This window comes from Xyrauchen texanus, chromosome 10 (genome assembly GCF_025860055.1).
Source record: "Xyrauchen texanus isolate HMW12.3.18 chromosome 10, RBS_HiC_50CHRs, whole genome shotgun sequence".
In the NCBI taxonomy this organism is placed as follows: domain Eukaryota; kingdom Metazoa; phylum Chordata; class Actinopteri; order Cypriniformes; family Catostomidae; genus Xyrauchen; species Xyrauchen texanus.
Window position 1 is genome coordinate 10,732,548 of NC_068285.1, and position 72,089 is coordinate 10,804,636.

The following is a 72,089-nucleotide window of genomic DNA, read 5'->3' on the forward strand; positions in this document are numbered from 1 at the left end:
AGGGACATTGGGAATGCTATTTCTGTTTAAAAGATTGTTAATAGAATTAAACAATTTTCTTGGGTTATCTTGATTACTTGCAATGATCTGGGAGAAATGAGCAGACCTTCTCGATACAATTTCAGTCCTATATTCTCCCAAACTTTCTTTCCAAGCCAGATGATACACAGTTAGACCAGTAGAGCGCCATCTGCGCTCCATTTTGCGACACTGAGTTTTCATTGCGCGCAGATCATCGTTATACCACGGGGCAGATCGTTTAAAAGATACAGCACGTGACATCAGAGGTGCAACCGTATCCAGGCCAGATGAAAGAATTTTGTACAACCGATTACTTTATCATCCAACACATCAGATGGTACAATACAGCTAATAGCAGAGTCAATAAAGTCTGAGAAGTCGGTGGGTGCAATAGATCTCCACTTACGGTAATAAATAATACGGGAAGTAGTAGTAAGTAAATCAGGTAACTCCAACTTGAAAAGAATGGCTAAGTGATCAGATAGCCCAAAATCAGATACAGGCAACCCAGACACAAGTGTACCATTTTGAATCACAAGATCCAAAATGTGGCCTTTATTGTGTGTAGGACAATCCACAACTTGATGTAACTCAAAACAGTCTAATAAAGATGTAAAGTCTCTAGTTGATGAAATATATTTTTTGTCCATGTGTATATTAAAATCACCAAGAATTAAAATTTTCTGAAATTTTAAAACCAACACAGACAGTAGTTCAGCAAAATCAGATATAAATTCTTTGTTACCCTTGGGAGGTCTGTACACAGTCACAATGACCGTAGATGATAAAGCAGAAACACTCAAGGCGAGGCATTCAAATGATGTAAACGAAGGGATATCCACAGAACACAGTCCTAGAGGCTGTTTAAACAGCACAATGATACCACCTACTCTTCCAGTTGAACGCGGAAGATCGCATAATCCATATCCCTCAGGAGACAGTTCATTAAGGAGTAGACCATCAGACTCTTTATTCCAGGTTTCTGTTAAGCATATGAGATCCCAGTTTTGATCCATAATTAGATCACATTCAGTCAAGGCTTTGTTATTAATCGAGCGCACATTTATCAGTGCAGATTCCAGCAATCGTACCGGTGCAGCCGAGGCTGGTGCAGCCTCCTCACGCAAGACTGCCAGATTATTAAAATTAACCCCCGTAGGTCTCCATGGCGACTTCAGCGGTTTACGCTGAAGACTTAGAGAGAAGGCTCTATTCAAAAGGCGAAGAGTCTCTTGAGTAGCTCCACCGCGACGAACACGGATAGGAGGGTAACTGGGGATCGTCGAAGGAGAATCCTGAATGATGGTCCGAAGCCAGTGAACAGGTGGATCGAGCAAACGCCATCCAGCGCATCGTCCAACGCCTAGATTCCGCGTCATCATTGGAAAGTGGCTGGACGCGCGGGCGGCGTACAGTGTCATTTTCAGTTTGACAGCAACCTCTCCGCACTTGCCGCGTCTCCTGCGGCGTTTTCTGCGGGGAACCCCATGATGCCAACTGCGCAGATATTCTGGAATATCCCAGGTAGAGTTTGGGGAGCAGGATTGTGATCCAGCCACAGAGCTTTTTAACTCTGGGTTATATGTGGCCACAAAAGAGTCTCGAATATCCAGAAGTAATTGGCGATCATAAACCAGAAGCGAGTAGCAGTTAGATGTGTTTAAAACCACAAATATAGCGCAGAGAAGCAGAGATAGCAGACGGCATGCCACGTACACTGGCGCCATCTTTCACCATTACTGAAAGTAATGTAATATAAAGAAAGTAATATAAAAATGTTAACCTATATATATATATACAGTGGATATAAAAAGTCTACACACACCTGTTAAAATGCCAGGTTCTTGTGATGTAAATAATGATACAAAGATGAATCATGTCAGAACTTTTTCCACCTTTAAAGTGCCCTATAATGTGAACAATTAAATTGCTGTGTCTGGTACGTTCTACTGGTACTGCTCTATGTGGACTGCACGCAGGGCTCTAGATGCTCTGAGCAGCTCTTTGTCTGCTTTGGCGGATGGCTGAAATGGAACTCCGTCTCCAAGCAGAGGTTAGCTCATTGGGTTGTTGATGCTATTTCCCTAGCCTATCACACCCAGGCCGTGCCCTCCCCCTTGCGGGTCACTCTACGAGAAGTGTGGCTTCCTTGTGGGCACTGGCCCATGGCACCTCCTTAGCAGACATCCGCAGAGCACTGGGCTGGGCAACACCCAACACATTTTGCTAGGTTCTGCAACCTCAGGGTTATGTCGGTCTCGTTACGTGTTTTGTCAGGTCTGAGCCGGTAGAACTCGGTAATACGGAACAGCCGACCGGGTGTTCCGCTTGCAACTTGCGCCCTATCTCCCAGGTTAGTCAGTAATCTCTAACTTCCTGGATGCTCTACCTCCCTAGCCCTCTGGCTGCAGATTCAGCAGAGGAATCCGCTACCAGACCCACCACGAGTCGAGTGAGTTGACTCTGTGTTGAGCTTGGGCTCCACAGACATATTTCCCACTTCAGGCAACTCCCTGTGATGTATTTTCCGTGGTACGGTCCCCCTGCCTTCCCCCCAGTCGCCGTGTCTGTAGCAACTCCTCCCTTGTCAGGCAGGATCTACCACTGCACCATTTCCACGGATGGCTTGACAACCCCCATGTGTATTAGCCACAAGTTATCTCCCCCCAGTCTGGGCAGTAGCTTGCTTGAACCTGGCTCAGCAGTCACATAACAAGGGTTAGTGCAATGGTGTTTTGAAGTGGGACCCTTTGTGTCACTACAATCGACACAGCATCAAGTGAGTGAAAGAAGGGGAACGTCATGGTTACTATTGTAACCTCCGTTCCCCGATAGAAGGAACGAGACGTTGTGTTCCCCTTGCCACGTCACTATCCTTACCACTGTAATGCGCCGTAACCTTATTCTCGGCTCCTCAGTGCAAAAACCTGTCTGACAGACCGCTCCCCTTTATACCAATATGTCCGGTGCCGCGACATGCAAATTCGGTCTGCCAACTTGACATTGACCTTTTCTCAAGTTCAGAGGTACGCGAGGCTCTTGGAAGAGACCCCTTGTGTCACTACAATCGACACAATGTCTTGTTGCTTCCATCGGGGAACGGAGGTTACAACAGTAACCATGACGTTTTGCTTTCTGTCTTAAGGAATAGTTCAGCATAAAACTGATGATTCTCTCTTCATTTATTCACACCTAAACTCGTATGATTTTCTTTCATCAGCAGAACACAAACAAAGACATTTGAATGGAGATATGATTTCTGTTTGACCATACAACTACTGACCAGCTACTTTGAAGCTACTTTGTGTAGAAATAAATGACACATACTGTATACACATTTAATCACACATTTACTGTTGTTGCAAAAGCCTTTTGGGATATATTTGCAGAGTAAATGATTATTTCTGACTTCCATGTTCACAGTCATCCAGTATACAAAATGTAGGCATTCAGTATAAAGTAATATGTTGATATTTCTCACTTCACGTTCATAGTTTGCATGAATAGCCTTCAATCACATCCGATCGGTCAGTCACATATGGTCTCGCACCAGTTTAAATATTTCAATTGAATAATTCTACATCTGCAGATGTTCGGCACTCTATGCAGCCCCATCTGACTGTCCTCTGGAAATGATGGATTTCTGTTATATTGTCTGTCCGATGAAGTGAAAAGGCGGCTACCGTTTATACCAAATATCTAAGACAATGTTGCATTTTTTTGTTTTTCTCATTTAAAATGTAACAAAGTTTAAGAGTTTTGAAAAAAAAAGTTATGATGCAACGAAACAAAATGTAGTAGGCCTATCAGATCTAGATATCCAAACAAATTATATTTTTTTGGTCTGTTATACAGTGTTTCTGAGGACATATTTTTATATGTCATAATGCTGCGATTTACAAATCAGAATCCATTTTTCCAGAGAGCTATGAAATAAAGTATAACCGGACGGCACAGCACGCTGCACGAGAGTTTGTTTTTTGGCCTGCTTAGCATTGCTTATTCTCAAACGTTCATCGTTATAGTCATCGTTCATAGTTATATCCTTTGTCATTTTACTGCGTTTCAGGTTTTTCCTGTTTCATCTGTTGCTGCTGGCACCTAGCTAGAGTCTGTGTTTGTAGCCTGCTAGTTTTTTAGAAACGCTTATATATCTGTTTTCAGCCTTTATTCCTTAAACATCTGCCATTTAAGCACGCATCGGGTCTTCCCTCGTATTATTCTCTTATCGCGATTCAACTGCTCGCATATTCCACCTGCATCTGCATTCTATTTTTAGTCGCATATTTTCAGCACGCACCCGTTTTTCTCCTCTGCGGTACACAGATTATTGCATCGATCTCAAAGCACCGCTTATCAAGAACAACCAACAACAACAAATAATTGCGTGAGGGATTGCGGTCATGACATCCGCTCATGTTATTTGTTCCTGCATTGCATTTCACATGTTTACAATAGCCTCCTCCGTCAGCAGTGAGGGATTCACTTGTGATAAATGTAAGGAATTAGTCAGGCTGACGGAGAAGGTTAATGAGTTAGAGACTCGCATCCGAATGCTAGTGGAGGTCAGTGAGAAAGAGAAGCCGGACACAAACACAAACCCCTCACTAAATCATTTAGAAAAAAATTGATTAAGGTCAAACTTGAACAAAACAAACAAATTAAAAATGCACATCATATAAAAATAGGGCTACAAAACATTAGATCTCTTTCTACCAAAGCACTAATTGTCAGTGAAATGATTACAGATCATAGATTGGATGCGCTCTGTTTGACTGAAACCTGTCTTAAACCGGATGAATATATTAGTTTAAATGAATCTACTCCCCCAGGTTATTGTTATAAACATGAGCCTGGTCTGAAGGGTCGATCGAAGAGGAGGTGTTGCTACAATTTACAGTGAAGTTTTGGTGTTACTCAGAGGACAGGATATAAATGTAAGTCTTTTGAACTAATAATGCTTAACGTGACACCGTCAAATATAAATACAAAATCTCTGTCGTCTTTTACCCTTGCTACAGTGTATATAGATCACCTGGGCCTTATTCAGATTTCCTTAGTGAATTTGCTCATTTTTTATCAGATCTTGTAGTTACTGTAGATAGAGCCTTAATTGTTGGTGACTTCAACATTCACATAGATAATGAAAATTATACATTGGGATAAGCATTCATTGATATTCTCAACTCTCTTGGAGTCAGACAAAATGTAACAGGACCAACTCATCGCCATAATCATACGCTAGATTTAATTATTTCATATGGAGTTGATGTTGATAATATAGAAATTCTGCAGCAGAGCGATGACATTTCGGATCATTACCTCGTCTCTTGTATGCTGCAATCAACTAATGTTACTCAATTTACACCACGCTATCGTTCAGGTAGAACTATTCTTTCGACCACTAAAGATAGCTTCACTAATACTCTTCCAGATCTATCTCATATACTCAATAAACCCCAAAGCCCAGAAGAACTTGATGAAATAACTAAAAATATTAATGCAGTCTTCTCTAGCACCCTTGATATTGTCGCCCCACTTCGATTAAAGAAAATTAAAGAAATAAGTCCTGCACCATGGTACAATGATCACACTCATGCTCTCAAGAGAGCAGCTCGGAAAATGGAGCACATGTGGAAAAATACTCAATTAGAAGTATTTCGAGGTGCATGGAAGGATAGTGTCTGTAGCTACAGACAGGCACTAAAAGCTGCCAGGTCAGCATATTTTAGTAAACTCATAGAAAATAACCACAACAATCCTAGATGTTTATTCAGTACTGTGGTTAAATTGGTTAGGAATAAAGCCTCAACAGAACCAGATATTACGTCACAGCTCAAGAGTAATGACTTCATGAATTTCTTTACAGATAAAATTGAAATAATTAGAAATAAAATTGGAATTATGCAATCATCTGTCATCGCACCTCAGAAAACAGTACCTAATAATTTTCCTCACGTACAAATTCAATCTTTCTCTGTCATAGGTCATGAAGAGCTAACAAAACTTATCGAAACATCAAAAGCCACAACTTGTTTGTTAGATCCTATACCAACTAAGCTCTTAAAAGAGGTATCTCCTGTAATATCAGAACCTCTTCTTAATATCATTAACTCCTCGCTATGCTTAGGACATGTCCCAAGAAACTTTAAAATGGCAATTATCAAACCGCTTATTAAGAAGCCACAACTTGATCCTGGAGAACTTGCTAATTTTAGACCGATTTCAAATCTCCCGTTTATGTCAAAAATACTAGAAAAGGTAATATCCTCCCAAATATGTTCATTTCTACAGAGAAATAGTATATATATGAAGAATTTAAATTAGGATTTAGGCCTCACAGTACAGAGACTGCACTTATCAGAGTTGCAAATGACTTGCTCTTATCATCTGATCGTGGCTGCATTTCTCTTCTAGTGCTTTTAGATATTTTATAGATCACAACATTCTCTTGAATAGGATAGAGAATTATGTTGGAACTTGTGGAGTTGCATTAGCATGGTTTAGGTCATATTTAGCAGACCGCTACCACTTTGTCTATGTAAATGAGGAATTGTCAAACCAAACAAAAGTAAAATATGGAGTGCCACAAGGATCAGTTTTAGGGCCTCTGCTTTTCTCCATGTATATGCTTCCCCTGGGAGATATTGTCAGGAATCGTGGAATAAGTTTCCACTGCTATGCTGACGATACACAACTTTATATTTCTTCAAAACCTGATGAGATTTCACAATTCTCTAAATTTGCAGAGTGTATCAATGAAATAAATGATTGGATGGCAAGAAATTTCCTTCTACTCAATTCCGACAAAACAGAGGTTCTAATTCCATCCATCCATCCATCGTCAACCGCTTATCCTGTGTACAGGGTCGCGGGGGGCTGGAGCCTATCCCAGCTAACATTGGGCGAAAGGCGGGGGACACCCTGGACAGGTTGCCAGTGAGGTTCTAATTATTGGACCAAAAAACTCTAAAAAATAAGCAGCTAAAATAGCATTTGACTCTAGATGGATGTACTGTTACATCATCTTCAACAGCGAAGAACTTAGGTGTTATATTTGATACCAATCTGTCTTTTGAAAATCAAATTACAATTTGTTTGTAGAACAGCATTCTTCCACCTAAGAAATATTGCTAAATTAAGGCATATGCTCTCGGTTGCTGATGCCGAAAAACTAATTCATGCATTCATGATCTCAAGACTAGATTATTGTAATGCATTACTGGGAGGACGTCAAGCAAGATCAGTAAATAAAATTCAGTTGGTTCAAAATGCAGCAGCCAGAGTGCTGACGAGAACCAAGAAATATGATCATATTAGCCCCATTTTATCATCGTTACATTGGCTACCTGTTAAATTCCATATTCATTTTAAAATTCTGTTAACTATTTACAAAGCTTTGAATGGTCTAGCTCCACAGTACTTAAGTGATCTTCTACCACACTATATTCCAACACGTTCATTAAGATCGCAAAATTCTGGCCTGTTAATAGTTCCTAGAATATCAAAAACCACAAAACGAGGTAGATCCTTTTCATATTTGGCTCCTGAACTATGGAAAAGTCTCCCTAACACTGTTCGAGATGCAGACACACTCTCTCAGTTTAAGTCTAGACTAAAGACTCATCTATTTAGCCAGGCATACACCTAATTTATCCTCCAACCCACAATTAGGCTGCTTTAGTTGGGTCTGCCGGAACCAGAAACCAGAAACATTGAGCATGATCTCTAACTCTGCAATAAATTTAATGGCATCTATGCTAATATTATTTTATCTGTTTTCATGTCTCAACCTCGGGACTCCTATCCTGAGGTCACCAGAACTGGCTGGATCCAGCACCATTCCTGCTTCATGTTGGACTCCACTGCTACATGTCGCTGAATGATGATGACAGCCAAACATCACTTCAGTCTATTATGATGGACTTCAGAGGATGAACTGATGCCAACTCCAAGCTGCATCATCTCAGTCTATTGATGGACTGCGATCTTGAAATGAAATGCTTAGACTAACTATTGCCAACAAAAGCCTTCATCAGCCAATTAACAAGGACAATTGCATCTATGTGAACTTCTGCAATTAATCTAGATGGACTTCAAAGACATTAGTCATTAATCTTACAGTTCAAACACAATCAATGTTTAAACACTGACCCTTAACACTTACTTAATTTAATAATTTTAAACCATGACTTTAACTATGCATAAGTAATATTTACATTATATTCATGATGTTAGCAAGAGGGGAACTGGCCCCCACAGTGAGTCTGGTTTCTCCATTAATCTACATCTTATGGAGTTTTGTGTTCCTTGCCACAGTCGCCTACAGCTTGCTCACTGGGGTTATTAATACAATTATTATTGAATTATATTTAAACACGGTTAAGAATCTTATTTTATCTAATTAACAATGATGATTCATCGACTTCATAGACATTACAGTTTTATTGTCTGTTAATGCTGATCTTCTGTAAAGCTGCTTTGAAACGATGCGTATTTTATACAAATAAAATTGACTTGACTTGACTTGACAATACCAAAGGTATTCAAATCTAAAATTGTGATTTTTACTTGAATGTAAAAAAAAAATGTGGTGAGTTTTACTTTTTGAGATTGTGTCTTATTAACTTTGGCGAAGAAGGAACTGTGTTCTGGAGGATTAGTGATGTATATACAGTTTGTAAAGAACATATCCTGTACACGTCACACTTACTAATAGGTGAAACATGTATAAGAACCTAAAACCACAGCACAACACTTGTTTTGAATATGTTTCATGTTCTTCATATGCTGCTAGAATAAATATCACATGACTAGATTATTCTGAGAAACTCATTAATTTTAGTACAAAAGTCCAAGGTGATGCTTACACACATATTTACAGTAGACACTATAGAGACTTCTATATATACTTCTTGTATTCTTTTATTCAAACCTTAGACTTCTGTATTTACACTATTAACTATTTGTTTAACCACTGATTAAACTTGCATTATTGTTCATTTATTGTCTGCAGATTCAACATGCATCAATAAATTCTTTTAAAATTTTGTATTAAATACAATATAAAAAATTACATTTTATACGGATGTATTTTGGTCTCAGATTGTGCCCCACTGTACATTTCAACACAGATATATTGTGCTTCCATGTGAATTTAACTTCATAACTAAATTATGAAACAATTAATTTATTTTAAATAGTTTTTTGTTTTCAAACAAACTATTACAAGGTTTCTGGAATCTGCTTCTGTTTTCTGCTAAATATTATTGTGATTGAAAATGTTATCTCCATTGACTTTCTGTTTCTGCATTTTAAGGTTCTGGTACAGGAAGTATCCTGTGTCAAGAGAACCGGATAACTGGAGTGAACGTAATCCTTTAGGACAGGACTGTGCTTGTTTGGGTTATGTGCATTACCTTTCACACTCTTGGTTTGATGTCTCTTGCGAATACATGAGAAAGTACATCTGTGAACAGAAATATTCATTTTAATGTTCAACTAAAAGAGGATCACTGTTATTACACACGGTATTACAAGTTATCAGCTGTCTGATTAAAGTTGTTTTCATATGATCTTTCATTGAGAATTTTCTCTAGATAAAATAACGCTCATACCGCTGGGTCACACCCCTTGTTAGCCCTTGACTGTGTATTTGTTTCACCTGCTTCCTTTTTACTTTCATGTATTTATAGCAAATACATTCCTGAAATAAAGTTCCTTCACTCATCTCATGCCCTGTGATTGAGTCCTTTCTCTCAGACCTGACAAATACTTTAGTAGGGAAGTCTCAATACTGGTATCGGCATCGAGTCTAATACTGCGCTCAAGTACTTGTGATGACACTGATAGACAGGGGACACACTTTAACTCTTTGACATTTGTTTTTTATTGAATAAATCCAAGCAATACGCTGACAGTAAAGCATTAGAGAATTTAATGTAGAGCCTCTGAAAAACAAAGCGCACATACAACAACAACAACAAAACCCCATCATTTTAAATGTTTAGAGAACAAATAAACATGATTCAGACACATGGCTGTATGGATTACTTAACTAGAGAATATTAACTAATACAAGGCAACACTTTTCACAACTTCAAGTATGATGACATAACATTATACTCTTCATTAAATATGGGCCCACACACACACTCACTCACTCACACCCCCTGATGCAGGCCTGTGTCATTGCTCATGTGTGTTATGATCGTAGAAATAGAAAAATGGCCTTTTCACTCAACTGAGAAAAATAAAACAAGGCTAGAGGTACCAGAATGTTCTTTGGACCTGTTATACCAGAGCAATGGCATCCACAGTCCAGTGGGCAATCCTCTGTTTGGAGACAGCATTCCCCTTCCCGCTCAGAGTGTCTAAAGCTCTGCATCCAATCCAAGTAGGTGTGCAAAGCACGCACCGGACACAGCAACGACAGGGTTTGGTCTTCTGTACCCTAGCGTGGGTTACATTCGGTCGGGTATTGCGGGATATTCTGTTGTCTGGGATGTCTATTATCGCTGGGCTGCTCCATTCGTTTGGCTTGTCCCTGTTCTTTGTCATATTTTTTATCTCGACAGTCGACTGTCCAATGGCCCAGTTTGCCACAATTTCGCTGGTAGTGTAATATGCGTCAAAGCCGTCCACATGGGTGATGCTGTTGGTCGTTCTGCATGAAAGCACCAGCAATCGATAGTTCTCTTATCCTTCAACCTAATTTGTCCGGTTGAATGGTTAATATGTTTGGTGTGGTCATTCGAAGCAATTGTGCTGTTTCTCTCTTCATATTATTCAAGAACGTATTAACAAACAATTGTTTGTTTCCATCATCCAAATCAAGACCAGATTCTTCTGACCATGCTTTCTTAAAGGGTTCTCATTCTTCTCTTGTTTTGTGTTTGTAGCATAAGATTAACCTCTTAAGAACCTTGCCATTTTTGGGGATTTCCGCCTGGATTTGGCCTACCCAAATTAATAAGCTTCCCATTCCCACATACTTTGGCCTAAATACACAGTTTTGGTGTCATTTTACAGGAAACCCTTTGAAGTTGTATAAAACACTGCTAAAAATTAAAAAAAATTAAATATATGTTGTCTGAACAGTAATAACCCTCCTAAAAAAGAGAGCTTTTTGATTTTTTTATATAAATTCATTTTTGAAAGTGTATAACTCAAGCCCTGTAAACACTAGCAGCAAGCAGACAGTTTTGGCTGTTTCCACTAGATGTCAGCAAATACCTGAAAAAGGAATTTTGTCAGTATCATGTTTTATTTAATATCTATTTCAATTTATTTGAAGGGAGGAATATTACCTTTTTTTGGTGTACTTTCCGCCTACCCAAATCTAAAGTCTCCCCATACCCATATACAGTGCTATAAATGCAAAATCCCAGTGTAATTTTACAGAAAACCCTTTGTCATTACATAAAACACTGTTGAAAGTGGTAAATATGCGCTCAGGTGTCTGGTGAGACGCGTCTGTGTGTTTTGGGCACGTAACCTACCCAGTGATCACTTCACAGTCTGGATGCAATATCACAGCCCCTGATAGGCCTTTATCACAGTGCTCGTGTCGTCACTTCCAATGGCGGATAGTAGCGTAAAGCGACTTCCGGTTTAGTCTGTAGCAATGGCGGCGAGCACAGCGAAGAATTGTTGTTGCGTTCCTTAATGTTCTAATAGTTCAACTAAACAGCCGTATCTCAGTTTCCATTCTTTTCCAACCGATGAAAAAGCTAAGAAAATGTGGAACCATCAATAGAACCATCAGCATCGAACCTTGTGTATTGGTCTAAGGCACAGAGACATAGTCTAGAGACGGTTCCAGGACCAAGCCCTAATAGAAAGCTTCAGCTTTTTGATGAGATTTTTCTTTATTGCTGTCAGCGTGTCTGCAGGTCTACGAGAGAAGGTCCTGGCAGATATATTTAATGTGAGTACGACAACGGTCAGTCGAGTAATCATAACATGAGCAAATTTTCTGTACCTTGTTTTGGGGTCTTTGCCTATTTGGATGACCAAAGAGCAAGTCAGAGCAACCATGCCAGCAAAATTTAAGGAGTACTGCCCAGATGTCCGTGTTATTTTGGACTGTACAGAGATCAGATGTGAAAACCCCACAGCACTTACACTACAGTCAGAGATGTTTTCATATTACAAAACTACCCTACCTTCAAAGGCTTGGTTGGTGTTGCTCCATGTGGGGCCATAACCTTTGTGTCACAGCTGTTCACTGGATCCATCTCAGACAGGGAGATAACAAAACAGTCTGGACTTTTGGAACTGCTCGAGCCTGGAGACTGTTGTATGGCAGAAAAGGCTTTACCATAGAGCCACTGCTTGAAAATGTGGGAGCCAGACTTGTTATCCCTCCATTCAGAAGAGCAGCACAATTTACAAAAGAGACGAAGCGTTACACAATCAATAGCCGTCTAAGGATTGTGGTGGAAAGAGTAATTCGACGAATTAAAGAAAACCACATCTGGGACTCTACCATTCCTCTCACACTGACAGGCACATTGAATCAAATATGGGCGAACTGCTGTTTAATGGCTAATTACCAAGGCCCACTTGATGTAAATGTTGTTGTATAAAATGTATATACAGAAAAGAAACATGATTTAAGTTGCCACCAATCAAATGCCTGTCATTTCATAACTTTAAGTTTAGTTTAATTTGTACAAAAATATTGAATTGTGAAAACTTGCATTTAATGTTGCAACATTTTTTTAGTAAATGAGCCTAAAATTTGCAAACTTAAAAATTGGATTTTTTTTATTGCACCACTTTTATACATATATGTACAAGTATTGACTGCATTGATATGTACAAGTATTGACTGCATTGTGACAATTAAAAAGTTAAGTTACAATTTCTCATTTATTCATTGACAATTTACAGAGAACTTGGTTATGAATAGGCACTATAAAAAATTTAAGACAAAAAGTTGTCCAACCAAAATAGACATTTCAAGAATCTTTAAGAGTAGTTTACCCAAAAATTGAATTTATCAACATCAGCACTCTTAAGAGTTAGTGTGTATATATGTATACATACATATGTATACATGTGTGTGTGTGTATATACGTATGTATACATATGTGTGTATATATATAGAGAGAGAGAGAGAGAGAGAGAGAGAGAGAGAGTGCATCATGTACCTCTAGGATGGCACGAGGGTGAGTAAATTGCATACATTACATTTTTGGGTGACCTATTCTTTAACAATAAACAAACAAGCAATCAATCAATCAACACCAGTATTAGTTTAACAACTCCTAGAGTTAGAAAACACATTCATGTATATATTAAAGAAAAAAATGTCTGCTTTGTCCCTCATCAAGACAATTAAACTCTCATCTCTCCAGTCAGACTCTGTGAAGTGTTTCCCGCACACGTACGTACTCCCTTTTAAAACTGCAGAACTTTTGCCTTCATCTCGCCGAATAGCATGAATCCACATTTTCTTCGCTTTTTCATCGGTTGGAAAAGAATGGAAACTGAGATACGGCTGTTTAGTTGAACTATTAGAACATTTAGGAACGCAACAACAATTCCTCGCTGTGCTCGCCGCCATTGCTACAGACTAAACCGGAAGTCGCTTTACGCTACTATCCGCCATTGGAAGTGACGACACGAGCACTGTGATAAAGGCCTATTGGTCTATTTGATCTTGAGAGACATTGCCGGAAAGCGGAGGGTCTAAGCTTTACGGCAATATGTGCTTTATCCAGATCGGATGTTTACATATTTTCCTGGATTGTTGAATATCATATAACATTACTTTGTGGTGTTTCTGCACTCGAGGGATTACTTGGGCACACAACCACAGAAAACACTGAAAAACGGCTCATTTTGCAGAGAATAACCTAAGGTAAAGGATTATGTAGCATTTGTGGCTAACTGTGCTGTCTAGTGCGAGTAGCACGGCAAATATTCAATAATTTCACTTGTATGATTGTATACTTCATGATTCATTCGAAGTGTATTAGATATGTGATTATACCTCAATAAAAAGACTTATTGGAACTTTTTACTGGCAATGAGAGCTTTCATTTGATACATGGTTTGTACATGTGCGTCATATTTGAGCGATATGAGACATATATGTATTCAAAAACGCACATAATTATGATACGACTTTTGATGGGTGGAACTATGTAATTTATTGTAAATAAGTTACTTATTGTAAAACAAATGCCAAAGTGATGCATATCTCAAGAAAGTAGACATTCTAAGCTTTCAAATGGTACCAGATATGAGCTCATAAACTTAGGTAAAGTTGGTTTTATATTCGCATATTCGCACATTCGCGGACTTCCGCGTTCAATAACTCGTGAACTAAACGTTGTTGCTACACACAACACCTATCACATATAACTACAGATAAAACACCAGAAGCTACAACATACATTTCCTCAAAACGATCTTTCCTTCGCACTGGACAAAATACATTGATCTCTATGCGCAGGCTGCTAAGAAGGGACCATCTGCAAAGTGCAAACCCGAAGGAAAGCTCGTTTTGAGGAGATTAAAATATTAAAACAATGTTCTTTGTGTAGTAACAATATTCAGCTCATGAGATATTGAACGCGGAACTCCGCAAATATGCGAAGCGAATATAAAAAGCAACTTGCAGACTTGATCATGTAGGACCTTCAGGACCACATAGCCTACGTGGACACCATGAACATAGTCAAGTTTAAAAAAAAAAAACCCAACCAGGGTAAAAATAGTTTCAGGTTTGATATTTGCTGCGTATTCACCTAGACTGCTTTAGTGTACTTTTGTGTAGGCTATTGTACATACAGTGCATAAAAATGTTTTATGTAAAAGTTACAGTAATTCACCAAAGGGATTTTTCATGTTCCAAAGGTTGTAGTATGTTCCTACTGACCAGACTGACATACTACAGGTGGCATTTTGACAATAACTCCCTTACTGTACATACTGAAGGGTTGGGGTCAGAATCCCTGTCTCTTCAATTTAATTATATATATCCTTTTTATATATATCCTTTTGAATGATTACTTTATTCTTATTAAAAATTCAACAATCAAGTATGTATCCTAATCATTTCTGTATTCATTTTCTTTTAGGTGCATTCCAGTGTGTGCCCTTGTGTTGTGTTCACATGCAAGGGGCCTTTTGATGATAATTGTCTTGGGATTCAGAGAGTGGCGAGAGAGACTCTGTACTCATGTATTGCATATATATTATATATATATATATATTGTAAGTAAATCAAAACCAAATAATTTACAAGCTTTTAACTTAATGAGGTGCAATGGCAAGGTATCTAACACGGAGGCGTCCTTGGTGAATCTGCCTCTGGCTGGACTTTACAGTCCTTTTTAAAGTCCATCAACTTTTTGACATGTTCAGAAATCCCCTCCTGGAAACTCCCTCTGCATACATTCAGTCTTTTACAGCCAATTGGTCAAACACAAAATCTTGAACTGTCATTATTTCTGGAAGACCCCTTAGGACTTTTGCATATAAAACTCTTTGTCCTCTTTTTCTGGACCTTTCCATCATCAGCTGTATCTTCTGTATCTCGTCTGCAACACATAGACGGTAATGATGGCATTTTTCTCCTTTCTTTTGCAAAGCTCTTTCTAATATATTTTCAACTCCTCTCTACTCTGCCACCATCATCTGCTTAATAAATGCTTACAACATTCAGTGTGGTATGTTTTCTTTATAAACCATTTTCATAATAAGAATATTTATAAAACAATTTACAGTATTTTCCTTAATAAACCAGCTTCATAATAAAAATCTTTATAAAACAAGTTGAGGTGTTTTTCTTAATAAACTATTTTCTCAATATATGGTTACAATGATTATTAATACAAGTGTTTTACAGTAAACACATTCTTAATAAATTGTTTAACAACTACTTATGGTACCTTTCATTATAAAACCACTTTTTATTAGTTACAATTGTGGTTTACTATGACCCAGAAATACTTATACCAAAAGCCATGATTAGAATAGAATAATTGCATATTTCACAACAATATCCACATATCTGCATCTATATATCTGTCTTAGTTGACTTGTATAAGTTTGAGGGTCAATTTATACATAATTTCACCTTATTTTCATTAAGTGAACATCTCATGTGTATTTCTTTAGGGAGTGGAGTAAAGGGGCATATTATCTTTCCTGCTTTCCTGGAGTGAAATGTTTTATCAGCCTGTTAAGGTGGACTGATCTTCTGATAATTAGCTCAGGCCTTCTTCAGCCTCGAAGAGAACTGTTGTTTGTCAGTGTTCTGTGTGTGTGCGTTTGATATTCTTTGCAGGTTCTGAACTTTGTGATATAGCCTAAAACATTCTCGGACCCTGGAAGAAGGTCACCACCACGGACTTAAATCTCGGAAATGGACGACAAATATTCTGATTAACGGCGATATACCCACTTATCTATCAAAAATGTATTATTGTTTAGACTTTATGTTGTCTTAGCCAATCAGATGTAAACGATTATGTATGTAATGCATGTCGTTGTAAAAGGTATACTTGTGTGAGATTTGTTCGTAAGGTAGAGTTGGCTTGCGACTTCCTCGTGACTTTGAAGCTGGCTTTACCAATTTAACTGCAACATTTTCTTCAGTAAAATTTTACTTATTTGATTGAATTTCACGACTCCTGGTCTTCTTTCATCATATTATTATCTGGTCCTGGGTCTTACAACTGTACCCCCCCAAACAGTACAATTTTCAAATAATTTTTTCCTGTTCCAATGGCTGTAGTGCTTTCCTAGTGATCAGACTGACTTACTACAGGTGAAATTTTGACAATAACTCACTTACTGTACGTACAATAAACTAATAAGTTCAAGAAAACATTACTGTAATTCCCCTAAAGTATTTTTCCTGTTCCAAAGGCTGTAGTGCTTTCCTAGTGACCATACTGACTTACTACAGGTGAAATTTTCACAATAACTCCCTTACTGTGCATTACAATAAACTAATAAGTTCAAGAAAACATTACTGTAATTCCCCTAAAGTATTTTTTCCTGTTCCAAAGGCTGTAGTGCTTTCCTAGTGACCAGACTGACTTACTACAGGTGAAATTTTGACAATAACTCCCTTACTGTACATACAATAAACTAATAAGTTCAAGAAAACATTACTGTAATTCCCCTAAAGTATTTTTTCCTGTTCCAAAGGCTGTAGTGCTTTCCTAGTGACCATACTGACTTACTACAGGTGAAATTTTCACAATAACTCCCTTACTGTACATACAATAAACTAATAAGTTCAAGAAAACATTACTGTAATTCCCCTAAAGTATTTTTCCTGTTCCAAAGGCTGTAGTGCTTTCCTAGTGACCAGACTGACTTACTACAGGTGAAATTTTGACAATAACTCCCTTACTGTACATACAATAAACTAATAAGTTCAAGAAAACATTACTGTAATTCCCCTAAAGTATTTTTCCTGTTCCAAAGGCTGTAGTGCTTTCCTAGTGATCAGACTGACTTACTACAGGTGAAATTTTGACAATAACTCCCTTACTGTACGTACAATAAACTAATAAGTTCAAGAAAACATTACTGTAATTCCCCTAAAGTATTTTTCCTGTTCCAATGGCTGTAGTGCTTTCCTAGTGATCAGACTGACTTACTACAGGTGAAATTTTGACACTAACTCCCTTACTGTACGTACAATAAACTAATAAGTTCAAGAAAACATTACTGTAAATCCCTAAAGTATTTTTCCTGTTCCAATGGCTGTAGTGGTTTCCTAGTGACCATACTGACTTACTACAGGTGACATTTTGACAATAACTCCCTTACTGTACGTACAATAAACTAATAAGTTCAAGAAAACATTACTGTAATTCCCCTAAAGTATTTGTTCCTGTTCCAAAGGCTGTAGTGCTTTCCTAGTGATCAGACTGACTTACTACAGGTGAAATTTTGACAATAACTCCCTTACTGTACATGTACAATAAACTAATAAGTTCAAAAAACATTACTGTAATTCCCCTAAAGTATTTTTCCTGTTCCAATGGCTGTAGTGCTTTCCTAGTGATCAGACTGACTTACTACAGGTGAAATTTTGACACTAACTCCCTTACTGTACGTACAATAAACTAATAAGTTCAAGAAAACATTACTGTAAATCCCCTAAAGTATTTTTTCCTGTTCCAATGGCTGTAGTGCTTTCCTAGTGACCAGACTGACTTACTACAGGTGAAATTTTGACAATAACTCCCTTACTGTACAATTATCACATATATTTATGTAATAAACATTATTACATGTGTTTATTACATATGTTTATGTAATAAACTGTAATTCCCCTATAGTGTTTTTTTATATTTATATTCAAATGGTTGTAGTGCTTTCCTAGTGATCAGACTGACTTACTACATGTTGAATACTGCCAATACCTACCTTACTGTAAGTATATTACAATCATATTATTCTGAAGAAATTATTCTATTTTCACCTTTTTCATGTTCCAGAGGTTATAGCATGTTCCTAGTGATCACTCTACTCAATTAACTTTGATCAATGTATTAGGTAAAAGTATGTATTATAACTGCTGTTCCTTGTACAACACATTTCTTTCATTGATTAAAGAAATTCTGATACTTTACATTTATCATATTTTCAACGTTATAAATAAGCAACACCCTTATTGTAATGATTCAAGTTAAGTTTTTGTTATGAAGTCCTGAAGAAGTGGATTCTGGAATACAGGATAATGTATGGAATTCAGAACCATGGACAGCGCCGTTTCCAGCGTGCGAAAAACATGTGTTGTGCCAAATTTCAACCCCGCCAAATTATTACCCTCTATTGGTACGTTTAGGATTAGTTATGGGGAGTGGTTAGGGTTAGGATTAGGCAATCAGGTACTGACTTCAACGAGGGGGTAATAATTTGGCAAGGGGTCGAAATTCGGCACAACACCGGAAAGGACAGCGCACACACTCATCTTATGTTCAAAATGCATTTCTATAATCACAATTCAGTCACTGCAAAGATTGAAAATAAAAAAAAAACATCTTACCTTAAGTTAGAATAGAGTATTATGCCTTGGTTTGACTTCGATGTGAACCCAAAGTGTGTGAGTGATACACTCTGGTTTAGCTATAAGCTTGCTTGCTAGACATTTTTAGTATGACTTCTCAGTTTCTTCTGTTTGGCACACATGGTTAACTGGCATACGTGCACAGGACTGGTTGGCTCAGCTTGACCAAAAATAGAACATTTGTGAAAAAATGTTTTAAATTCTGAATACTGGACATGGTGAGGACAATTGTCCAACTGGACAATTTAGTGACAATAACATTTTATTTAGAAATATTTATATTTTGCTTTTGATGCTTTCAGAGGGTCTCACCCAGCTAACACAAATACGTTGACTGTTACATAACTGCAACATTTATAATAATATGGGAGGACATTAAGTGGTCTAATTTAAGTTGTCCTCATTGGCCCAAAACTGTTTTAGGGACTTTTTCAGCGACATATGAGCGATACAGACTCAAAAATTTGTGCATTTACTATAGAACAAAGCACAAACAGCAAAAACAGTATGCAAACAGGTTATACATTTAAATGAACAAGGTTTTTCCCAAAAGCACAAAAGAACAGTTCAGTGTTTTCCAATTTAACATTTAAATACACAAAGCAATTAGCAATGAAAGATAGAATCTATAAGCAGACAGTTTTGTTTAAAAATCGCTCATATATTTTTCTAAACATTGTCACAAAGTTATGTTGTGGCAAGTGCATTATTTAACTTTAAAAAATGTTTATAACTTCATGACATGTATCACTATAATCTAGAAAACCTTAGTTTGAAATCATTACTTTTACATTTAATAATACATATTATTTTGTTTTTCTTCTTCTGAAGTCGTGATTCACGATAATTTGTTTTTTAAACTAGGAAACTAGGCCTATTTATGATTATTGCTGAAGGCAGCATTAAACCCCAAAATGTCAGGTGGTGGTGCAACTGTCTGAACAAATGAACAGACTAAGAAAACAATTTAACATGGTGTCTTAATAATTAAAAATGTAAAACAGTGCCATCATTTTAGGTTTGAAGCCTTTCATGTTATTGTTTTTTTAATAAATATCAGTAGTTTTAAAGCTATTGAGGTAATTGAGAAACTTTTGTCCAACAATTTGTATATTCTCAAATATTATTATGAATTTACAAGGTAATAACAGTAAACATGATAATGCATCATCCAGAGGAGCCTAACTGATCTCTTTGGCAGAGTGAAAAAGTTTGTAGAGCTCTCTCAAATACTGATAAAAAATGCTAATTTCAAGTATGGGTAGGTTGGTGGTACACTTTCCATGTCAGGTGGTACAACATCATATTTTGTTGTACCACCTGACATAAAACTGAAATTAGTTTAAACACTTTAAAATATCATTTAACATCTGAAAATTGTTCAAACACATTGTCTTCAAGAGTGTTGATGTCATTAGAAGTCTTACCAAGTGAGGCTGGATCCGAACTGGAGCTGCTGTAATCTCTAGTAAAATATGCTGAGCATCCTGAGATACAAACAACGAGACAACAGGAGAAAGATTAGCATTGCTGCTGGTCATATTATTTCAGGCAAAAGATGGTCATTTGCACTTTTTACTATTTCATCACATAGTACAAAATTATGATATGTGTTAATTGAATGCTTAGCTAAAGAGATGTGTCTTTAATCTAGATTTAAATTAGGATAGTGTTTCTGGGCCCCAAACATTATCAGGGAGGTTATTCTAGAGTTATTCCTTACATTCTATAGGAAATCATCTGATTTTAATGAGAAAACATGGCCCAATGAGTCGTCATTTTAATTTAGTGCATTTTATGTCTATGCACAAAAAGGGGCTGACATTGAAGTGTTTTTTAAGGTTAGCACTGTTATGGGGTTAACAGCTGTCAGATCCAGGACCAGATATGATGAAAGAAGACCAGGAGTCGTGAAATTCAATCAAATAAGTAAAATTTTACTGAAGAATAGTTTGCAGTTAAATTGGTAGAGCCAGCGTCAAAGTCACGAGGAGGTCGTAAGCCAACTCTACCTTACTGAACAAATCTCACACAAGTATACCTTTTACAAGGACATGCATTACATACATTCGTTTACTTCTGATTGGCTAAGACAACATAAAATCTAAAAATTATACATTTATACTTTATTCTTTAGAGACATACACATGAAAGAAGTAAGATTTTGTGAACTAGATCATGTAAATCACATAGAGGTTGACCCCTGTAACCTTTACTTGGTCAAGAAAAATCAGACACCATAATGCACTTAAAAATATAATGGTAGAAATGATGACAACAAAATATGATTAAAACAATATATGAATCACTCTTTGAATATAGTAATGATTATATTGTTGAATATAGTAATGATTATATAACTTGATTCACACTTGTTATAGGAATAATGTAAAAACTCAAAAGCGATATATAGATATAGTGAAGAGACAAGGGATTCTGACCCCAACCCTTCAGCACAAAATATAATTAATAATATGAAACTAAGATTAACTCAGTAAACTACATGCATGCATGAACTAAATAATTTTGATCACACATAGTATTTACATTACAACAGTACATCATCAGACATGCTAATTTACATGGATTCAAAACACACCATAATTTTTCAGACAACAAAGCAAAAGCATTTTTTTTGTGAGACATCTCTTACATTTAAGCAAGCTAACATAAACCCTTCTTCTTAACTCTTACAACAGTTATCTCGTACCACAGATAACATCTGCTCTTATCCTTCTAATCATTACCTTGTCACCCTAGGTAATTAAGTTTAAATGTCATCTTCACTGCCACTTTGACTGGAATCATATGTGTCACATACATGCAAATCATGATGATGTTGAAACGTAGATGACACAGCATTTCTAATCAATTTCATTACACATGGCCACAAACACAAGATCAACAAGAACGAGCAAACTATACAAATTACCATCATCATCGCATTTGTCACATTACTAAAAATACCTTTAAACCATCCCCATCCAAAGAGAATGAATTAGTTTCCCGATCTGTCAGAGTCTTTGACATGAAGGTCAAATTATGTATCCCTTCTTCAATGACATGGCCTTTTGCATCATTATCTGGAATGTATGTGCAGCACGTTTCTCCCACTATCACACAAACTCCACCTTGTGATGCCGTAAGTTGGTCTAAAACTAAACGATTCTGCAGAACCGTGAGTCTTAGTCCTCTCAGCTCCTCCTTGATGCCTTCCATCATAATATTTGTCGTGTCAATGAAAGAAATCAGTTCATACCTGGTTACCTGTACCTCTTCCATTACTGATGCAACACCTATTCCAGGCACAAAAAAGCCAGCAATTTCTCAGCTATGTTCCAGATGTGATGATTTCTTGGCACTGGGCTGTCTTGCACAATGTTAAGCAGTCCCCTTTTCTTTCGTTTCATAACTTCATGTGGTTGGTGCTGTATGACCATTGCTCCTCCGTGCAGTTGAACTAGAGCACATGTTCCTGTCCAGTTTATAGGCAGAGACACATAGATTGCATACCCACACTGCCAGTATGCATTTTCTAGTACTCCTGTGCCCACTTCATCTGATACATGCACAGTTGCACAAGCAGCCTTACATGCATCACGTATGGCTGTGTGTGATGTCAAGTATTTGAAAGCCATTATAGCTTGTGTCGAACTCCCAGCGGCAAAATTAGGTTCAAATAAGCATCTATAACAACGTCGTTGTGTGATAGGATTAGTGTCGTTCTCTTTGTAGATTACGTTGCATTTACTCTTTGGTGTTTCCCCTAAAGCATAAGTTCCTGAAACTCTGCTGTAACATGTGAGATTAGTTGGTATGTTCCGAACAGTTGCTGCCTTGCCAAACACTCTTTTTGTCACCTTCATTGTTGTCCATTCCTTGTTGTTTAAAAGAGGATAGTATTGTCGTTATATAAAGTTGCTGACACAGCCACTGTAGCCATGAAGGTTGATGTTCATGGCTCCAGCGGTACTGTGCGCGAACTGTGTGCACACGTAGCAGTTGGGAAACCCACTTTTCTTTGCTGTATGGTTGGTTAGTCTCCACCACAGGTTCGTAGCATATGGATGAGGAGGGCTGGGATGGTCCATCCAGGACTCAGATAAGCTTGCTAAAAATCTTCTGCTGTTTCTCGTACTCGTCTCGGTCGCAAAGTATGGTTAACTGAAGCAGTACCATTCATCATCATCCTCACAGGCTCAGGATCAATGCCTTTTTTGGAGTGAGCAGTAAAACAATCAACAATGACAGAACAACCAGTACGCAAGTCGTAGCTTTCAGATCGCAGTGTCCAAGAAGTGTCATTGGATGCCATGGTCGTCGGTGTAGCTCCATATTGCTCCCAGTGGCCTTAATTGATCTGGGTCGTTCAAGTCCAGCCCGTGTCACTGCGTGTTCAGCTCACAATACACTGGCTGTGTGTGCCTGTCTTTCCCAGAAATAACGACTTTCATTACCCCCAAAGAAAGTATGAATAACAATGGAAAGTTACCACAGGCCTCGATGTGAACTTTGTTTTATCTTATCACAAGTGGCGATAGGGTAAAAATGTTGTCCATCCCCAAACTTTCCCATAAGAACGTTTGTAATCATCTGCTGGTCAGATGAAGTCAGAAACAAAGACTCTGTGAGACAGAGCTGAAGGACAGATGTTTAGTGAGACAGTATTGATATATAGGGATGTGGGCGGCATAGTCAGACTTTGACACTATCTCTCACACTGTAGAATGGGGAGGCCTAAAAAGGCACAAAACCTGTAAAATCAGATCTATGGTCACAGGCTGGAGGGATTGATTTTATGATAAAGACGCTGCAGAAAGCTGATATTTTGAATAGAAACACAGAATATTCCTCACAGATATGGTCCCAACTTGCCATAGATTTACTTAATGAAGACACACAGAAAAATAAGCCATTGGTTATGGGTGGAGTCTGGAATCATAACCGCAGAGGCCTGAGAGAACAAGTACATCTGGCTGCAGAAAATCATACCAATGGGACTGAAGAAATCCAACCCGCAGATCAAGGTAAAATAATTCAATCACAATACTAAAATAAATAAGAAGCTTTTACAGTGTGCTTATTTATTTAAAAAATGTATATTATTTGTTTAAGATAACAAAAGTATTACAAGTTTTTATTAAGCTTTGGTACTATTTTCACAAGATGTACATTTTCCAAACTCTTAGTGCTAATATCACAACAGATCATCAAAAGTGCATTTTTAAAATCAATTTCATCATGTTTTCAATTGTGTTAGTACAATTCACAAAATCACAAAGTATCCTTTTCACAACACAAAATAAGTGTTTCATCTACATTATTGTTTCATTCACAGTAACTGCCTTTCAAATAGCTCTTACTATCAAACTTTTGATTTGCATCTCTTTTTGTTCAGTTTAATACATTTGTCTATTATTTAATCCAACTGATCTTAATGGTTAATCAATTAATCATTTGGTAAACCTATAGATTTTCATTTCAGAAATATACAGTATATGGATTTTGAGAACTACAGAAATAAAATGTGTGTTTGTATGAACATTTACGTAAATTACGTGTAACCACACATGAGGAATACTCGTTATTGCTAATTGATTTCACATAGTGGTAACCACAATTGGCCACTATATACATAAAAGTGGGGGTGTAAACAGAGCGTAGCACCAAATTTTGGGCCCTGGGTACAAACCATCTTGCTGGGCCCCATGTACCAAATATGTATGTATAGAAAACTGACTTCTAAGGGGCCCCCTGCCTCGGGCCCTGGGTACTCGGTACCCTTTACCCCCCAGTCCGGCGCCCCTGGGTGTAAACACTGGCATTTTCTTTCAACATGGAGCAGGATAGACAGCAAGGAATAGGAAGAGCTTCGTGGACAAGGGATCCGTTAGAGAGGTCAGAGAGGTGGGCATGGGGCCCGTCAAAGGGTTGGTCATCAGAGAGAGGAGGCAGAACTGTTGTGTCTAATGAAGTCCGGGCCATCATCGTTGATCATGTGGTGAACCGAGGCCTTACTTTGGCAGAGGCTGCCAGATTAGTTGATCCAAATCTAAAAAGATCAACTGTCAATTCTATCATCCGAACTTTTCACCAAGAAAACCGGTAAGTGTGGAGGATGTATACTATATTAAATTTACAGTAAATTGTAATGCATGTAAATTAATCAGACATGTTACAGTATTGGTACAGTATGATTTATTGACAGTATACTCTTTTATGCTTAGAATTGACAGAAAACCCCATAGTGGTGGCCGTGTGCTGACCGACCAGCAAGAGAGGGCAGTGGTGGAAATGGTGAGGGCCAGAAATGATATCACGGCTGTCAGAAATAAAGCAGGCAATTGAGGAAAACAATGAAACCTTTGCCAATGTGGCATCCATCAGCCTACCAACAGTAGGCCACCTTTTAAAGAGGCACCAGGTATCAATGAAACAAAGTTACCTGGTGCCTTTGGAGAAAAACAATGACCGGGTGAAACAACTAAGGGCTGAGTATGTTAAGGTACAGCACTATACAATGTATTACTGTTACTATTTGATGCATCACTTACATCATATGTATATTGGAACAACACTGTAAAAAGAACTAACCAAAATATATTTTTTAGAGGGTTATGGTGCTTGGCTGATGTGAACCATCACAAGTAAATTTTTGTTGATGAAGCGGGCTTTAACCTGGCCAAAACTTCGTCGCCGTGGGCCGGAACATCAGTGGCCAGCGGGCCACTGTCCAAGTGCCTAGACAATGTGGAGGAAACATCTCCATGTGCGTAGCTATCTCTGAAGATGGTGTCAGTAGGACCTAGGCCATTACTTGGTTCCTATAATGCTGCACATCTTATTGAGTTTCTCAATGAAATTGAGCCGGGCTGTCAAGGTGAAGGGGTCACCTATGTAATTGTCTGGGACAATGTGAGGTTCCACCACGCAGATGTAGTTCAAGCATGGTTTCAGGTCCATCCCCGATTCATGACCCTCTACCTGCCTCCATACTCTCCTTTCCTCAACCCTTTTTTCAGCATGGAGGTGGAAGGTCTATGATCGCCAACCCCTTGGCGTGCCACCCTCCTTCAGGCCATGGATGATGCATGTGATGACATCAGTGTAGACCAATGTCAAGCATGGATTAGATCACACCAAAAGGTTTTTCCCAAGGTGCATGAACAATGATAACATTGACACTAGGGACGAGAATCTATGGCCAAATGCTAAAGACAGGCTTGATCCAAATTAATGTAATGTGTGCATTAAATGTTATGTTTTGTTCTCATTTAGTTACATTTCATTATAGAAAGTATACCTATGTTACAATTATATCTGAAAAATAAAAACTACAGTAATTTGCCCAAATGATTGTAGAGGATGTCTTCATTGATCCTTCACTTGATTACACATATGATGGATATTTTGTAAATTATAGATTATGTAAATGTTGGGTAATGTAAGTGTATTGCCTAATGTGAAAACTGTGTAATCTGTCTTTTATAGTACTGTAGCATATTAATTTCAGCACTTCTAAAGCCGATTTGAAACATGTATCTTGCATTCTTTGCTTTTGGATGAACTGATTGTTAAAAGTACTAAGTTGAAAGAAGATCATACTGTTGTGTTTCTGTGATTAAACCAAATGTTCTCATTACATATTACAATAATCTTGCTTTTGAAACAATGATTATGTGGACTGAAAAATGTATAACTGTAATGAAAGCATGGGATCATGTTTTCAAAGAATGACTAGCTGTGTTACAAGTGTGATCAGTTTGGATTTTTGTACTAAGAGTTTTGAAAATGTACACCTTGTGAAAATAGTACCAAAGCTGAACAAAAAACTGTAATTAAATATAGAATTACTTATTTTAATATAGGGATATTTTCTGTTTAATTTTTGTGTTACTTTAAATAAAAGTGTGGTTATTTTATATTATTGCTTTTAATTTAAAAGTTATAATAATAATAATAATAATAATACAATTCAAAAAATAATTGAAAATAAGTAATTAATAACTATATATATACTGTATTTGTTTTTTGGTTGTTTGTTTTTTAAGGACCAACATTTTTATTTAGGTGCATATTCATTCCTAATATTTTCTTTATTCATAATAAATAAAATATTTTTTCAGTCATTTTCCATTTATAAATGAAATGATTGGTAAAATTTGCACATAACAAAACATTTATTGTATTGGAAAAATGTATTAATTGATTCAAGTGATCTACCACAGATACAGAAGTGGCAGATGTGGAAACCCAGTTTGACACAGAGATTTTGAAAAGAGAGACAGACTTCGACTCACAACCTATTTACCAAGAGCCAGATACTGACTCGGAGGGTCTAGAGAGTACACCTGAGCCCACAAAGGTACAGGAAGGAGAGCCTGGAGTAAATGTTCAGAGACAATGTCCAGAGGTACCAAAACAATTTGTTATCTCTATGAAAAGAAAAATGTGGAATGGGATCAAGCCACGAATATGGTCCTCAAAATTAAGACCACCTTGGACAGGCGATGTGTATGACAGCTTTAAAGAACAAAATCCATGTTGTACTCTCTCATTTAAATATCAACATGTCAAGACTCCCTGGAGCAGAAAAAAAACCTTCCATATTTACATATAAAGGCAGTGTGCACATTTTCAACTTGCCCAGCCAAATACACTTTCACAATGCAAAATAATCCTGCTGCACTGGGAAAATGTGATGTGAAAATGTTAGTCCAACAAACTGGAGATATACACCACAAACTTTCAGAGAAAAGGCTAGGCCAGCAACCAAACTAAAAGAGGAAAATAGCAAAGGCCCTACGCATGGACCCAGTCAGTATTTTTACAGCGCACTCCAATCAACACCAAGCGAGCAGCTCCTGGCTGGGAACATGACGGAATCTCTCAATAAAAAAGTGTTGAAAGTTATAGGCTCAGAAATGAGGAAAAAGGAGTCCATTCACTCCAATGTCATGATGGAAATATACTTAATGCAGACATTGTTCAAGGAATGTGACACAAAATACTTCAAGGTACCAGGCTACGTACAGCTTTTCAGTATGAATCAGTTCATTGCTCATTCAGTACACCGAGCTTGGCATCAGCATTCTTGTGCATCATTTGGAAGTAAGTCTCCCGTGTCCCTCTATCTTGATGCCACTGGAGGAGTTGTGTCAAAAATACCGGAACAGCCGAAGCGTGTGCTGTACTATGCACTCGTTCTTCCAGGGAGCGCTAGAGATGCTCCACCTCTTCCCATCTGTGACATGCTCTCCAACAATCACTCAATACCACCAATCACATTTTGGCTCATGCAATTTACATTGCATTTGTCACAATACACACAAATAAATGTTCACCAGGTCGAGACTGATTACAGCTGGGCTTTAATACAAAGTGTAATGCTTGCTTTCAACAAAGAGCACATCAGCTCTTACCTCGACAGAGCATACAAGTTCTGCATTGGGAAAACATCATGGGATGAAATGAAGTCATATACTGTCTTGCACATTTGCTCTGCACACATTTTGAAAGCTGTCAGACAGGCAATCTCTAGGCAAACAGATGACAAAGGACTGAGAGACTTTGCCACCTATGCTTTCATAAGACTCCAAAATGCCAACAACATGACTGAATCAAGAATTGTGTTCCGTGCATTTTGTGGCCTGCTCACAACCCCACAAAACACAAACCTTGTCAAAGAAAGTCTGTGTGTTTTGGAGAGTGTCATTTCAAGATCCAAAGAGAATACACTGGAAGAAACTTCCCAATCTGAAGACTGGGAAATGTGTGAAAGTGAGAGAGAAGACATGCAATGACCATCATTGGCAGATCACCATTCACTGCTTTCTTCCAGCAGATCATGAAAGAGGTGAAGGAAGAAGAGGAAGGTGATGAGACATGTTTGGCCAAAGAGGACAACCCATACTTTTGTCCGGGCATCCTCACTGTCCTCTTTGATACCTACCTTGCCATTTTTCCTCTTTGGAGTGGCTTGCTGTTGGGAGACCTGACTACCAGTAGGTATGAATCTTGTGAACAGGATTTGGTGACAACATTGACACTACCAAAAACAAGAGATACCAATTGTCACATAGAAAGGTGGTTTGGAATTGTCAAACATTCCATAATGCATAAACAACAAAATGTCAAACCAGGAATCTTCATAAGAAAAATGCATCAGTCTCTGCAAACAAGATATACAGAGCACATCATTCTGCATAACCTTCCTCAAAAGCTGTTGCTCCAGCCTGAGCCACCTCTGAACCTTGATCAGTGTAAAGAAACTTGGATGAAGAAGAAGAAAGAACGTTTCCCAAACACCAAATCCAAATTCTTTTCTGTTCCTCAGAGAATGCCTGTTCCACAAAAAAAGAAAAGAAGGATCCACAAAGATAAGCCAAAAAGTCACAAAGAGTCAAGTCCTGAGCCAATCCAGCTTTATGCAGAGGCACTCCTGTAGAGGAAGAGGTAATTAAGTTAGTACAAGAAATGAAACTATTTATTGCATATATTCAGCTAACTTATTATTGACTATATGAAGTGTGTAACATTCACAGATTGACATGTTATGGACAAAACCGCACAATGAACTGGTTGTAGCCATTGTGAAGTCTGAAGATCAGAATCTGGAGTTCCTGTTACATCACAAGGAGTTCCTGACACTGAAGCCGCATGACTGGTTATTTGGAGAGGTACACATATCATAACAAAAATATCTAGTAAATACAAAATTTTACTATATATACATTTATAAACTATAAAAAATGTTGTACCTAAGAAAAAGTAAATGCCAGATACTACATGTTTTTCTCAATGTACGTACTAATTGAAATAAATTGAATAATTGCAATAATTTATCTTTTTTTTCCCCAGACGATCGAGTGCTATTTAAGAGCTGTACTTAATGCAAAGGGTGCAAATATCTACCAGCTAAGCCATTACACCACAAGTGTCATTTTAAATGGCACAGAAGACCAGGTCATACGACAAGGTTTGAAAAAAGTGAGTGCAACTACTTATGATTCTGCATTTTTATATGTCCATGTATTTTACAGTACACAAATACGTTTATTTACATTTCTGATATATAGGTCAACTTTGAGCAATATGATGGGGTCATCTCTGTTGTAAATATCAGACACATGCACTGGAGGTTTGTGGTAAGTAAAAATATATTACAAGTAAAAAATACAATTATTGTGTTGTATGACTATTACAGATAAACATTGATACACCCATACATAAATGTTTGACCTTTTCACAGACATTTAATTGAATGACTAATTATTATTCTTTTTTTTATATTTAGTATCTACATGCTACAAATAACACCATTTTCATACTTGACCCTCAAGCGGTAGTGATGAAATGAAACTTGCCACACAAGCATGCAAAAAATTTGTGTATGTTATGTTGTATAAAAAATCTGTAACCTTTTTCGATCTACAACACTAATATTGGAATATTACCATATGGATGTTGCTGAAGACCACCACAACCCCACACACTGTATTTTTCCTACAACAGGGAATATTTCAGGAAGAGAGGAAACCAGCATGGAAGAAAAGACTGGGTGGACACTATGTGGAAGCCTGGGACAATACACCATTAGTTCCAGGAGGATGCTTTCAGCTGTGGTGTCTTTGTGATGCAGGTAAATGGAGGGAAAACTACTTTACATAAACACTGTTCTCACATTTTCCCATATGAGACTAGTAATGTTCTCCGCTCTCCTTCTAGATGGCCAAGCAGGTGGTGGAACACTTTCCAAAAATTCCTGAGAGCATCAACATAATACCCAGCAAAGAGGAGATGTGTCACATCAGGAAAAATGTTGCCAAAACTATTTTGCAGGCATCAGGTATTGGCAAACTATTTAAAAGAACAGTTTATTTCCAGAGACAGAGTGATGGAGTATAATTATCTACATTATCATAATTGCAGTGTCGAGAGATGAGTATTGCTCTGCATGTGGACAAAAAGACACTAAGGACCAAACAGAGGAGCTCTGCACCTGGGTATTCTTTATGTCATTATTGCCTATTTGTTGAAAGTGAAAAGAAATTGAAGAGAAAATGAGTTTTCTCAAATACATTTCATAATTACAACAGTTTCTGAATAAATCTAACAATGTCCTATTTTTCTTCCAGGTTCAATGTGAATTATGCCAGAGGTGGTTTCATGTCCAGTGCCTCGAAATTAATCTGCCACCAAAAGAGGAACCATGGATTTGTGGTTTGTGTTTGTAAGCTATTCAGTTAGAGGAGCTCATGCTAAAAGTGTGTTTAAATTGTAAAAAATATGTATGTATTTGATGAAGCAGAAAAAATACATACGTATATATACACTCACCTAAAGGATTATTAGGAACACATACTAATACTGTGTTTGACCCCTTTCGCCTTCAGAACTGCCTTAATTCTACGTGGCATTGATTCAACAAGGTGCTGAAACTTCTTTAGAAATGTTGGCCCATATTGATAGGATAGCATCTTGCAGTTGATGGAGATTTGTGGGATGCACATCCAGGGCACGAAGCTCCGTTCCACCACATCCCAAAGATGCTCTATTGGGTTGAGATCTGGTGACTGTGGGGGCCATTTTAGTACAGTGAACTCATTGTCATGTTCAAGAAACCAATTTGAAATGATTCGAGCTTTCTGACATGGTGCATTATCCTGCTGGAAGTAGCCATCAGAGGATGGGTACATGGTGGCCATAAAGGGATGGACATGGTCAGAAACAATGCTCAGGTAGGCCGTGGCATTTAAGCGATGCCCAATTGGCACTAAGGGGCCTAAATGCCAAGAAAACATCCCCCACACCATTACACCACCACCACCAGCCTGCACAGTGGTAACAAGGCATGATGGATCCATGTTCTCATTCTGTTTACGCCAAATTCTGACTCTACCATCTGAATGTCTCAACAGAAATCGAGACTCATCAGACCAGGCAACATTTTTCCAGTCTTCAACTGTCCAATTTTGGTGAGCTCTTGCAAATTGTAGCCTCTTTTTCCTATTTGTAGTGGAGATGAGTGGTACCCGGTGGGGTCTTCTGCTGTTGTAGCCCATCCGCCTCAAGGTTGTGCGTGTTGTGGCTTCACAAATGCTTTGCTGCATACCTCGGTTGTAGCAGTGGTTATTTCAGGCAAAGTTGCTCTTCTATCAGCTTGAATCAGTCGGCCCATTCTCCTCTGACCTCTAGCATCAACAAGGCATTTTCAGCCCACAGGACTGCCGCATACTGGATGTTTTTCCCTTTTCACACCATTCTTTGTAAACCCTAGAAATGGTTGTGCGTGAAAATCCCAGTAACTGAGCAGATTGTGAAATACTCAGACCGGCCCGTGTGGCACCAACAATCATGCCACGCTCAAAATTGCTTAAATCACCTTTCTTTCCCATTCTGACATTCAGTTTGGAGTTCAGGAGATTGTCTTGACCAGGACCACACCCCTAAATGCATTGAAGCAACTGCCATGTGATTGGTTGATTAGATAATTGCATTAATGAGAAATTGAACAGGTGTTCCTAATAATCCTTTAGGTGAGTGTATTTTCTTGCTTATGTTTTATCAATTTTGCTTATGCTTTATCATTTAATCATTTGTATATTTAATATCATTTAACCAAATCTAATCAATCATATTGTAAGAAACATTAGTATTAGGTTGATGTGTTTCTCATTAGTATCATTTAGATGTGTTTACCATTATTATCATTTGAAATGTATTCTTGCTGCTTTTCTTTTATTAATTTGTATGCCTCAAATGTAGCTGACTGATTTAGAAGTCTGTAAGTGTCCATAGACAGACCACAAATGCTTGAATGTCTCAGAATAAAGTGACAAATTAATGTTCTATTAGCTAAACATCTTGCAGAAGGGACATGTTGTGCAGTTCTGTATTGTGTATTGTATTAAATGAACATAAAATAAACAACTTTCTGACTGACACTTTTAGGGTACCAGACAATGTGTGTATGCCTCACCCCACTTGTCCTGGCAAATTATCTCCGCCCCATAATTCCCTTTATAAAACAGACAATATAATTTTCCTTCAATGACTTCATAACAACAAAATATCTCAACATTGCTGATTCCAGATTCATTTCTGGAAGCCGGGCTAAATTAGCAAGCACTGTTACTGCATTCAGATATCAGATACAGACATTAAAGAATACATGAAAAGAACATTTCAGTAATTACACTGGTAACTTCTATAACAAAGTAAAATCTCACAAGCCTAGAGAAGTCATTCAACTCATGTGATATTTAGAAAGAAAAATATTGATGAATACCTTGATAACTCACTTATTACATTTACATTGAAGCAGCAGTTTATTCCAAAATCCACACCCTCCACACCCAAAATAAACATCATGTTTGCTGTCATGTTTTCTGAGTACTTGTCAATAATCTGATGGATTCAGTACCACGGACAGTAATATTTCTGCAGGACTGTAAACATTATAGTATATTTGCAATATTCTAGTATGTTTTTATATATAAAAATACTTATATGAGTTTCCAGGCCTTTGTGTGAGCCAGGAGAGAGCATATGAGGTTACTAAAAGTGTTGATACTGCAGAGAACACAAAGAATGGTATATAACCTTGAAAAACAGGTGTATTCTCTTCAAAAACAAAAAGTGTTTCTGTTAATCAATAGTACACTGATGAGAGTCCTTGGTGTGCTGGCATGTATCTTTTCAAAGATACTTTTAATCAGTTATTATATGAATGGTGTCTTGTTTTAATAAGCTAAATGCATTATAATTTGGCAACTGGTGTTTTCTTTCAAATAATAATGTGTTTGAACAAACAAGGCTGCCCATTGAGGGAATGTGCTGAAAATGCAGGAAAAAAGATAAAAAGTATTTGATGGAGACATGGCTGTTTACGCAGATGTTTCTAGGAGTTGATGTACTCTGTCCATGAACTGTAACATGAGGTCAAGTTATGAGAGGCTACCAAAGATGCATGTTTCTTTTCTTTTTAATAGATAGACGAGGGATCTCCCACCAATATTTAATTAACAAAGGACGTAGAACATATTGGTGGGAAAGAGACAAGGCAGTGACCTCATGCGTCAGAGACAGTGGGTAACAAGATAACAAAAAGGTATATAAACTGAGAACTTAGGATAATGAGTCAGAACGGACAGCTGGCCGGTCTCATGTTTGTTGGTGTTCAATAAAATACAACTTTGGCATCTGGAACTCAAGACTCCGAGAGTTTTCTTACAACTTAGAGAGATTCATTGTGATATTCCACGACAACATCAATCAATGTACATGAATTGTGTTATTGTTAGAGTTCCATGTTAAACACAGATGTCATACAACAGGAAAACATAAAATAGAGTTTAGCCATTTTTTTATTCAACACCTGGAGAACACTGTTACACAGTCTTTATCACAGATAAAAACAGAAAAACAGAGGTGAATAAAACAGCAAGACATGGGCTGTAGTATGTTCTGTAGGGTCCAGACAAGATGATCCAACTTGCTTTGTAGCAGTGGTCTCAATGCTTTTCAAAACCTTTTTAAATAAATCATATGTCATTATTAAAACCACCACACTTACACATTTCTTTTTCATTTTTTTTTTTTCTCAAATAAATAAATAAATAAATATAAATGGTTGTACAATGAAGCAATTAACTATGTTCAGGAGATTAAACATGATTTTCCTTTCTACAGTCTGGATTGTTACCAAATTACAGTTCATGTACAGATTCATTCATTATTATTTCATAAACACCTTTTTCAACACCATCATTATAATGCAGGTTTTGTTGCTAAAGGACATTCTATAGCATCAGAACACATAATGTGAGAGATATTTGCCAGTAGGCTAAAATGTAGTTGTCTGTTTGCACACGATGAAAAACAATATTAACTTTTTAGACGGTCCCTATCTTGGTTACGACACACATTGAATATTCATCTCTAAAGTACATGCTTAAAAATATACTTGCCCATTTTGATCGATTGTAAAAAATGTTGTAGTTCACAACCTTTGTTGTCAATATCATGTAGCTGCTTCGAATCTGAAAAAAAAATTGCTTTATTGACTATTTAATTGAAAAAGTTCTTTAACGCGAATGTGCGAATGTGCGAATATCAAACCAACTTTACCTAAGTAGCTCATAACTCCTCCGCATACATTTAAAATTGGAAGTACATTATTACTGACGTAATTTTAAATCCCGGAACCGGGATCGGTTTTGTTTGCGGTCTGATAATTTGGTCAGAAATTGTGTTAGATTTCTGAACATATGGTCAGTCATCAGTGGGTTAGCCCATTTAAAGTCAATTTTAGCATCATCTCACCATCTTCCCCTTTGTCTTTTGTCACATTAAACATTATTAGTTCAAAAGACTTACATTTATATCCTGTCCTCTGAGTAATACCAAAAACTTAACAGTAAATTGTAGCAACACCTCCTCCTTGACACTTCGGACGAGGCTCGTCAAACATAAGTTTGACTGTACTCAAATTGTTTTCACAATTACTTAGTGAGGGGTTTGTGTTCGGTTGTTTGGGGAACAGACACAGTCTCTATATGATATCTAGGTGATACAGTCTCTATATGTTGTAGTTTTTGTGTAGGACTTCTCAAGGCAGCTAAAAGATGTTCAGATTAACCAGTTTGTCTGCTTCCTGACCTGGGCCCCAGTTAGTCAAATATTATCACTATAACGACTATGAGCCAAATTACTAGAGGAGAGGTCAGGTCTACCACAAACCTCTTCCAACTGTCTATGAATCCTATGCTATTTTCTGAACACCATTCAGACATCCAGTCTGCAGTGACATTTGAAGGAATTTTTTTATGAAATTGTAATGTGTAAATCTAAAATGCAAAAATATATATATTTGAGTGTATATCTTGTTTTATTTTTTATTTTCTTCCATTTAAGACAAATGGAGTTATTTTGCAGAATGTTGTGGCTGTTTTTTATTATAAATTTTTTTTTTGTGAATGGCAATGGGGCTTGGGAAAGGAAATAACAAAAGAGGTCTGTTCAACTTGTTTGCTATATTACAAGTCTTAAAACCTCTGTTGCTTCTGAAGAACATAAATACGTTTTTGTGGCTCTTTCTACGTCACTTCCTATGTTGTATTTTCTCCCTGCACTTATAATAGTTTCTGTGACTTCCTTATTCTCAACAAAACCTAAACCAAATGTCTCAGAGAACACATCTCCTATCAGGTTAATAAAATGGACTCAATCTATGAAAATTCACTTTACCTACATTCAGCAACTGATTCAGTTGGCAAAAGATCTGAAAACAATGGTAAGATATTATTGACATGGCATTAGAATTTACATTCTGCTCAGTTCTGTTTATATTATATTGCAGTGGGTCAGAGACATAAAGAGTTGCATACTTATCTGTATGTTTGGTATCCTTTATCACACTGACATTTTAACCACAGGTAACCCCACTCAAAAGCAAGAAAAACAGAGAGAAGACCCTTCCTCCAAGTGGAGTAAATTTTTTCTGATAATTCTCTGTGTCTCGCTTGCTTTCGCTCTTGGAGGCATCTGTGCTCTCTGGATACTTTGTGAGTATAACTTTTGTGGTTTTTCTACGGCACCTTTGCTTCACATGTCAATTTGCATGCAAGGCTACACTGTAAAAAGTGTCAGTAATTTTAACAGTAAAATACTTAAAAAATGCTACAGAAATAAAATGTTAATTGATTAACAAATATTAACTGTAAAATATACAGTAAAATATTTTAATATATTTTAAGTCAATACAGTGGTTTTTACAATAAAATGAAAATAATTTAAATGTAAAAAGAACGATTTTCCTGTATAATTAATCGTAAAAAGAACAAGACAGTACATGTACTTTTTTTACAGTAAATTATTGTTAAAATTACAGTAAAAAAACAGTAATCGGGCATTCCCACAATTCCCTGCATGACCCATTACATTTCATTATATTTAATGGGAATAGTTATGTTACTTCTTGTTTTTAATATCAGTTATGTACACTGGGGTGTTCTGTGTTATATTTGATGTAATTTAGTTCATGTTTACTGCATTATTTAAATCTCACATGTGTTACAATGATGGTGTTTAGTGTTTTTGTGAGTGATACTGAGCACCGTTTCTATAAGTTTATTGGTCATTGTTCCTGGAAGAGGCTCTACTGATGAACTTCATGTCATCATGTGCCCTTCTATAGTTACTATGGTGATAAACAAATACTTCATAAAGTAAAGATTTTTACAGCTTAATAAGGCATGTTAATTGTATTTGTTTTTTACTGTAAATTTAACAGAATTTGTTTGCCAGTGTGTAAATTTCAACCATTTTAAACTGTAAAATGTACAGGTTGTTATGTAAAGTGGTTTACATTTAACTGAATTTTTTACAGAATTATTCTGGCAACCACAGCTGCCAAATTGTTTTCGTAAAAACAACAAGATTTTTTTTACAGTGTAGACTCGTACCAGGGTCCTCCCAGTTGCAAGTACAACATGCTAGAAGATGAGCCACCGTGCAACTTGATCGTACATGATTAAGCTTGTTAGGGCTGTTGATTTAACACTTTAATGCAGTGCGAATAATTTTATAAAAAAAACATTATGTGTTAAAAAATTTACACAAATAATCGTATGTAATAAGGACAATTCCTGAGAAATTCAAGCTTGAAGTACCACCTGTTTATGGAGTTATGAATCCAAACTAAGGGATCTCAAGATGTGCTCTTCTAAGTATTAAACTACGTTTAACTTGATACAGCAACCTAAAAATGCTATGTTTATGGTGTGACGAACCAAAGTGAGATCCAAAAGCATCCATTAGATGCAGGTGTACATTGACAGGTCCTTACAAACCCCTCATAATAAATCTCTAACTGGTTGATAAATTCACTTGTGAAATGGATTGCTGTGAACTGTATGACAATGAGAGGCTTATGTTCAATAATCTGCAAAGAAACAAAACATTGGAGTCTTATCAAAGCTTAACTGCTCTGCCACAATAATGTAATGCATTTTAATTATCTTAATATTATATACCATATACTGTAGATATATATATATATATATATATATATATATATATATATATATATATATATATATATATAGTAGCTTGTAAATGTAGTTACAGTATGTAATACAAACATTAAAGGGGTCATGCAATGCCTTTTATATATATATATATATATATAAGGCATTGCATATATATATATATATATATATAAAAATGTGTGTGTTCCTTGAGATTCATTTATAATATTTGTAAAGTTTTATGTACAAAAATATTTGAAAAGCATGATAATTTTCCACCCTCATTCTGACCAGGAAACACCAGGAAGCCAAGTGAAGTCATTTTGTAAAAATGTAGTTATAGTAACGTGATTCTATGAGATCAGAGCTGCATTTCCCAATAGCATTGTAAACCTCAGTAACCCATTGGCGGCAATGATTACTTAACTTAATCTTGCAATGCTTTTGGGAAACCCAGCCCAAGTTGGTTAAGAATCTACCACCTTGAACCCCAGTAGGAAACTGTTCCCCTTCTGTCACTCACTCAACATTGTGTCGAATGAAGTGACACAAGGGGTCTTTCTTAAGAGGCTCATATACCTCTGAACTTGAGAAAAGGCCAATGTCAAGTTGGCAGACAGAATTTGTATGCACCGCCCCCGGACATACGGCTATAAGGGGAGCGGGCGAACGTCTGTCATTCAGAATTTTTCTTCGGAGCTGAACAGTTGTGTGTCCAGTGAGCTGCGACAAAAGACTGCTTCACTCACCTCTACAAGAGAGCTGCTGTTGGATCCTATGGCGCATTCCAGTGGCTTTCTCTCTCTGCACACTGTGCAGCTGCTGCCCTTGGGCGCTTTAACAGCACTTTCCTAAAAGAAGTGTTTCCTCTGAAAGAGTTTTAATTTCTCTAAAAGCGTTAATTTCCTGGTAAAGAGCAACATACACAAGTGTGCATTGAACGTCCTTTTCAGGATGCGTCTTTTTAAAGACTGTGTAGTTCCTGGATGCGGTCGATTTCTCTCCTCTTCTAACGGTCATAAAAGCTGCCTCGCGTGCCTGGGCTGGATCACAGTCGTTCCCGTCCAAGGCCTGTAGGATGACGTCGTCTGTCACTGCGATAGCCTACAGCGCCACTGGACAGGCCGCCTCCGCCCTGCATGCCATGGCTCTCCTGCAGGTCCGCCAAGGCACTGAAAAACCGGCACCTGGGTAGTCCCGACCCCGATGTGCTGCAGGAGCTGCGCTCCGCCACCGACCTCGCTCTTAGGGCTACGAAGGTCACAGCGCAGGCACTTGGGCGGGCGATGGCCACCCTCGTGGTCTAGGAAAGCCACCTATGGCTGAACATGGTCGAGATGCACGATGTTGACAAGGCACGCTTGCTCAACGCCCCCGTCTCCCAGCTCGGCCACTTCGGCAACACCGTCGAGGACTTCGTCCAACAGTCTTTCGGTGGCGAGGAAACAGACGGAGACCATTTCCCATATCATGACCATTTCCCCTGCGGAGAAACCACTGGCAGCTCTGCCTCAACCAAACGGGCCCAGCTCTCAGCCCTGGCATCGAGCATCCCGGAGGAGAAGAACATACCCAGTCACCAGGACCCCCTCTAGGGCCCCTAAAACCCCTAAGCGTTCCTGAGAAGGCGCACCCAGGAAGCCAGACGTTTGCTCCGGAACTAGAAGAAAGACAACTCCATCCCCTGGTGGAGGGCCAGGAGGAGAATCCTCAGTTCTCCCTTTTTCTTCACCACACCCCCCTTTAGGCTGCGGTACCTAAATTGTCAATAAAGAGCAACTCCATCACTTCCAGGGTCATCTCACGGCACCCCGGCACCAAAACCTTGCAATCCTGGCTCCCCGGATGTGGTCACCTGGCCTCCGGACCCACGACTTCCCAGCTCCGGCAGGCTAGCGCTGACGAGTCTCGAGGACGTCCCTACAGGACCCCCTCCTCTGTCTATATCATGTCCCCTGCCTGGTGCACGGAGCAAGGTAAGTGCTTTGAGTCTTTTCTCAGCACTCAAGCCTCGGGACACGCTTTTGCCTCCTGACGCATTATTACCTGCTCCGCCCCGCCGCAATTCCCCACCGGGTATGCACGAAGCGATCGTCCCCTTAGTGCCCCTCGCACAGAGTTTAGATGTGTGGATTACGCTAACTAGCCCATCGTGTTGGCTGGACAGGACCATCCGACTTGTCTACGCGATTCAGTTCACCAGGCTCCCGCCTCGTTTCGGCGGTATTCAGGCCCCTCTCGGTACAGAGGCGTTGGCACACAGATGGCCCCGGGGGCTGCGCAAGTACGCATTTCCCCCAGTGAGCCATCTTGCACTGGTTCTGTGCAAAGTCAGGGAGGACGAGGAACAGGGCACCTTAGTGGCTCCTTACTGGCCCACTCGGACTTGGTTCTCAGATCTCACACTCCTCGCGACCGCACCTCCCTGGCGAATTCCCCTGAGGAAGGACCTTCTTTCTCAGGGATGGTGCACCCTCTGGCACCCGCGCCCAGTCCTCTGGAACCTCCATGTCTGACCACCTGCAGTCGTAGACATGATCAATCAAGCCAGAGCTCCCTCAACCAGGCAGCTTTACGCCCTCAAGTGGCGCCCGTTCGCAAATTGGTGTTCTTCCAGATCCGAAGACCCATAGAGGTGCGCAGTTCAGTCAGTGCTTTCATTCTTGCAGGAGAGGTTGGAGGGGAAGCTGTCCCGGTCCACCTTGAAGCCCACCACGACACAGTAGACGACAAGTCCCTTGGTAAACACGACTTGATTATCAGGTTCCTAGAGGTGCCCGGAAGCTGAACCCCGGCCAAGCCTGTTCCCCTCCTGGGATCTCTCAGTGGTCCTCTTAGGCCTTCAGAGACCCCCCTTTGAGCCACTTGACTCAGTCAAACTCAAGACCCTCTTCTTGAATATGGTCCTCCTGATCGCGCTCGCTTCCATTAAGAGGGTTGGAGACCTGCAAGAGTTCGGTCCGGCAGATGCTCACATCATCTTAAGACCGCGACCGGGCTATGTGCCCAAGATTCCAACGACCCCGTTTCGGGACCAGGTCGTGAACCTGCAAGCGAAGCTGCCTCGGGATGAGGCAGACCAAGCCTCTTTGTTGCTGTGTCCGGTACATTCTTTGTGTATCTTCTTGAACCACACGCAGGGTTTTAGATGCTCTGAACAGCTCTTTGTCTGCATTGGCAGACGGCGGAAAGGGAATGCCGTCTACAAACAGAGGTTAGCCCACTGGGTCGTTGACGCTATTGCACTAGCCTATCTCACCCAGGCAGTGTCCGCCCCCTTGCAGGTTTGAGCACACTCTACAATGATTGTGGCATCTTCGTGGGCACCTCCCTAGCAGACATCTGCAGAGCAGCGGGCTGGTCAACTGGCAACACCCAACACCTTTGCTAGGTTCTACAACCTCAGGGTTGAGTTGGTCTCATCCCGTGTTTTGTCAGGTCCGAGCCCGTAGAACTCGGTAATACAGAACAACCGACCGGGTGTTCGGCTTGCACTTGCAACCTTCATCAGGTGGATCCAGTGTGCCTTCTTTCCTAAGTCAGTCACTAAACTCGCTTCCTGGATGTTTCTTCCTCCCCGGCTCACTGGCCGGCAAGTTCAGCTGAGGAATTTGCCGCCAGGCCCACCATGAGTCAAGTGCTCCGTGTTGGGCTTGGGCCCCACAGGCATAGTTCCCACCTCAGGCAACTCCCTGTGATGTATTTTCCGTGGTACGGTCCCCCGACTCGGCGGAGCCACGTCTCCCTTGGGCAGGCCCTCCTGCCCCCCGGACTCCTCCCTTGACAGGCAGGATCTACCACCGCACCATGTCCACGGGCGCCTTGACAACCTCCTATGTGTATTGGCCACTAATTACCTCCCCCCAGTCTGGGTAGGTCGTGGTCCCTGCAGAGCCTTTTCCCCCTGAAAGAATAGGAATGGAAAAGGTCGCCCTCCCAAACGCATCTATAGCATTAAGATAGCCCCAGCCGCTTTTTAACTCTATGACGAGAAACATAGATAGAGAAAAGGCCGGGGCTGGCTGGCTTGCTCCCACAGGTCACCGCCTTCCTGTGCGGGTACTGGGAACCTAAGAGCGGTTATGAAACGTTTTGGGGCGTTGGGGAGGGTTACATCCAGCCGACACAGCTGCTTCTAGCACGCAACAAGCCTGCTTGCGTCTGTCTCAGCAGTTCAAGTAACACGGTTTGTATTGCACAGTATATACTGTATTGATTGTGTACAGCTGATTAAACATAAGACACACTCTGCCAAACCTGTTTGGGTACCACTGCTCTAAAGGACTGATTTTAAGTGGCTAATTTTTCTGTGGAGTAGGTTGTAGTTTATGCTAAATTTATTTAACTTCCCAACATTGGTTGACATCACTTCTAATGATATTTTCTTTCTCTTTAATCAGATATTAATAAGATTGCAGATTTTGAATCACTGAATGAACAGCACATTATGGTTTCGAAGAAACTGTTGGCTCAAGAGAAAAACAGCACAAGTGAGAATTTTTTTTCATAAACAGCAGAGCAGACAGACGAGTGTTTACAGAACTGACCATGTGATTGACTTTATCTTTTTGTGTTCCCAATGTAGTCATGATGAAAGAGCTTGAGGAACTTAAATCCAACTACAGTGAAGTTAAAGAACAGCTCCTCTTTAATGCTGGTAGGTAGACTTAGACAAAACATATGAAGAGTTCTGATACAGAATGATTTACTCCAAAAAGACTCAAGATCTAGAGAGCTGACTCTTTCTTTCAACTATGCATCATTTACAGTTAAATGTTTTGAGAGCATACTTCTAAATGGCAGCTTGTTTATCCTATGCTTCCTAATTATCTCTGCCCCAGCCATGGAGAAAGAGGCCAAGTTTGGATTGACATACTACCATACTACTCTTACTATTTCAACCATAAGCAGATATGGCAGAAGTAGTAAGAGTAGTATGAGTAGTATGTAAGCCTATCGAACTCAAGAGTATAATGAATATACAGTAAAGTATAACAGTCATATAGAATGGCTGTCCTCAAACAATGACAAATTGTCAGTTCGAGACCCCAACACAAGTTTAAACAAAGTGTAATCGAATATTTCTGCACATTGAATCAAAGTTTGATAAACCACAAGATCTTCATGACTTGAAAAATGGAAGGTTTTATAACACTCGTTTAATATGTACAGCTCAGGGTTGCAATATCTCATTGGGTGGCTGGATATCTTGTCTTGGAAAGCTATATTTCTTCAGCTCTGGTAAACTTAACTGGTCAAACAGCAAGGATGACTGTGTTTCAAAAGGAGCTAACCTAGTCACCATTACCAGTAAACAAGAACAGGTGAGTCAGAGATATTAAAGTAATTAATATTGGATGTGTGCTTAATGAAAACGTCTAGGTTACGTATGTAACCTCCGTTCCCTGATGTAGGGAACGAGACGTTGTGTCAGAGAAGCGACACTAGGGGTCTCTCTTGAGCACCGATATTCACCTCTGGACTATGAAAAAAGGCCAATGAGAGTTGGCAACCAGTATTTGCATGTCCCGCCCCCGGACATACGGGTATTTAAGCGGCGCAAATACGGGAGTTCATTCAGGATTTTTCTGAGGAGGTGGAAATGGTCCGGCCACAACAGTGGCTCGGCTCAGCGACATGGCAGGGGAGACACAACGTCTCGTTCCCTCCATCAGGGAACGGAGGTTACATACGTAACCTAGACGTTCCCCTTCTGTCGCTCTCTCCACATTGTGTTAGAGAAGCGACACAAGGGGTCCACTTATAAAAGCGCCATGCGCTGAGCCATGTACGTGAACTGCTGATACAGGAGCGAGCAGGTATTCTTACGTGCAGGACGACCAACTGTATCAGGCTGCACGTACCCTTCCCCAATGCCCCATTTAAGCCATCAGGATTCCTTATCGTTACCCTGGAGGGGAACAAGGTGCTGGCCGCCAACCTGGGAACGGGCCAAGAATGGCCGGGCCTCTTATCTCTCTATGTTTCTCGCATAGAGCAACTTAGGCAGGGGCCCTTACACGCATTGAGGGAAGGGGGTCTTAGCCCTTATTCAGGAAGGAGAAGACCCTGCGGAGGCCATGCCTACCCGAGAGGGGAGGCAAGTTTAAGTGGCAAAACCATCAGAGGCCTGCTTAGGGCCTATGTGGAAAAGTCGGTGCGGTGGTGGATCCAGCCTATAGAGGGGGGAACATACAGCATGGCAGCCAAGGCAGGCATGACTGCCTAAGGGAAACACGGGAGTCAGCTCGCCAGAGGGGACAGAACCGTGGTGTTACACACAGGGGGAGTCCGAAGGAGGCCTTACCTGTGGAGCACCTATACCAGTACAGGGTAGCTTACGGTACCCACAGTGGCTTGACCCACGAGGGCTAGGGAGGAATCGACCAGTGTCCCACACCTGAGATCTCCTGGGAATGAAGGCGCACTGTTTCCCCTGGTTAGGGGGAAGGGCGCTAGGTGCAAGCGATTCACCTGGTCAGATCGTGGGCGTGCCACCGAGTTCTACGGGCTCAGTACCTGAGAGAACACGGGACGATACTGACTCAACTCGGAGATTGTAGAAAGTGCAAAAGTGTTAGGTGTTGCCCAGCCCGCTGCTCTACAAATGTCTGCTAGGGCAGTGCCCCTAGCCAGTGCCCATGAGGACGCAACACTCCTGGTGGAGTGAGCTCAGACCCGCAAGGGGGGGGGGCACGGCCTGGGTGTGATAAGCCAGGGAAATGCCGTCGACAACCCAGTGGGTGAGTCTCTGCTTGGAGACAGCATTCCCTTTCTGCTGTCCCCCAAAGCAGACGAAGAGCTGCTCAGAGCGTCTGGTGCTCTGTGTGCGGTCCAGATAAATACGTAAAGCACGTACTGGACACAGCAGTGAAAGGGCTGGGTCTGCCTCCTCCCGGGCAGCGCTTGCAGGTTCACTACCTGATCCCTGAAGGGTGTGGTAGGAACCTTGGGCACATAGCCCGGTCAGCGGTCTTAGGATCACAAAAGTATCTGCCGGACCGAACTCCAGGCAAGCGCCGCTAACAGAGAACGCATGCACGTCCCCCGACCCTCTTGATGGAAGCGGTAGCGATCAGCAGGGCAGTCTTGAGAGAGCTCCAGCTGAGTCAAGCGGCTCGAAGGGGGTCTCTGGAGGCCCGTGAAGCGACTACCGAGAGATCCCAGGAGGGGAACAGGTTAGGCCGGAGTGAGTTATCCTCCGGGCACCTTTTAGGAACCTGACGATTAAGTCGTGGCTTACCAAGAGACTTGCCATCTACCGTGAACGTGGTGGGTCAATGAGAAGCGGCGACATACACCTTGAGGGTGGAGGGGGACAGCCTCCTCTCCAGCCTCTCCTGAAGAAACACGAGCACTGACCTAACTGCGCACTTCTGTGGTCTTCGGCTCGGAAGAACACCAGTCCGTGAACAGACGCCACTTTAGAGCCGTAGAGATGCCTGGTAGAGGGGCTCTGGCTTGATTGATTGTATCTATGACGGTCGGTGGTAGGTCGGCTAGATCTTCCGCGATCCCGGCCCAAGGGCCAGACGTGGAGGTTCCAGAGGTCTGGGTGCAGGTGCCAGAGCGTGCCCCGGCCCCTGAGAAAGAAGGTCCTTCCTCAGGGGAATCCGCCAGGGAGGGTCAGGGAGCTGGAGGTCCAAAACCAAGTCCGGGTAGGCCAGTAAGGGGTTACCAGAATGACTTGCTCCTCGCCCTCCCTGACCTTGCATAGCACCTGTGCAAGAAGGCTCACTGGGGGAATGCGTACTTAAGCAGCCCTCAAGCAGGCCAGCTGTGTGCCAACGCGTCTGCCCCGAGGGGAGCCTCTGTTCGGGCATACCAGAGCGGGCAGTGGGAGGTTTCTTGGGAGGCAAACAGGTCTATCTGAGCCTTGCCGAACCGGTCCCAAATCAGCTGGACCGACTGGCGGGCAAGCTTTGTCTTGACAGCGCGTCCGCTATCACATTGAGGTTGCCGGGGATGTGAGTGGCGCGCAGTGACTTGAGTCGCTGCTGACTCCAAAGGAGGAGACGACGGGTGAGCTGTGACCTGTGGAGGGAGCATACTCCGCCATGGCGGTTTATGTAGGCTACGACCGTGGTGCTGTCTGTCCTGACTAGGACGTGTTTGTTTCCGAATTAACGGGAGAAACTTCTGCAGGGCCAGAAAAACAGCCAGCAGCTCTAGGCAGTTGATGTGCCAACGCAGCGGGCCTTGGTTCCGCCGGCCTGCGGCTGCGCGCCCGTTGCATACGGCACCCCAACCCAATTTGGAGGCGTCGGTTGTGACCAGAACGCGTCAGGACACCTGCTGCAAGGGTACTCCTGCCCTTAGGAAGCAGAGGTCTGTCCAGGGTTTGAAGTTTTGGCGGCAGGCAGAGGTAACTTTTATGTTGTGCGTGCCGTGGCGCCATGCTCGCCTCGGACTCGAGTCCGAGCCAGTGCTGAAGTGGTCTCATATGCATCAACCCCAGCGGCGCAGCCACCGCTGAGGATGCCATATGCCCCAGGAGCTGTTGGAAACGTTTTAGCGGGACCATGGCACCTGGCTTGAAGGAAGCGAGGCATTTCAGCACTGACTGAGCACGCCGTTGGAGAGACGTGCTGTCATTGGGACTGAGTCTAACTCCAGACCGAGAAAAGAGATGCTCTGGACCGGGAGAGCTTGCTCTTTTCCCAGTTGACCTGAAACCCCAAACGGCTGAGGTGGCTGAGCACCTGGTCTCTGTGTGCGCATAGTAACTCTCGGAGTGGGCCAGTATTAGCCAGTCGTCGAGGTAATTGAGTATGCGTATGCCGGCTTCTCAGAGCGAGCAAGAGCAGCCTCTGCGACTTTCGTGGAAGACGCCAGGGACAGAGACAGGTCGAAGGGGAGGACTTTGTACTGATATGCCTGGCCGTCGAACGCCAACCTTAGGAAGGGGCGGTGTCGAGGGCTAATTGAGACGTGGAAGTACGCGCCCTTCAGGTCTACCGCTGCAACCAATCTAGATGCCGGACGCAGATAGAATTTGTTTCTGGGTGAGCATTTTGAACGGGAGTTTGGACAAGGTCCGATTGAGAACTCGCGAGGTCCAAGATCGGTCGTAAGCAGCCGCCTTTCTTGGGTACAACGAGTAAGGGCTGTAGAAACCCTTCTTCGCTTTCGGTTGGAGGGACAGGCTCTATCGTGTCCTTTAGTAGAAGGGAGGCGATTTCTTCGCGCAGGGAGAGGGCATGTTGGCCGTGTACTGCGGAAAAATGTACGCCTACAGGGGGCGGAGACCTGGCAAACTGAATTGCATAACCGAAGTCGAATGGTCCGGTGCAGCCAGCGTGACGGGTTGGGCAGTGAGAGCCACGCCTCTAAACTCCGTGCTAGGGGCACCAAGGGGACGGGTTTTTGGACGTACTCGGTGGGGCTTCGCGAGCGGTGCGGAACAGGTAACGCGGCGCCGGGAGGCAACGTGGCGCCCGAGGCTCTGGTGCTGAGAATGAACTCAAAGCACTTACCTTGCTCCGCGCACCCGCAGGGGCGGGTTCGTGACTGAGGAGGAGGTCTGATGTTGGCGCCCTCTGGACTCGCCTGAACCGGCCGGCCGGGAACAGTCGTGGCGCTGAAGGCGGGACACCGCGCACATGGAGCCGCGACTGTTGAGGCCTGAAAGCAGAGTGCCGTGAGAACGGCATTTGCAGGCCATGTGCCCCAGAGACAAAGGAAATAGCTCTTTTATTGAGATTTGGGTACCGCGAGCCCGTGTTAGGGGGTGCGGCAAATGAAAAAACAAAGGATTCTCCTCCCGGCCCTCCACCGGGGACGGAGCTGTCTTACCACCTCGGAGCTAACGCCTTGGGCTCTGGGTGCGTTGTCTCAGGAGCTCTGGGAGCCTTCCGGGTCCTCGAGGGGGTCCGTGAGACAGGGGCGGCGCTTCCCGCGGTTTGCTCGACAGCTGGGACTGAGAGCTGGGCCCGGGTTGAGGCGTATCAGGGGTTTGCCTTCTGGCCGTGGGAGGACGCCCTCGGCGCGAGCAGACGGGCATGGGCCATGGCGGCAGGCTTGCGGCGAGGCATGATGTGAGAGATGGCCTCCGCCTGCTTCTTCACCATGGAGAACTGCTGGGCAAAGTCCTCGACGGTGTCGCCGAAGAGGCCGAACTGGGAGACAGGGGCGTTGAGGAAGCGAGTCTTGTCAGCTTCACGCATCTCGACCATGTTCAGCCACAGTTGACGTTCCTGGACCACTAGCGTGGCCATCGCCTGCCCGAAGTGCTTGGCGCTGTGACCTTCAGCCGCCTCAGGGCGAGGTCGGTCGCTGAGCGCAGTTCCTGCAGCGCAGTCGGGATCAGGGCCACCCCGTGCATGTCGCTGTAGTGCCTTGGCTTGGTGGACCTGCAGGAGAGCCATGGCATGCAGGGCGGAAGCGGCGCGTCCGGTGGCACTGTAGGCCTCGCTGTCAGCGAGGAGGTTGCTCTACAGGTCCGGGAAGGGAGTACGGGCGACCTCGCCAGGTGGTAGGGGTACCGGGCATAGATGGATCGCAACCGCCCTATCCACCTGGGGAATCGCCTCGTACCCACGGCGCTCCGCCATCGAGGGTGGCGAGGGCGGACGCAGCCTGTGGCGATGTGACGAGTGGAGAGGGTGCTCTCCACGAAGACGCCAGCTCGTCATGCACTTCCGAAAAACGGACCGGGGGCGAGGCTGTGAGCGCACCCAGACCCCAGGAACCAGTCGTCGAGCCGTGATGGTTGTGGGGAGGATGGAGGGTTCCAATCCAAGCCCATGCTGTCGGCTGCCCGAAAGCATGTTCGTCATCTGTGCGTCGGCCTCAGCCTGGGCGTGCAGGCCCGAAGCGGCAGCCCAGGGGAGTCCTCAGCATCAGATAACCCGCCCTCCGATGCCGCAGCGAGCTCATCGGCTTCCATCGCAAGAGGGTCGGCCGACTGGCTGTGAGGCGAGTCACCGCTACCTCGAGCATGGACGGGAATCAACGAGCGTGTCGGGCGCTGGTGGTCCGAGGGGCGCACCGGCGGAGCTGCACCCGCTGCCATCCCCAAATCGCCTCCATCGCCAGCCGCATCGCCCTCAATCCCGTGGGAAGAAGGAGCGACACGGGGCGGCTGGAGTGGCTTGCTCACGGTTGTAAGCAAGCCGCGATCGCAACGTTAGTCATGGTCATGTTCTCGCAGTGAGAACATGAACCATCCACAAACGCAGCCTCGGTGTGATCGCTACCCAGACACACGAGACAGCGCCTGTGGCCGTCGGAAGCGGAGAGCACTCTACCGCATCCAGAAACAACACAGGGGCGGAAGGGCATCTTTATAAAGACGCGTCCTTAAAAGGACGTTCAACGCCGCTGTGTTTTGCTCTTTTAGAGTAAATTACTCTTTTAAATGAAATCACTCTTTTAGGGGAAAAACTCTTGAGAGTTTTTAAATCTGCACTGTCAATGCGCCCAGGGGCAGGAATGCACAGCCGTGCAAACAGGAGAAAGCCGCTGTTGTGCGCCGTAGAATCCAACAGCATGCAGCAGAGGGATAACAGGAACTCGGTGTGTACACGTAGCAGTTGCAGACACGACCATCGGCTCCGAAGAAATTTTCTGAATGAAAAATACTGCAAATAGTGGTTGCCAACTCTCATTGGCCTTTTTTCATAGTCCAGAGGTGAATATCGGCGCTCAAGAGAGACCCCTAGTGTCGCTTCTCTGACACAACGTGGAGAGAGCGACAGAAGGGGAACTTGACTTACAAATGACATGATTTGAGTTTTTATTATATAGATAAAAACCTATTTTCTGTTATTTTTTATATATGTTGTATTATTTTTTATTAAAAACATAAATATTAATGTTAAAAATAAAATAAATCTGCAAATAGAAATGAAAGGTACTTTGACAAATACTGTATGTACAAAATGATGTAAATAAGCAAGTTTACATGCAAACCAATGCACTGATTACTCAGCATTGACGGCGCATTCTGTGATAGATGGGTATTCGTGTCCCACATGCATCCAAAATTCATCCGAAGACACTTCTCAATTTTTTTATTTTAAAGTGCGATCCATACAGAGTTCCGCCAGTTCTTCTTGCACTTAGATTGGCAACATATTTGCTGATTCTGATGAGAGAGGGTTAAAAGGATCACGGATCCAGTCAAAGTTTTCATTAGCAGTGGGGAAGTAAAACTCAAACCTTTCCTGTAGCGTTTTCAGATGTTCAGCTTTTAAGAGAACTGTTTACGATTGCACGCACACCAGTAGGCTACAAAGGGCGGAGCTGAGCAGAGCGGGCGATTCTCTCCTGAGAACAGTCGGGTAAATAAATATTTAAACTTTAAATATGTATGAAATATATCAGTGTTTTTTCACTTATTTATTTTCATTTGGACATGCTAATATGTTGGTGTTTTGATATATATTTAAAATATATGCTGTTAAAGGTCATTATATAGTACGATAGATATTTTAGTCTGTTTAAATTGGATAAAAGCTGAGATTCTGCGGCACCCCTAGCCAGTTGTCATGGCACCCACTTTGGGAATCACTGGTCCTCCTGTCTGTTTTAGGATTTTGCGTATGCCCACATGAAATAACTGATGATACGTGTAGCCACCAGAACAACAAGCTTTTGACCCGGAACTTTTTCAATCTAATAACGCGATGCCGCAGCACCATTGTGTTTTATGAATTGTGTTTTATTATTATTATTATTTGTTAGAAATAAAAGTCTTCCAAACCACAGTGCCTTTTCTCTCCGTCTTTTATTGAGTCGTGAATGAATCAATACAAAGCATTGAATCCAACGTTGGGGAGCAAACAAATATGCAGCTCAGCTTTTCCAATATGTGGCATGCAAAGATATACTACAATAGTGAAGGGGAGTTCTCATCACTAACCAATCAGAGCAAACATTACCTCATACAGATATCACATATAACAATTCCATATGGCAAAGGCTCCTTCGAATCCTTGAGAGCCTTCGGACCTATTCCATACACACTAATACAATCTACACACAGACACAATGTATACACAGAGAAAGAAAGGAGGGGGCTCCTTACAGCGCCATCCTAATATGGAACAGATGTTTGATACTGCACACACAGCATTTCTCTCTTGGACAGAGCTGAGATATAGAAAACATTTCTTACATTATTTAAAAAAAAATAACAGAGATTCTCTCTAAACGTGCATGGAGATTCTATGGGGAGCACTGGCAAGACAGACAGTTCGACTGAGCTGATCCACCAATCAGAACGTTCGTTTCAGACGCGATATTTTTTAACCAATCATATTTTCCGTTTCAGTAAGGGGCGGGACACGTCCAGCGTCTAACACACAAGCGTCTCTGGAGAAACTCTCATTTGCACTGCATATTTATTTCCCTGCTAAACGTAAATATATGTATATACATTTAAATGTAACTTATTAAATTAAACTTTGTGAAAATACTGCATGTTATTGCACCTCTGATTTTTATTTGTATGCTCTTTTTTAATTTTTTTGCCCTTTACTGCTTTCCGTGGGGTCTTTTTCTCGTGATATCAAATATTTGATATTTCTAAGTAGGAAAACAATTTCACTCTACACAGAAATGCACATAATAGTACATAAATAAATAAATAAATAAATGACATACATTTGTATTTAGGCTATATGTGGCAATACAATATAAAGTGTTAATGTGAACATTACTACACTATATAATAACTAAAAATGTTATTTTAAATTACCCATTTTATCCAAAGTAATCGCAAATTTTTTTTTACATAAGTATCGGTATCGACGATATTGGACTTGAAAATATTGGTATCGGATCGAAAAGAAAATAAGTGGTATCGCCCATCCCTAACAAGCACATATATAAGGACAATCTTTATATTTGTTGGGAAGTTTCTAAAACTTTATTCTAGGCCTAGCTTCCAGGGCCGGCCTGACTTTGCCCAAAAAACATGCCTGCAAGGCCCTGTGAAAAAGTGTGTAATTCATGAACATTTTATAAATCATATTAGGAAATAACTGACTTTTATTTCAGAAATTTTATGAAGTTCTTTGAATTGCAAAACTCCCCTAAATGCCCCACCACTGTGCTTAGAACTGATCATTTAACATACAAATCACAATGATGGTGATCACCAAAAACAATATATTCCAGGTTCAATACAAGTTAACCTCAATCAATAGTATTTGTAGCATAATGCTGATTACCACAAACAAAATGTATGTTGACTTTCCCATGCTTATCTTAAGAACAGGAAAAATCTGTGTTACAGTGAGGCACTTACAATGGAAGTAACTTACAGCCAATTTTTGAATGTTAAAATAGTAACTTTTTCAAAAGTATAGTCACAAGATACAAACAATATGTGCGTAAACATGATTTAGTGTGATAAAATCACTTACTAACCTTTTCTGTGTAAAGTTATAATCTTTATTGACATGTTGATGTAATGTCAAGAAACCCTAAAACCCTTAAATTACTGTAAAAATTTCAATTTAAACAACATTATAGCTCAATTATACATAAGTATTAACTTAAAAATAAATGTAAGAGCTTTTATAAAATTAGAAGTTTCACATTTCCGCCTTTAACCCTGTAAAGCCTGACATTTTAAAGAATTGTCCGGAAATTCTACTTCCCCTTCTGTCACTCACTCCACGTTGTGTCGATGTAGTGACACTAGGGGTTGCTCCTGGGGGCACCAGACATCTCTGATATTTGATAAAAGGCCAATTGAAAATTGGCAAGTGGAATTTACATGCCTCTCTCATGGACATACAGGTATATAATAAGCTGGAATGCAAATTAAATTCAGACTTCTTCTTCAGAGCCAAGCGGTTGTATTCACTGAGCTGAATTACTCTGCCGATCCATTAATCTCTGAGTCCAGTAATGCTATTGGATTTATGCCGCATTACAGTGGTTTCTCCCCCTCTTGCACGTGTTGGGCACTGCCCACGTGGGGACAGCGTTCGTGGACGGCTCATGTTCTCACTACGAGAGCATGATTATGGCAATGATGCGACCGTGGCTTTCCCCAGAGAAAGCCCCCATGGACCTCCCATTCCCCGGCACGCTCGTTTGCCCAAGCGAGTTCTGCGATGGGACCACCGGCTCGTTTCAAAGCAAGTTCACAATCCCGTTTACGGCTCGCGAAGTGGATGAGCTTTCGATTACAGCATTGGAGAGCAGGTTGGTTCAGTCTGACGCCATGCGCAGCTGACGGCCATGCTTACCCGGGCGGCTGCGAGCGTCGGGCTGGAGTGGATTCCTCCGCTCCCCCCCTTAACCCTTGCAGCTTGACGATTTGTCCCAGGGCTCCAAGCTCCAAGCACCAATCACGGCTGCACCCAGCCCCTGTACCTTTCTTCCCGGAAGTGCATGATGAGCTCATGTGATAATTTTTACTGCCAGGGCTCCTCCGCTCTCACTATCCTCGATGTTGGGGCTGCCAGGGGGTGCTCGACTTACAGTTGACTCTGCATATTAAGATGGTGTGCAAGAAAGAGTTTCAACATAAAAAATACACACATCACCATTGAGTAGCCTTTAAAAACTTGACTAATTGTGTGACAGAATAACCTTGGTGCATTTTCTCCATTAGGAATTCCTGGCCTCGAAAATTAACGTGACTCACTGGATTGGTCTTAATGATCTGGACACTGAGGGACGCTGGGTCTGGGTGAATAACCAAACTCTAGATACACAAGTACAGTAAGCACTCTGCATGTGTGATCTGTGTTTTTGTTTGTCATAAATGTACAATTTATTTTCCTTAAAGTAATGACAAATATCAGTTTCTGGATGACAAATTACAGAGCTGTGAATTTATAACAAGAAACAGAACCATTTGGAAAAAAAAGCATTAAAAAAACACAATCATCCAAAAAAGGAAAATGTCCTTTTATACAGATTGCTTGTTTCTGTATCTTAAAGGTTCTGGTTCAGTGTGGGGCAAAGAGAACCTGATAACTGGAAGAAAGATGATCCTTTAGGAGAGAACTGTGCAAGTCTGGGAGATGAGAACGGCAATTATAACACTTGGTTTGATGCTTCTTGCAAAAAACATAAAAGGTATATCTGTGAAAGAAATATGAATTTACCTCCATCAGTGAAATGAAAGATGTCCGTTTAGTGAAGACCGTAAAAAAAGGGGGGAAAAAAATCGGCAAATTGTCATGATTCTTGGAAACCAGGCCACCGCATATAGATGCACGCTTCACTTCTCTTTTGCTCTGCAGCTCGCTCTCGGTTCCATCAAAATACTTGGTAAATCACGCAGCCATTTTTGCCCGTTTTAGGTGTATTAAAAGTCTGTATTCTGGGAGGTTTATTCAACCCAGGACAACTCACATCAACAGCAAAGATCTTACCGTTGGACCAACACATTGACTACATTTACAAGGACACCAAAAAGCGGTTTATTTCAAGAAAGAGGGTTACTAAGAGAAACAGCATTCCTCTTTACATGCACTGTATAAGTGGCGTACTCTTTACCCCCATATACATGCGGCTCGTGGTCAGAAGCTGCTTTCTCCACAGCAAATGTAATTTCACGTGAAGCTTGCGTAAATAACAAACATGGCACACGAGGGAAACTTCACTATTTTATTCTTTGTTGCTTTGCTTAATTTCCAGATATTACAGAGTTTTTGCTGTGTTTGTTTCCTTAACTTGCTATTGTGACCTGCAGCGGAATTATGCTTCAATAGTTGGGTTTCCCTCTTACATAAATCTCTGGGATTTCCCCAGTGTACAAGTACATAAACATGACCGTGAGTGTCACGATTCCCTTGTTGTCTGCCCTGTGTTTCACTAGTCTTTGTCAAAAAAACTCCAATTCCCATGATTCCCGGCCCTCATCAATCTGTCATTGTTCGCACCTGATTGTCGTTTGTGATCATCCTGTGTCTGTGTATTTAAACCCTGTTTGTTTCTCCATTCCTTTGTCAATCGTTGAATGTTTCAGATGTTTTTGAATCCTGATGTTTACGCTGTTACCTGTCTAGCCGTGTTCATCCTGCCGTGTTTTCCCAGTCCGTGTTCCTTCGATGTTTTCATGTTTTAGTTTCAGTTTTCCCATCGTGGATGTTTCTTTTCTTCCTGTTTGTTTGTTTTCACTTTGTTTTCAATAAAACCCGCAGTTAGATCCCCACTCATCGTCTGCCCTTGTCTGCATTCTTAACAGTGGGGGACAGTAGATATTTTACATTGGTGTGTATAAATGGAGAGTTTACATGTATGTGATATTTCCACTGTACTCTTAGAAATTATTAATTCTTTCCGCTGTGTTGAGTTATTGTTGTGCTCCATCCTATGATGTTTGTTATCCCGGTCTGTTCCACACATGCACACTCTTCAAACACCCAACAGAACAGAGCTTATGCATTTACATGGCCATATTAAGCTGCATTCTCCAAGAAAAACATAGGTGTGTTAACCTGATTTCTCTAAATCCCCCTTGAGTGGCCCAGTCAGAGCCCAGACCTTAACCCAACAGAGATGCTGTAGAATGATCTCAAGACATACTAAGAATATGGCTGAGCTTAAGCAGTTCTGTAAAGTACCAAAATACCTTCTGACGTTTGTGCAGGTCTAAGCCACAGCTAATGGAAATGCTTGGTTGAGGTTATTTCTGCCAAAAGAGGATCAACCAGTTATTAAATCCAAGGGTCCACTTAATTTTTGCTCAGCATTTTGAATGTTTAAATGTGTTTATTAAAGACATGAAAGATTGTAATTGTTTGTTGTTAGCTTAAAGGAATAGTTGGTAACACTTTAGAATACTGTATCTTACTTAATGCATAACTAATAAGGAATTACTGCAGAACTAATAGGTAATTCTGTTTTCTAGTGTTTTCTAGTGTGGAAATAAATTTAAAGAAATTATAAAAAGTTATCAACATGTATAATGCAAATAATTCCAATGTTCTTATAATTTGTCATCTTGTAATGTGGAATTACAGTTCTGTTCCAGATAATCATTCATTAATTGGGTTCCCTGCATGTTCCCTTCCCCTCAGTCATTGCCTTACATACAGGAATAATTTACCCAAATGTAATGTGATATATGCTGAGGAAGACAAGAGATACACACACTATACTGTATATAAATCATAAACCTACCTGAGGTAAGTTGGCTAGTTACTTATAGTGTGGATGGGGGTCCATTCCGTTGGTGATTTCTGGTTACAGACCACACTCACAAAGCAATTGACCATACAGGCCAAAACTACTAAATTCGCTGTAATGACTCATTTTGGGAATGTAGAAATTCCACGAAATGCATATTACATTTCCATAGTAATAATAACATTATAAATAAGGAAGAAGAAAGGGCCACAACCTGAATATTGTAATGGCTAATTGTTATGATATTATTGTAATTGTAATTAATCGACTGTTCATTAGTAGTTACTCAGTAGTTATTTCTCCTGAAGCTGAATTAGTAGATAATTAAAAGATGTTCATCAGGAGGCATGACTGAATTCAATAGTTATTGATTAGCTAATTGTTACTTAACACAACTCTAAAATGCTATTACATACTGATTAGTTAACACATCTTCCTTAGTAGTTAATAGTAGTGACTTAAGTGTTAATGAAGAATTACCTATTATTAGTTCTGCAGTAATTCCTTTTAGTTATGCATTAAGTAAGATACAGTATTCTAAAGTGCTACCAAATAGTTCACCAAAAAAATGAAAATTTGCTGATAATTTACTCACCCTGAGGTCATGCATCACATAGAGGAGGAGGCAGGACGCGTGCCTCCTCCTTCACCTGTGACCTTACCAACGAGCTTACATCATCCCTCTCATGAGCGCGCCTCACAGAACGTTAAATAGTAAACGTATTGTTTTGTTTCTAAAAATAATCAATCGTTTGGGTTCAGAAGAACTAGCATTGTAGGAGGAGGCCTGAAATGAAATCCTACAAATCTTAAATTCTGTTTTGATGAAGAAAGAAACTCTTTGATGGCCTGAGGGTGAGTAAATTATCAGCAAATTTTCATTTTTGGGTGAACAATTCCTTTAAGCACACTTGTACTTGTCTAAACTTGTGACTTTGATGAAGATGAGATCACATCTTAGACCAATTAATGCAGAAAACCAGCTAATTCCATACATAATTGCATTCACATACTTTTTCTTGCCACTGTACATTTGTTGAACTATTAAAAGACTGATTAACTAATTTCTGTACTTGTTTATTCTAATGTTTCATTCCTCCACAAGAGGTCACTAATGCAGCTACTTCTACATCTTTCAAACTACAGTTGTGATCTCTGCTGAAAAGTAACAACCAAACTAAATAAAACAGCATAGCTGGTTACCGTATAATATGTTGTATTTTAAATGTTGATCCACAGCTTGGATTGCTAGTGTGCTAGTTTTTGATTGTCATAACCAGTAAGACTTCCTTGGTTAACCAGCATTACCCAGGGATGGATTAATGACTAGGCCAATGGGGCCAGTGCCCAGGGGCCCTTGACTGCCTGGGGGCCCTGGGCTTTAAGGTTGCACAATCTAGTTTGGTGAAAACCCATTGACAATGAAAAAGAAACCTCCCCAGAACAACATTTGGGCATGAAAACACACCACACCAATCCCCAAATCCCCGGTCAACAATTTTTAGAGGGGGCTAATCATTATCTAATCAGCCAATTGTGAGGCAGCAGTGCAGTGCATAAAATAATTTGAATCACATTAATTAATTTTCACATCAACCATCAGAATGGGGAAAAAATGTGATCTCAGTGATTTGGAGCGTGGCATGATTGTTGGTGCCAGATGGGCTGGTTTGAGTATTTTTGTAACTGCTGATCTCCTGGGATTTTCACACACAACAGTTCTGTGGATGGAAATGCCTTGATGATGAAGACGAGCTGACCTGGTCACTATAATCAGCAAAACAGAATGGGCAGGGACATTTTTAAGGAACTGATGTTGGACGTGATTAAGGAATCAGATAACTTTAATTTGAGCTGATTATATCAGAATATAAACAGAGACAGCATTACATTGTTTCTGATGTGTTGGAAGCTCAAATCACATCTCTTAATTTGTATTTATTTATTTATTTTTATCCGAGACGTTTAGTTAATAACTGTATGTTAATATATGCTTGGGTAATTGGTATTGCTCATCGTGCATAGTAAAGTACAAATAATTACTTCCTGCTATACAGAATTTGATCACAACACTGAATGTTCATTATATGTTGATGTATACATTTGGTACAAATCTTTTTTATCCTTTATTGACCTCTCCACTGAATGTGAAACTTTATTAAATTATATGACTTTATGACACATGTGCCTTTTATCTAATAAGCATTTCTGGCTTCTATAGTAAGAGACTCACTGGATTGATCTTTATGATGTGGACACTGTTGGACAGTGGATTTGGGTGAATAACCAAACTCTCAAAGAAACAGGAGTACTGTAAGAATGTGTTTGTGTTGATATAACAAAATAAATGTTATAGTGTTACTATATATAGTGTTATGCTCTAGTGAAATATGGCAAAAAAGAACCATAAATAATAGGACAAAATAATGGATAAACCCTATCACAATAACCTGGATGATACTGGAGGGAACTGTGCTAATGTGGAAAATAGGGCTGGCAATTTAAATACTTGGTTTGATGCTTCTTGCAAAAAAGAGAAAAGGTTTATCAGTCACACTTTATATTGGGTGCTTTAACTACTATGTACTAACATTAAATACATACAAGACTTTGTATTTACTGTCTAACTATGTTGTTCTGCAAAATGCCCACATTCAGGTTGAGGTATGGGTAGGTTTAGGAGTAAGGGTAGGGTTAGGGGTTAGAGTTAGGTTTTGGGGTAAGGGTTGGGCTAGGGGTAAAGTTAACAGTGTAACTAAAAATGTAATTAAATGCAAGTAATTTAAATGTAAGTATAATGCAACAACATGTATGTACATAATAAGCACATTGTATCAATTGTTAAGTTGATAAGGGCATAGCAGTTGAGGCCACCAAATATAAAGTGGGTCCAGTTTATTTGTCAAAAGAAGTACATATCCTCCTTCACTGATATCCAATCTTGTTGTTATTTTTCATGCTCATAAGAGCAAGGAACATGAGACATTCTGGTGACATGTTTTTGTTACTTGTGAAACTGCTGGTCAGCAGATGGCAGTCATGCATCACTATCTTTACAAATAAAAATAATGGATAAGATCTGTTTTGTGTATGTTTCTTTCTAAAAATAATTAAGCAATTAAATGTTTAAAGTTGGAACAAAATATTTTAAGTTTAAGAAAACATCTAATTTTTTGCCTGTTCTGTCACTTTGTTGTTCTCTCTATTCAGCACAGGAGGTCATTAATGCATCTAAAATAATGGGGACCTGACATTTATCTTTCGGGCATATACAGGTATCATTTGCTAGTTGACTGATTAAAATAGAATGGTCTGCTATTTGAATCCCTCTTGATAATCGAGCGGGCGGCTGTGGCTCAGTTGGTAGAGCAAGTCAGCCACTAATCGCAGGGTTGGTGGTTCGCATTCTGGCCCACACGACCCCACATGCCGAAGTGTCCTTGGGCAAGACACTGAACCCCAAGTTGCTCCCAACGGCAGGCTAGCACGTTACATAGCAGCTCCGCTGCCATTGGTGTATGCGTGTGTGAATGGGTGAATGAGTCACAGTGTAAAGCGCTTTGAATACTGCTAAGGCTTAAAAAGGCGCTATGTAAGTGCGGACAATTTACCATTGCACTCTATAGAGGTTAAGAAGCTCTGCAACCAATAAAAAAAAAAAGGTGAAATAGGACATCCTTGTTTAATTCCCCTCACATAGACAAAACACGTCGAAGCCCTGTTAGACAATGAGATGCTACTAGTGATGTTTTTATACAGGATCTCTACAGTATTCTGAAATTTTGGACCAAAGCTAAAACATCTTAAAGCATCATAAATAATATGGTGTCAAATGCCTAATCTAAAAACAAAATAAGGGCATCATAATCAATTAACTAGTAATCTAAAAGAGTAATCTAATAGATCTAAATGTCTCGATCTTTCATGCAGCCAGATTGTGTGAGTGAGATAACGTCTAGGTCACGTATGTAACCTCATCAGGGAACGAGACGTTGTGTCGAAGAAGCGACACTAGGGGTCTTTCTTGAGCACCGAATATGCCTCTGATCTATGAAAAAAGGCCAATGAGAATTAGGCAGACAGTATTTGCATATCCCGCCCCCGGACATACGGGTGTAAAAGCGGAGAAATACGTCGAGGTCATTCAGGAGTTTTCTGAGGAGCCGGAAATGGTCCGGCCACCACAGCGGCTCGGCTCAGCGACATGGCCGGGAGGACACAACATCTCGTTCCCTCCATCAGGGATTGGAGGTTACATACGTAACGTAGACATTCCCCGACAGTCGCTCACTTCGACGTTGTGTCGAAGAAGCGACACTAGGGGTCCAATTTAGATCACGCCATGCGCTGAGCCGTGTACGTGTACTGCTGACACAAGAGCGGGCAAGTATTTCACATGCAAAGGCGACCAGTTGTGTCAGACTGCACGTACCCTTCCCCAATGCCACAAAAAAGTCTGCGGAATCCTTCTGGTTACCCTAAACGGGGGAACAAGGCGACACTTGCCAACCTGGGAATGGGCCGAGCCTAGCCGGGCCTCTTTTCTCTCTATGTTTCTCGCATAGAAACAAAAGGCTGGGGCCCTTACACGCATCGTGGGAAGGGCGTCTTACCCAATTTCCTATTCTTTCAGGGGGAAAAGACCCTACGGAGACCACACCTGCCCAGGGACGGGGAGGTAAAAGTGGCAAAATACATCACATGCGCCACTCAGGTCACATGCGGAAAAATGGCGCGGTGGTAGATCCAGCCTCAAGGAGGGGGGAGTTGCTACAGCACGGCGACTGGAGGGCAGCTGGAACTTCCTAAGGGAGACGCGGGTCCACTCGTAAGGGGACCGTCCCATGGAAAATAAACACAGGAGGAGTACATGCAGGAGTCCCGACCTGTGGGGCACCTATTCCAGTAGAATTGAGTACCCGCAGTGGATTGGGTCAGCGAATTCCTCTGCTGAATTGTGGACCCATAGGGCTAGGGAGGAGTCATCCAGGGATCCGAATATACGGAATGTCCTGGGAGAGAAAGGGCACAGTTTTACCTCGGCCGAGGGAAAGGGCGCTAGGTGCTAGCGATCCACCCGGCCAGTCCATCAGCGTGTTACCGAGTTCTACCGGCTCGGACCTGAGAAAACACGGGACGATACTGACTCAACCCTGAGATTGTAAAATCTCGCAAAGGTATTATGTGTTGCCCAACCCGCTGCTCTGCAGATGTCTGCTAGAGAGGTGCCATTGTCCAGTGCCCATGAGGACGCCACACTCCTTGTAGAGTGTGCTCGAACTCGCAAGGAGGCGGGCACGGCCTGGGTCTGGTAGGCCAATGCAATGGCGTCCACGATCTAGTGCGCAAGCCTCTGTTTAGAGACAGCATTCCCATTCCGCAGTCCACCAAAGCAGACAAATAACTGCTCAGACCATCTTAAGCACTTTGTGCGATACAAGTAGGTGTGCAAAGCATGCACCGGACACAGCAATGACAGGGCTGGGTCTGCCTCCTACTGGGGCAGTGCTGGCAGGTTCACCATCTGATCCCTGGAGGGGGTCATGAGAACCTCGGGCACTTGCCTGGTCGGGGGCTCGGGATCACGTAAGAATCTTCCAAACAAAACTCCAGGCAAGAGTCGCTAACAGAAAACGCTTGCAGGTCCCCCACCCTCTTGATGTAGGTGAGCTCCATCAGGAGGGCCGTCTTTAAGGAGAGGGCTTTCAGCTCGCCTGACTCTAGCATTACTAAGGGAAGGTAGTCCAACAGAGGGTGTCTGAACCGCCTAAAGTGCAGTCTGTGGACGAACGTCGTGGACGCTGCACACGATGATTTTTTCTGAAGCGCGGGACAGCCCCGGGGCCTTCAGAAATGTATGGAATAAGTTGGGATACACCCTGGCAGAGCACCCAGAGGTCCCACACACCCCAAATTTCACATGCTGTCACGTCAAGTTGCCCTTATCAACATACTAATGCCTAGGAGGTAAAAAAGTATTTTTCATCATTTTCAATAGATCTCTCTGCCGGTCATAGAATCCTATGAGACAGACTGCCTGAGAGGCCTAAATGCACCAGTACATTCATCAGAAAATGTATAGTTATTAGGATGATTTTTGGGATTACACCATATGTAAGGTACACAAGGGCTTCCCATTGAACACATTTATATAACCCACAATTCTTGAAAATGTTGATTTGGCATGAAAAATGACAGTCTACAGACCACCTATTTGGCAGCCTTGAAATAGATTGCACGTGGGCACTTCCTGTGTGAACTGTGAGAATATCCTTAACTTTGGTGTTAAGACCTGGGGGCTTCGAACGCTTCATCGTATGGCCCTTACAAACAACATATTAAAAAGCCATGTCCCTCAGAGTTTAGGAAGTACTTAAAAAAATCAAGAAACATATTCTAGAAAAAATAACTGTCACTTTTCATTCACATGTCAGCCAATTAAGCACTTAACAAACTCACTCAGACTTCAAACTTTGCACACTGTCTAAGGGGCCCCTGAAAATCTAAAGATTTCAAATTGGAATCATTTGGAGCTTTCTGAGGTATGTTCACAAAACACCTATATAAATGAATGGAATAAATTGCTCATGGGATTTGCCCTGGCAGTGTGCCCAGAGGTCCCATGGACCATAAATTTCACACAGTGGTTGCCCGATGTCCCTCGAAAGACATATCGAGAGCACGAGGCTCTAGAGCAAAGCTACATTTTCTCAGCATTTTATTCTAGAATCTTACCCACAGAATTCTTGCTCACACAGCCAGACAGAGCCTTTGTCAGACAGGGCTAGGATAAGAGTATTGAGCAGAAAAAATATCTAGAAAGCATCTAGAGCTTCAGAACTCGGTGGCAGGATCGAGGGGGCCCTGGACTACCGTTCTGAAAAAAGGCCTTGTGACATCTTTATTATAGACATCCCACTTGCTACCTATTTTGTCCCATTCGGTAAGTTGCAGGTGGGCACTTCCTGCATGTCTAAGCAATAGCACAGGAAGTGCCCACCTGTGACTTACCGAATGGTACAAAATAGGTGGCAAGTGGGATGTCTTTGGTGAAGTTTAGTGTGGAAGGGGGCACCGTAGCCAATTCATGGACGTGATGAAGACCATTGGGAAGACTAGTAGGAAAGGGGACAAAATGACACTCAGTGGACACTGGTGGACATACCCGTGTATGCCCGTTATAACTCGAGACCAAGTCTAGTGGTGTCCATACAGTGCCTTTGACCCCTAATCCCTGCCTTCCGAGATTAATGGAGAAGATGCCAACTCATAACTTATATAACTTTCATGGGGGATCCAAATCCAACCTACGGTCCATCGCACCACCTATTCGACCAATGGTGGCCTAAGCGAATGGAAGAATTTCCAAGAACCACCTAGGTTCCCTTAGGGCACCAATCGGGCTCTCCTGAAGGCCCAGGAGGTCCACGGAGAGATCCTATGAGGGGAAGAGGCATGCCTGGGAGGATTCAGCCTCCGGGCGCCTCTGAGGAACCTGATGATCAGGTCGTGTTTCCATAGGGACTTACCATCCACTGCGTCATGGTGTGTGTGTAGCTGCTACGTGTACCTTCAAGGTGGAGGGGGACAGCCGCCCCTCCAGCCTCTCCTGCAGGAAGGAAAGCACTGATCCGACTGCGCATTTCTGGGGGTCTTCGACTCGGGAAGAACACCAATTTGTGAAAAAAATGCCACTTCAGTGCATAAAGCTGTCTGGTAGAGGGATCTCTGACTTGAGTGATCGTGTCTACCACTGCTGGTGGTAGGCCACTTAGATCTTCCTCATCAGACGTGGAGGTTCCAGAGGTCTGGGCATGGGTGCCAGATTGTGTCCCATCCCTGTGAAAGAAGGTCCTACCTCAGGGGCATGAGGTCAGTGAAACAAGTCTGGGTGGGCCAGTATGGGGTCACGAGAGTGACTTGTTCCTCGTCCTCCTTGACTTTGCACAGGGTCTGTGCAAGAAGGCTCACTGGGGGAATGCGTATTTGTGCAGCCCCCCCATGGCCAGCTGTGTGCAAGCGCATCTGTCCTGAGGGGGGCTCCCATCAGGGAATACCAGAGCGGGCAGTGAGAGGATTCCCGGGAAGCGAACAGGTCTATCTGTGCTTTGCCGAATCTACTCCAAATCAGCTGGACCACCTGGGAGTGGAGTCTCCACTCTCCGCTGAGCATTGCCTGCCACAACATCGAGGCTGCACGGGAAATGAGTGGCCCGCAGCAACATCAGCCGCTACTGGCTCCAGAGGAGGAGATGGCGGACGTGTTGCGACATGCGACAAGAGCATACACCGCCATGGTGATTTATAAATGCTATTGTCGCTGTGTTCTCGGACCGGACCAACACATGCTTGCCCTGGATCAACGGCAATAGCCTCCTGCTGACTGCCAGGATGCGACAGACCACCAGGAGGCAGCCGAGCCCACTGCTGACCACCAGGAGGCGGCCAAGCCCACAACTGACCACCAGGAGGCAGCCGACTCTACCATATAAGTCCTTCTGTCTGTCTGTAAGCGAAGTAGACAAGCTCCTGTGTCAGAGCCAACTGCAGCTGGCCTCGAGGGGTCAGAATATGCTGCAGCTCATCACAAGGGGTCTAAGTCCGCTGCAGCTTGCCCCGAGGGGTCCGAGTCTGCTGCAGCTTGCCCCGAGGGGTCCGAGTCTGCTGCAGCACACCACGATGGCTCAGAGTACGCTGCAGTTCACCTTGAGGGGTCTGAGTCAGCTGCAGCTCACCACAAGGTATCCGAGTCTGCTGCAGCTCACCATGAGGGGTCAGAGTACACTGCAGCTCTTCACGAGGAGTCAGAGTACACTGCAGCTAGTCACACAGTGTCAGAGTACGCTGCAGTTCACCATGAGGGGACCGAGTCAGCTGCAGATTACCAAGAGGGGTTTGAGTCTGCTGCAGCTCACCATGAGGGCTTTGAGTACACTGCAGCTCACCATGAGGGGTCAGAGTCAGCTGCAACTCATCACGAGGGCTCCGAGTATGCTGCAGTTCACCATGTGGTGTCTGAGTACGCTGCAGCTCTTCGCAAGTGGTCCAAGTCAGCTGCAGCTCGCCACGAGGGGTCCAAGTCTGCTGCAGCTCATCATGAGGGGTCAGAGTCTTCTGCAGCTCATCACGAGGGCTCCGAGTATGCTGCAGTTCACCATGTGGTGTCTGAGTACGCTGCAGCTCTTCGCAAGTGGTCCAAGTCAGCTGCAGCTCGCCACGAGGGGTCCAAGTCTGCTGCAGCTCATCACAAGGGCTCCGAATATGCTGCAACTCACCATGATTGGTCTGAGTCTGCAGCAGCTCACCACGAGGGGTCCGAGTCTGCTGCAGCTCACCACGAGGGGTCAGAGTACACTGCAGCTCATCACAAGGGGTCAGAGTCATCTGGGTTTGAATATGCTGTAGCTTTCATGGAGGCTGTTAGCATTCCATCTATCATCTCAGCATCCTGACCCTTGACCAGTGGCCGCCACCCAGTCTGATCACTTTGCCTTAATTTTTCTTCATCACCTCAAAGAAATCGGCACCAAATAATCTTTTAAAAGTCACAAAACATAAACCTAAACTCAAATTTTTTATATTTAATGACTGAAATATTAATTAACTCAAATCCCATTCCATTAGAAAAATGGAATTAGATGCTTGTAAACCTATAAAAATGTTGTCCTGGCTTCCAGTGATTCACAACTGTCATCAGAAATATTTGAGGCATCATTAACATTGTATTTCTGTCTTTTTTTCCTTTCTGAGGGGTATATTTCCTGCTTGTATTAAGACTGATATTTTGTGTGACTTCCTTGTTCTCAACCAGTACTCAGTTCTTAGAAGGCAATCGTTCTTTCGGGTTGGTGAAATGGACCTGATCTACGAAAATTCCAGATACATAAATTCGACCAGAACTGCTTCAGGTGACAAAGGCTCATTACAATCATAAGACAACTTTTCATTAATAACTAATCTAAATGTTTTAGCGGGGAAAAAAATCATATTTAATATTATTATTTACCATGTGTGTACAATATAATGTATACTTTATCTATGATGTAAAATAATGGTGTCCTGCAGTTAGCTCTATTTCATGACATGACACTAATTTAGGAAACACAAACATGTTAATCATGGTATACATTTTGATGACAAAGTGATGTTTGCAAATACAGGCAAAAACAATAGAAAGAAACATAACAAAATTATAGCAAAAATTCGTAAAATTCATACATTATCAAAAACAGTTCTCAAGTAGCAGCTTTGATAGATGTGCACATCCAAAATATAATAGCTTCTGTAATCTGCACCCAAACTGTAGACAGATGTTAAATTTTTTTAAAGAACTTCAGAATAAAGCATTGTAAATTCTAAGAATGTCTGCAAATTTCCTCTCAATGCCGCCCAGTCGTTTTTCTGTTTTTAGCATGTTAGATTCTTTGCCCCACTTTCCTGTGGTCAGATATATATAGATATAACACGTCAGACTAGTGTGAGGTGTCGATTGCTTTGGACGTGTTTAGCAAGTCAATGAGATAAAGAATTCTCACTTTATAAACATCTCTAATAACACACCCCTTTTTATTTACCCCCATCATTACTGTGAACATTTTGAAAGGACATTAAAGGGAAAATTATCTTGGGGATACCTGTGTTCTTCTGCAGAACACAAATGAATGTTTTTAGAACTACAGCTCTGTAGGTCCATACAATGCAAGTGAATGGTGATCAGCACTTTGAATCTCCAAAAAGCACATAAGGCAGCATAAAAGTAATCCATAACACTTCAGTGGTTAAACCCATATCATCTGAGGTAATATGATAGGTGTTGGTGAAAAACAAATTCATATTTAAGTCTCTTTTCACTTAAAAAAGATTATAACATTCTATTAGGTATTGTAGAGGGTCTTGAGTGCCAGTATGTCAGTGTTTCGGAGGATAACTCGTTCTGTAATGAGAAAGATCATAAACTCGACCTAACATAAATCTTCAACAGGTCAGAAACCCTTCAACCAGGAAAGAAAGAAAGAGGTTCCTCTGCCTAAGTGGACTAAAGTTCTCCTGATAGTTCTCAGCGTCTCTGTTGTTTGTGCTCTCGTAGGCATCTGTGTTCTGGGGATGCGTCTATCTCATGCTAAACGTAACTCTTCTTACTTCTCATACCCATGTTACATGTATACTTTACTCTGAATCTCTGATGCCTGAATATGAGCATTTTACTGTTGAAGGTCCCACAATTATATAAGGTATCTTTAATTACTATGTACTAACATTTAAAGACTTACAATACATTTATTGTGTAACTACATGTAGTAAAATTCTCACAAGTTTCACATTTGCTGCTACTGAGGTTGAGGTACAGGTATTGTAGGATTTAGGGTTTAGGGTAAGGTTAACAGTGTTAGTAGAGATGTATTTGAATGTAGGTGCTTTAAATTTTAGTACAATACAACAACATGTATTTACATAATAAGTACATTGTATCAAATCCTTAAGCAGTAGTTAAAGACATCTTATATAAAGTGGGTCCAATTACAAATATGTGAGATTGTGTTTACACAAATTCTTATTTTTTCTGTTGCTTTATTTTAACGAATCAGATTCCAGCATATCAGTGTCTGATCAGTCCCACAATGACACAGGTGAGAGGAACACAGCAATGAAGCAATGAAATATTTGACTTCCAACATGTACAGAGAAGGAAACACACATCAGATAAAGAAGTTAATGGAAAGATAACATCTATGAATTTACAAGGAAAAATAAGTTTCTCTTTTTGAAAGTATAATTAATTTGAATTAATAAGTAACTCTACTGTAGTACATCTAGGCCAATATCAATATATAGTTTTGTTTTTGTTTTTAGCACAGAGAGCTAGTACTTCTGTAATATAACATGAGTATTAAAGGGGAGTTCTGTAGTATTAGAATAGCATAGCATTGTATTGCTGTATAAATGAAGTAACATTGCTAAGTTTCAGAGACTTCTGTTGCCATCTCATGCTTCATGTGATTCTGTTTTGCCCTGTTGATCCAGATTATAAAGGACAGTTTGAGGAACTCCGCGTCCAATATGAGGAAACACTTGGAAAGTTGAACAGATTAAATCGTAAGTGTTGAGTCTTAAGATTTGGACCTTGTGTTGATTTAAAACAAACACATTCAGAGACCTTAAATACACCCTTTCAAGACATGTCAGTCCACTCTCGGCCATCTTGGGAATGCTCCTGTGCAGCTATTTTCCATGGATACGACATAAAAGTAGTTGAATGGGGAAAGACTGAAATCACCAAAATGGTCAAGATTACGATCAAATATCAAATTTCTAATCAGCAATAAAATGTAACAACAATGGTATCTAAAAATGTTGCTTCTTTAGCTGAAATCACAAAAAAGAAAAATCCTTTTCTACACCCACAATATTGGGAGTCCCAATAAAGCGCAACTGTCTTGTTCCTGAAGTAAAATTCCCATTAATTTCTTCCGTAGATGAATCGATTTTTACTTTTAACATATAAACTTTTAAAGACACACATACCATGAGCTCTGAGGTTGTTCTTCAATATATGCCAATAGTCCATGTTATTTCAACTTTATTGTTTAATAATCATGTTTAATAGTGTTCCTGAGGAACAACTACAGAACCTGTGGTCCAGCAGGGAAAAATCCACAATCAGAGAACTGGGGACAATAAAAGCAACCAAACATGCACAGAAGCGACCGCCCACTCTCATGATGCACTGTGAATGACGAAAACGAGTCAGTCTCCCTTCACCCTCAGACTACTTATATATTTGTATATATTGGAATATTTTGCAATAAATGTAAACTAAAGATTGTAGTTTGTGCCCTTGTGACAGACGTTAAGAACAAAGTCTCGTATCTCTGTCTTTTTTGCTTCAAAACAAAATTTGTGATGTTGAGATTCACCTCGGAGTTTGGTTTATGGCTTAGAATTCTTTTATGAAGGATTTTGTGAAAAGTCTGTGGAAGAAATACTGACACAAATACACAATTGTGGTATTCTAAATGAAAGACTGAATCATCACTACCTCTTTCCCATAAAGAGAGCACAGGCTGTGCACTTTGTGCTGTCCACTGGATTCATTCTGGAGGAAAGTGTTACTACTTTTCTACAGTCAAGATGAACTGGACGCAGAGTCGAGATTATTGTGTGACTCTAGGAGGACATCTAGTTATAATAAACAGCAAAGAAGTGCAGGTGAGTTTACCTTTTGTCATAACCTTTGATAATACTACAAACCATTTGAGATCAAAAATTTCTGTTGTATAATTAAACATTGTGCACATCTACACCACCAATAGGCTTAAATAAGGGTTGTCAGTAAATGAAATAAAAAATGTTTTTATATAATTATTTACATTACATGCCGAGAATGAATGTATATATATATACACTCACCTAAAGGATTATTAGGAACACCATACTAATACTGTGTTTGACCCCCTTTCGCCTTCAGAACTGCCTTAATTCTACGTGGCATTGATTCAACAAGGTGCTGAAAGCATTCTTTAGAAATGTTGGCCCATATTGATAGGATAGCATCTTGCAGTTGATGGAGATTTGTGGGATGCACATCCAGGGCACTAAGCTCCTGCTCCACCACATCCCAAAGATGCTCTATTGGTTGAGATCTGGTGACTGTGGGGGCCATTTTAGTACAGTGAACTCATTGTCATGTTCAAGAAACCAATTTGAAATGATTCAAGCTTTGTGACATGGTGCATTATCCTGCTGGAAGTAGCCATCAGAGGATGGGTACATGGTGGCCATAAAAGGATGGACATGGTCAGAAACAATGCTCAGGTAGGCCGTGGCATTTAAACGATGCCCAATTGGCACTAAGGGGCCGAAAGTGTGCCAAGAAAACATCCCCCACACCATTACACCACCACCACCAGCCTGCACAGTGGTAACAAGTCATGATGGATCCATGTTCTCATTCTGTTTACGCCAAATTCTGACTCTACCATCTGAATGTCTCAACAGAAATCGAGACTCATCAGACCAGGCAACATTTTTCCAGTCTTCAACACAGTATTGAACAAGTGTTCCTAATAATCCTTTAGGTGAGTGTATATATATATATATATATATATATATATATATATATATATATATATATATATATTAAACAGAACAATGCATGTACATGAAAAGAGAATTAATTGAAATGAAACCAGTACAGTCAATCAAAACATATTCCCAAAGATGGTCTGTAAAGTAACGTGAACCAATAGAAAAAGAATGGCAATAACAATAAAAATAAAAAAGGCTTATCTGATCAATTCAAGCTGAGTTATTCTTTGGGTAAGTATGAAATCACTACAATGAAAGTTGAAATAGTCAATGTTTAGGATGATGTCCAAGTCCCTTTGATGATGAGGAAAATCCACTCTATAGAAAAAAAGCCCTTCAAGTGCTCTTCAAATAATCCAACAAAAACAAGATAATCCACAGAGTTAAATCCTTGTACTCTGGATATTTGATAATCCACAAGGAAATGCAGTGAGAACAATCCATTGGGGAGAAACCACTTGATATCCATATAAGCCTTTATATATATATATATATATATATATATATATATATACAGTGGGTACGGAAAGTATTCAGACCCCCTAAATGTTTCACTCTTTTGTTATATTGCAGCCATTTGCTAAAATCATTTAAGTTCATTTTTTTTCCTCATTATTGTACACACAGCACCCCATATTGACAGAAAAACACAGAATTGTTGACATTTTTGCACATTTATTAAAAAAGAAAAACTGAAACATCACATGGTCCTAAGTATTCAGACCCTTTGCTGTGACACTCATATATTTAACTCAGGTGCTGTCCATTTCTTCTGATCATCCTTGAGATGGTTCTACACCTTCAATTGAGTCCAGCTGTGTTTGATTGGACTTGATTAGGAAAGCCACACACCTGTCTATATAAGACCTTACAGCTCACAGTGCATGTCAGAGCAAATGAGAATCATGAGGTCAAAGGAACTGCCTGAAGAGCTCAGAGACAGAATTGTGGCAAGGCACAGATCTGGCCAAGGTTACAAAAAACATTCTGCTGCCCTTAAGGTTCATAAGAGCACAGTGGCCTCCATAATCCTTAAATGGAAGATGTTTGGGACGACCAGAACCCTTCCTAGAGCTGGCCGTCCGCCAAACTGAGCTATCGGGGAGAAGAGCCTTGGTGAGAGAGGTAAAGAAGAACCCAAAGATCACTGTGGCTGAGCTCCAGAGATGCAGTCGGGAGATGGGAGAAAGTTGTAGTAAGTCAACCATCACTGCAGCCATCCACCAGTCGGGACTTTATGACGGAAGCCTCTCCTCAGTGCAAGACACATGAAATCCCGCATGGAGTTTGCTAAAAAACACCTGAAGGACTCCAAGATGGTGATAAATAAGATTCTCTGGTCTGATGAGACCAAGATAGAACTTTTTGGCCTTAATTCTAAGCGGTATGTGTGCAGAAACCAGGCACTGCTCGTCACCTGTCCAATACAGTCTCAACAGTGAAGCATGGTGGTGGCAGCATCATGCTGTGGGGGTGTTTTTCAGCTGCAGGGACAGGACGACTGGTTGCAATCGAGGGAAAGATGAATGCGGCCAAGTACAGGGATATCCTGGATGAAAACCTTCTCCAGAGTGCTCTGGACCTCAGACTGGGCTGAAGGTTCACCTTCCAACAAGACAATGACCCTAAGCACACCGCTAAAATTATGAAGGAGTGGCTTCACAACAACTCCGTGACTGTTCTTGAATGGCCCAGCCAGAGCCCTGACTTAAACCCAATTGAGCATCTCTGAAGAGACCTGAAAATGGCTGTCCACCAACGTTTACCATCCAACCTGACAGAACTGGAGAGGATCTGCA

At 41.1% G+C, this 72,089-nt stretch overlaps 2 protein-coding genes across 2 annotated transcripts in view; both read left to right on the top strand.

Moving 5' to 3' along the window:
* Positions 1-23,993: 23,993 nt before the first annotated feature.
* Positions 23,994-54,465, top strand: LOC127650809 (C-type lectin domain family 1 member A-like). The gene is made up of 12 exons (XM_052136446.1): positions 23,994-24,099; positions 27,301-27,485; positions 29,617-29,751; positions 30,800-30,873; positions 36,265-36,368; positions 36,511-36,639; positions 42,504-42,593; positions 42,689-42,760; positions 43,276-43,427; positions 53,678-53,787; positions 54,010-54,147; positions 54,375-54,465. The coding sequence occupies exons 1-12, from the start codon at positions 23,994-23,996 to the stop codon at positions 54,463-54,465; spliced, it is 1,386 nt and encodes a 461-aa protein (XP_051992406.1).
* Positions 54,466-66,058: 11,593 nt separating this feature from the next.
* Positions 66,059-72,089, top strand: part of LOC127650811 (CD209 antigen-like protein E) — a 20,602-nt gene continuing 14,571 nt past the window's right edge. The window contains exons 1-5 of the mRNA XM_052136449.1: positions 66,059-66,113; positions 67,292-67,330; positions 67,791-67,832; positions 68,227-68,298; positions 69,257-69,411. Coding sequence (XP_051992409.1) covers positions 66,059-66,113; positions 67,292-67,330; positions 67,791-67,832; positions 68,227-68,298; positions 69,257-69,411 — 363 coding nt within the window. The remainder of the gene's footprint in view (positions 66,114-67,291; positions 67,331-67,790; positions 67,833-68,226; positions 68,299-69,256; positions 69,412-72,089) is intronic.

What these genes read in the sequence shown, in the direction of transcription:
- LOC127650809 (XM_052136446.1), top strand. Translation starts at nt 23,994, where the DNA reads ATGGGTGGAGTCTGGAATCATAACCGCAGAGGCCTGAGAGAACAAGTA. An exon ending in AATCCAACCCGCAGATCAAG is followed by an intron (nt 24,100 to 27,300) that starts GTAAAATAATTC and finishes GATCTACCACAG; the next exon opens with ATACAGAAGTGGCAGATGTG. An exon ending in ACTCTAGATACACAAGTACA is followed by an intron (nt 53,788 to 54,009) that starts GTAAGCACTCTG and finishes TGTATCTTAAAG; the next exon opens with GTTCTGGTTCAGTGTGGGGC.